Source organism: Mobula birostris, chromosome 13 (assembly GCF_030028105.1).
Source record: "Mobula birostris isolate sMobBir1 chromosome 13, sMobBir1.hap1, whole genome shotgun sequence".
Lineage (NCBI taxonomy): Eukaryota > Metazoa > Chordata > Chondrichthyes > Myliobatiformes > Myliobatidae > Mobula > Mobula birostris.
Genome location: NC_092382.1, coordinates 59,589,590 through 59,661,678, shown reverse-complemented (window position 1 = coordinate 59,661,678; position 72,089 = coordinate 59,589,590). Strand labels below are relative to the sequence as shown.

At 44.5% G+C, this 72,089-nt stretch overlaps 1 protein-coding gene across 2 annotated transcripts; it reads right to left on the bottom strand.

The window, feature by feature from the left end:
- Positions 1-46,200: 46,200 nt before the first annotated feature.
- On the bottom strand, positions 46,201-71,425 carry LOC140206881 (uncharacterized). Of its 2 annotated transcripts, XM_072275151.1 has the most exons (5): positions 71,352-71,425; positions 63,563-63,721; positions 60,169-60,299; positions 57,004-57,454; positions 46,201-48,751 (listed from the first exon to the last, which is right to left on the bottom strand). In XM_072275151.1, exon 5 carries the CDS (start codon positions 48,342-48,344, stop codon positions 47,292-47,294), a length of 1,053 nt encoding a protein of 350 aa, XP_072131252.1. In that variant the 5' UTR covers positions 48,345-48,751; positions 57,004-57,454; positions 60,169-60,299; positions 63,563-63,721; positions 71,352-71,425; the 3' UTR covers positions 46,201-47,291. The 2 variants fall into 2 exon arrangements, with proteins under 2 accessions (XP_072131252.1, XP_072131253.1); XM_072275152.1 differs by lacking the exon at positions 60,169-60,299 and having other exon boundaries at positions 46,201-48,367; positions 57,149-57,266; positions 62,190-63,721.
- Between the last annotated feature and the right edge of the window lie 664 nt (positions 71,426-72,089).

The window sequence follows — 72,089 nt, the reverse complement described above, 5'->3', positions numbered from 1 at the left end:
CTATGGAGAAGAGTAAACTGTGGACATCAGCATCTATGGAGAAGAGTAAACTGTGGACATCAGCATCTATGGAGAAGAGTAAACTGTGGACATCAGCATCTATGGAGAAGAGTAAACTGTGGACATCAGCATCTATGGAGAAGAGTAAACTGTTGGACATCAGCATCTATGGAGAAGAGTAAACTGTGGACATCAGCATCTATGGAGAAGAGTAAACTGTGGACATCAGCATCTATGGAGAAGAGTGAACTGTGGACATCAGCATCTATGGAGAAGAGTAAACTGTGGACATCAGCATCTATGGAGAAGAGTGAACTGTGGACATCAGCATCTATGGAGAAGAGTGAACTGTGGACATCAGCATCTATGGAAAAGAGTGAACTGTGGACATCAGCATCTATGGAGAAGAGTAAACTGTGGACATCAGCATCTATGGAGAAGAGTGAACTGTGGACATCAGCATCTATGGAGAAGAGTGAACTGTGGACATCAGCATCTATGGAGAAGAGTGAACTGTGGACATCAGCATCTATGGAGAAGAGTGAACGGTGGACATCAGCATCTATGGAGAAGAGTAAACTGTGGACATCAGCATCTATGGAGAAGAGTAAACTGTGGACATCAGCATCTATGGAGAAGAGTAAACTGTGGACATCAGCATCTATGGAGAAGAGTGAACTGTGGACATCAGCATCTATGGAGAAGAGTGAACTGTGGACATCAGCATCTATGGAGAAGAGTAAACTGTGGACATCAGCATCTATGGAGAAGAGTGAACTGTGGACATCAGCATCTATGGAGAAGAGTAAACTGTGGACATCAGCATCTATGGAGAAGAGTGAACTGTGGACATCAGCATCTATGGAGAAGAGTAAACTGTGGACATCAGCATCTATGGAGAAGAGTGAACTGTGGACATCAGCATCTATGGAGAAGAGTGAACTGTGGACATCAGCATCTATGGAGAAGAGTGAACTGTGGACATCAGCATCTATGGAGAAGAGTGAACTGTGGACATCAGCATCTATGGAGAAGAGTGAACTGTGGACATCAGCATCTATGGAGAAGAGTAAACTGTGGACATCAGCATCTATGGAGAAGAGTAAACTGTGGACATCAGCATCTATGGAGAAGAGTAAACTGTGGACATCAGCATCTATGGAGAAGAGTAAACTGTGGACATCAGCATCTATGGAGAAGAGTAAACTGTGGACATCAGCATCTATGGAGAAGAGTAAACTGTGGACATCAGCATCTATGGAGAAGAGTAAACTGTGGACATCAGCATCTATGGAGAAGAGTAAACTGTGGACATCAGCATCTATGGAGAAGAGTAAACTGTGGACATCAGCATCTATGGAGAAGAGTAAACTGTGGACATCAGCATCTATGGAGAAGAGTAAACTGTGGACATCAGCATCTATGGAGAAGAGTAAACTGTGGACATCAGCATCTATGGAGAAGAGTAAACTGTGGACATCAGCATCTATGGAGAAGAGTAAACTGTGGACATCAGCATCTATGGAGAAGAGTAAGCTGTGGACATCAGCATCTATGGAGAAGAGTAAACTGTGGACATCAGCATCTATGGAGAAGAGTAAACTGTGGACATCAGCATCTATGGAGAAGAGTAAACTGTGGACATCAGCATCTATGGAGAAGAGTAAACTGTGGACATCAGCATCTATGGAGAAGAGTAAACTGTGGACATCAGCATCTATGGAGAAGAGTAAACTGTGGACATCAGAATCTATGGAGAAGAGTAAACTGTGGACATCAGCATCTATGGAGAAGAGTAAACTGTGGACATCAGCATCTATGGAGAAGAGTAAACTGTGGACATCAGCATCTATGGAGAAGAGTAAACTGTGGACATCAGCATCTATGGAGAAGAGTAAACTGTGGACATCAGCATCTATGGAGAAGAGTAAACTGTGGACATCAGCATCTATGGAGAAGAGTAAACTGTGGACATCAGCATCTATGGAGAAGAGTAAACTGTGGACATCAGCATCTATGGAGAAGAGTAAACTGTGGACATCAGCATCTATGGAGAAGAGTAAACTGTGGACATCAGCATCTATGGAGAAGAGTAAACTGTGGACATCAGCATCTATGGAGAAGAGTAAACTGTGGACATCAGCATCTATGGAGAAGAGTAAACTGTGGACATCAGCATCTATGGAGAAGAGTAAACTGTGGACATCAGCATCTATGGAGAAGAGTAAACTGTGGACATCAGCATCTATGGAGAAGAGTAAACTGTGGACATCAGCATCTATGGAGAAGAGTAAACTGTGGACATCAGCATCTATGGAGAAGAGTAAACTGTGGACATCAGCATCTATGGAGAAGAGTAAACTGTGGACATCAGCATCTATGGAGAAGAGTAAACTGTGGACATCAGCATCTATGGAGAAGAGTGAACTGTGGACATCAGCATCTATGGAGAAGAGTAAACTGTGGACATCAGCATCTATGGAGAAGAGTGAACTGTGGACATCAGCATCTATGGAGAAGAGTAAACTGTGGACATCAGCATCTATGGAGAAGAGTGAACTGTGGACATCAGCATCTATGGAGAAGAGTGAACTGTGGACATCAGCATCTATGGAGAAGAGTGAACTGTGGACATCAGCATCTATGGAGAAGAGTGAACTGTGGACATCAGCATCTATGGAGAAGAGTGAACTGTGGACATCAGCATCTATGGAGAAGAGTAAACTGTGGACATCAGCATCTATGGAGAAGTGTGAACTGTGGACATCAGCATCTATGGAGAAGAGTAAACTGTGGACATCAGCATCTATGGAGAAGAGTGAACTGTGGACATCAGCATCTATGGAGAAGAGTAAACTGTGGACATCAGCATCTATGGAGAAGAGTGAACTGTGGACATCAGCACCTATGGAGAAGAGTAAACTGTGGACATCAGCATCTATGGAGAAGAGTGAACTGTGGACATCAGCATCTATGGAGAAGAGTAAACTGTGGACATCAGCATCTATGGAGAAGAGTAAACTGTGGACATCAGCATCTATGGAGAAGAGTAAACTGTGGACATCAGCATCTATGGAGAAGAGTAAACTGTGGACATCAGCATCTATGGAGAAGAGTGAACTGTGGACATCAGCATCTATGGAGAAGAGTGAACTGTGGACATCAGCATCTATGGAGAAGAGTGAACTGTGGACATCAGCATCTATGGAGAAGAGTAAACTGTGGACATCAGCATCTATGGAGAAGAGTGAACTGTGGACATCAGCATCTATGGAGAAGAGTAAACTGTGGACATCAGCATCTATGGAGAAGAGTGAACTGTGGACATCAGCATCTATGGAGAAGAGTAAACTGTGGACATCAGCATCTATGGAGAAGAGTGAACTGTGGACATCAGCATCTATGGAGAAGAGTAAACTGTGGACATCAGCATCTATGGAGAAGAGTAAACTGTGGACATCAGCATCTATGGAGAAGAGTAAACTGTGGACATCAGCATCTATGGAGAAGAATAAACTGTGGACATCAGCATCTATGGAGAAGAGTAAACTGTGGACATCAGCATCTATGGAGAAGAGTAAACTGTGGACATCAGCATCTATGGAGAAGAGTAAACTGTGGACATCAGCATCTATGGAGAAGAGTAAACTGTGGACATCAGCATCTATGGAGAAGAGTAAACTGTGGACATCAGCATCTATGGAGAAGAGTAAACTGTGGACATCAGCATCTATGGAGAAGAGTAAACTGTGGACATCAGCATCTATGGAGAAGAGTAAACTGTGGACATCAGCATCTATGGAGAAGAGTAAACTGTGGACATCAGCATCTATGGAGAAGAGTAAACTGTGCACATCAGCATCTATGGAGAAGAGTAAACTGTGGACATCAGCATCTATGGAGAAGAGTAAACTGTGGACATCAGCATCTATGGAGAAGAGTAAACTGTGGACATCAGCATCTATGGAGAAGAGTAAACTGTGGACATCAGCATCTATGGAGAAGAGTAAACTGTGGACATCAGCATCTATGGAGAAGAGTAAACTGTGGACATCAGCATCTATGGAGAAGAGTAAACTGTGGACATCAGCATCTATGGAGAAGAGTAAACTGTGGACATCAGCATCTATGGAGAAGAGTGAACTGTGGACATCAGCATCTATGGAGAAGAGTAAACTGTGGACATCAGCATCTATGGAGAAGAGTGAACTGTGGACATCAGCATCTATGGAGAAGAGTAAACTGTGGACATCAGCATCTATGGAGAAGAGTGAACTGTGGACATCAGCATCTATGGAGAAGAGTAAACTGTGGACATCAGCATCTATGGAGAAGAGTGAACTGTGGACATCAGCATCTATGGAGAAGAGTAAACTGTGGACATCAGCATCTATGGAGAAGTGTGAACTGTGGACATCAGCATCTATGGAGAAGAGTAAACTGTGGACATCAGCATCTATGGAGAAGAGTGAACTGTGGACATCAGCATCTATGGAGAAGAGTAAACTGTGGACATCAGCATCTATGGAGAAGAGTAAACTGTGGACATCAGCATCTATGGAGAAGAGTAAACTGTGGACATCAGCATCTATGGAGAAGAGTAAACTGTGGACATCAGCATCTATAGAGAAGAGTAAACTGTGGACATCAGCATCTATGGAGAAGAGTAAACTGTGGACATCAGCATCTATGGAGAAGAGTAAACTGTGGACATCAGCATCTATGGAGAAGAGTGAACTGTGGACATCAGCATCTATGGAGAAGAGTAAACTGTGGACATCAGCATCTATGGAGCAGAGTGAACTGTGGACATCAGCATCTATGGAGAAGAGTAAACTGTGGACATCAGCATCTATGGAGAAGAGTGAACTGTGGACATCAGCATCTATGGAGAAGAGTAAACTGTGGACATCAGCATCTATGGAGAAGAGTGAACTGTGGACATCAGCATCTATGGAGAAGAGTAAACTGTGGACATCAGCATCTATGGAGAAGAGTGAACTGTGGACATCAGCATCTATGGAGAAGAGTAAACTGTGGACATCAGCATCTATGGAGAAGAGTGAACTGTGGACATCAGCATCTATGGAGAAGAGTAAACTGTGGACATCAGCATCTATGGAGAAGAGTAAACTGTGGACATCAGCATCTATGGAGAAGAGTAAACTGTGGACATCAGCATCTATGGAGAAGAGTAAACTGTGGACATCAGCATCTATGGAGAAGAGTAAACTGTGGACATCAGCATCTATGGAGAAGAGTAAACTGTGGACATCAGCATCTATGGAGAAGAGTAAACTGTGGACATCAGCATCTATGGAGAAGAGTAAACTGTGGACATCAGCATCTATGGAGAAGAGTAAACTGTGGACATCAGCATCTATGGAGAAGAGTAAACTGTGGACATCAGCATCTATGGAGAAGAGTAAACTGTGGACATCAGCATCTATGGAGAAGAGTAAACTGTGGACATCAGCATCTATGGAGAAGAGTAAACTGTGGACATCAGCATCTATGGAGAAGAGTAAACTGTGGACATCAGCATCTATGGAGAAGAGTAAACTGTGGACATCAGCATCTATGGAGAAGAGTAAACTGTGGACATCAGCATCTATGGAGAAGAGAAAACTGTGGACATCAGCATCTATGGAGAAGAGTAAACTGTGGACATCAGCATCTATGGAGAAGAGTAAACTGTGGACATCAGCATCTATGGAGAAAAGTAAACTGTGGACATCAGCATCTATGGAGAAGAGTAAACTGTGGACATCAGCATCTATGGAGAAGAGTAAACTGTGGACATCAGCATCTATGGAGAAGAGTAAACTGTGGACATCAGCATCTATGGAGAAGAGTAAACTGTGGACATCAGCATCTATGGAGAAGAGTAAACTGTGGACATCAGCATCTATGGAGAAGAGTAAACTGTGGACATCAGCATCTATGGAGAAGAGTAAACTGTGGACATCAGCATCTATGGAGAAGAGTAAACTGTGGACATCAGCATCTATGGAGAAGAGTAAACTGTGGACATCAGCATCTATGGAGAAGAGTAAACTGTGGACATCAGCATCTATGGAGAAGAGTAAACTGTGGACATCAGCATCTATGGAGAAGAGTAAACTGTGGACATCAGCATCTATGGAGAAGAGTAAACTGTGGACATCAGCATCTATGGAGAAGAGTAAACTGTGGACATCAGCATCTATGGAGAAGAGTAAACTGTGGACATCAGCATCTATGGAGAAGAGTAAACTGTGGACATCAGCATCTATGGAAAAGAGTAAACTGTGGACATCAGCATCTATGGAAAAGAGTAAACTGTGGACATCAGCATCTATGGAAAAGAGTAAACTGTGGACATCAGCATCTATGGAGAAGAGTAAACTGTGGACATCAGCATCTATGGAGAAGAGTAAACTGTGGACATCAGCATCTATGGAGAAGAGTAAACTGTGGACATTTTGGGCAGAATTGGATATTCATTCTTTCTTTTTCTTTTCTCTCTCTCTCTCTCTCTCTCTCTCTCGTCCTGCTGCCTGAGCTGAAGCTTTTCTCCAGCACTTTGTGTAGGATTAGACCACATCAGTTCCCATTTTCTTCACTGTGTCTTTCGTTGTGGGTTCACAGCATCTCCTCTTCCACCCAACCACAGCTCCCACCCCCACAACTCTTTCCCTGAGAGCTAAAATTCTGACACTGAATGTTAGTTCAAACGGGAAAACAAAAGGAAAAACTACAGGTAGAGACAGAAGAGAAAAAAGATCGTGAAGGAAAGGACGGGTAATGATGTGAACAGGAGTGCTTGATAACGACGAAATTATATTCCAAAAACAGACAGTTTTGTCAGAATCGGGAAGAAGGGGTGGCCGGTTAGCCTCAAGATTCAATTTCAGTGTGGCGAGTGTGAGATGCAAAGGGGATTTTTCTGGAATGCTGAGGCCACTGGTGCCGTCGGGATCGGCTGTAAATAGCTGTTTTATAACTGTAAGGCAACACACACACAAAGCTGGAGCAACTCAGCAGATAGGGGGCAACTTTGGAAAAGAGTAAACATTCAACTATTCGGGCCGACCATCGATTTCGTGTGTGTTCTGTATTTCGAGCATCGACCGAGTTTCTCATGCTTTGTTTGTAACTCTGTTCATCGTATTGTTTCCGTTTACTCACAAGTGGGAGTACAGAATAGGGACATGAAAGCAGCTGAATTGTACTACTGCACAGCATTTATTTATATCATTTAATGAGTTTCAAAATCCATTTCAGTGGGTATATCACCGCATTCTTGAGTTCCTCTCGGAATTTGCTCTGAGTCAGGGCGTAAATACACGTGTTGGTGCAGGAACTGAGAATCTGCAGCATTCCCGATGTCTCTTCTACAATGTAAACGGGATTCATGACAGAATAATAAACAAAACTCATTGAAATCCGTTGATAGATATAAAATACCAAACGTGTTCCGCACAACAATATGAAACTACCGGTTATGCTGAAGAGCAAAACGATGGATTTGCGTCGGTTCTCCATCTCCCGGTCCTTGTCATTCTCTCCACTCTTTTGTCCCCGGAGCCTCCTGCGGGCTCGACTGGCCACTAGAATCCGCCTGGCTGTCAGAATATTGAACAACAAAATCAGAAAGAATGGGACACAAGGGGTAAAAATGCGGTGAAGCATCTCAAATACCGCCCAAGAAGAAGAGTATTTGTAGCTCGATGTAAGAACACAATACCAGGGAACACCATCAATTATTACAAGAGGTTCAGAAGTAAAGCCCCAGGGGACATTCTCCAAACAGGCCAGCACACTCACTGTCCCGATAACCACAGCCGCCGTTCTCCCGGTGCAATATTTTGTTTTTAGCTTCTCACAGCAAATAGCCACAAATCGATCGACGGTGAAAGCGACAGTCAGCCAGACGGAGATCGCAGCGCTCGCAAAAATCAACCATCTGGCGAGACTGCACACAGGAGTAATGAACAGGAACGACTGGGGAAAATAAATCCAAGCAGTCCACGTCAGCAGCGGTTGCGAGATAACGACCAGGAGATCGGCCGCTGCCATTCCCACCAGGTAGCGAGTGACACATTTGGAGAGACCGCACTTTCCACGGGAGAGGATCACAATCGCCACCAAGTTCGCTGGAAGAGAGACAGAAAATAGCAAATTGAGAAAAAACTGAGCAGAACCCAATGCAGCAGTTTTCGGGGATCATCTAATATTTGGACTTTAATGCTGCATTTAAGGGTAGAAAGTTGAAGAGAGGTCCAAGAGCTGACTGAGTTTATACATTAAAATAAAGCCAAATGATTTGAATTTGGATTCCTTTCTGATGACCAAAATGTGAAGAGGCAGCGGAAAGATAAAGCGAGGTAACCTCAGAGTCAGTACTGGTTGGAACATTTTCTATCGGCTTCATCCGCGTCTGATATGAATGAAATTAATAAATCTGGACGCTGATGGCGGGATTCTTGCATTTGACAATCATCAACTTCCATGCGACTCCCTGTCAGCAACAGAAGAGCCGAAGGACGAAACAGAAACAGGAAATCCCGGAACCACTCATCCAGGCAAAATAGAATATGTGGGAAAGCAGTTAGCGTGTATTTTGTTTGAACTGTTTACAGAGAGCCCCTATGACACGACTTTCTATTTCTATAGATGCTACTTTGTGCCTCTAGCATTCTCCGTGTTTGTTCCCTATTCCAGCATTTCTCACCTCGCTGATTTTACAACAGAACATTGTCCGAGGCAGCAGTCACAGCGAGGTCTGATACAGCCTCACAGATATACTCGAAGCCTCCGACTGAATCCATCACAGCGAAGCCGGGGAGAGGGATTCAACGTCCAGTAGCAGACTCGGTGACGCAGTGGAATGTCTGTAGAGGGGTCAGATGTGGATATGATAGAATACACTTCACAGTATTGATCAGCAGCGACGTCACTGTGTTGTCCAACAACTGTTTTATTTTCTGTCACACCGCACACATTTACTAAAAATCCTCAAGTTCCATGCTGCAACATGGAACTCATCACATTTCCTAAATCGTTATCACTAATCGATGGTTTGATCATTACACGTGGCTCACACGACCGCTGACAAACCAATGCAGACAAGCAATTGTTATCATCTCCACAGCAGTATAAACACAATATTGGCAAATGCAGTGTAGCTGCTTCGAGACCAAAAGCACAGAGACCCGAGCATTACATCATTGAAACACAAACCGCTGGAAGAAATCCGCCTGCCCCACTGAGGTCCACCGATGATTTCTACAGCGTTTTATTTTTAGATCCAGACATCAGAATCCACAGTGGCTGGTTTCGATTCCATTCCGAGAATGCCGAACACTAGGACTGAACATGTGACCGTGGAAACCAGCGACAGAAACGATCACTACGTTGGCATTTAACTTCAATTCCCACCAACGGCAGCCGATTCTGCGGCTTACCGGGAATTCCAAAGGCTGAAATAAATGGATAGTAAACTTCTCCTATCCGCAAAAGGACTGGATACCCCATTTCAGGAATAATCTGCCAATTGTCTTGCTTCTGAACTCACAGCTCCTTCAGCAACTCTGAGCTAATGCATTCAAACCGGCTCTGATTTATACAAAGGATCAGTCTCCAGAGATACGGTTATGCCGCTGACGAACTGACAACAGTCACTTGAATAAACATGGGAATTGAACACCATTCATTGTCTCTGATGTCAATATTCAGCCGACTGAAGACAAGCACTTCTAAATTCCTAGGCATTACCTCAGCGGTTACTCACCTCGGGAAAGGAAATCTGCGTGACCCACTGAGGTCTATCGATGAATCCTACAGCGGTTTATTTTTAGATCCAGATTTCAGAATCCACAGAGGCTGGTTTCGATTCCATTCCGAGAATGCTGAATACCAGGACTGGACATGTGGCAGTGGAAACAACCCTGCTGACTCTCACAGCTATCTGGACTATTCCTCTTCTCACCCTGTCTCTTCTCGCAATTCCTCCGTCTCCGCCGCATCTCCTCTCAGGATGAGCTTTTTCATTCCAGGACGAAGGAGATGTCCTCCTTTTTTAAAGAAAGAGGGTTCCCTTCCTCCACCATCAACTCTGCTCTCAAACGCATCTCCCCCATTTCACACACATCTGCTCTCACTCCATCTTCCCTCCACCCAAATAGGAATAGGGTTCCCCTGGTCCTTACCTGCCACCCCACCAGCCTCCACGTCCAACATATAATTCTCCGTAACTTCCGCCACCTCCGACGGGATCCCACCACTAAGCACATCTTACTCTCCACCCCACCCCCGCCCCCGCCTCCACTCTCTGCTTTCTGCAGGGATCGCTCCCTACACGACTCCCTTATCCATTCGTCCCCCCACCCCCACCCCGGCCCCCATCCGCCCCCACGATATCCCTCCTGACACTTATCCTTGTAAGCAGAACAAGTGCTATACATGCCCTTACGCTTCCTCCCTCACTACAATTCAGGGCCCCAGACAGTCCTTCCAGGTGAGGTGACACTTCACCTGTGAGTCAGCTCGGGTGATATACTGCGTCCGGTGCTCCCGATGTGGCCTTCTATATGTTGGCGAGACCCGACGCAGACTGGGAGATCGTTTCGCTGAACACCTATGCTCTGTCCGCCAGAGAAAGCAGGAGTTCCCATACTCAGGTTGGAGGAACAACACCTTATATTTCGTCTGGGCAGCCTCCAACCTGATGGCATGAACATTGACTTCTCAAACTTCCGCTAATCCCCTACCTCTCCCTCGTACCCCGTCCGTTATTTATCTATTTATATACACTCATTCTTTTTCTCTCTCTCTCCTTTTTCCCCCTCTGTCCCTCTCACTGTACTTCTTGCCCATCCTCTGGGCTTCCACCTCCCCCATTTCTTTCTCCCTAGGCCTCCTGTCCCATGATCCTCTCATATCCGCTTTGCTAATCACCTGTCCAGCTCTTGGCTCCATCCCTCCCCCTCCTGTCTTCTCCTATCATTTTGGATCTCCCCCTCCCTCCCCCTCCAACTTTCAAATCTCTTACTCACTCTTCCTTCAGTTAGTCCTGACGAAGGATCTCGGTCTGAAACGTCGACTGTACCTCTTCCTAGAGATGCTGCCTGGCCAGCTGCATTCACCAGCAACTTTGATGTGTGTTCTATTGAAAAGAATGTCGGAGTTCTATTGACAAAGACCCGAAGCAGCCACATTTACAGATTTCAATTTTGTCTTCGCTAATTATCCATTTGTAAACAGAGTTCAACGACACGTCCGACTCCCAACTTCTGTCCCTGCGGTTTTGCACGTTCAACATCATCCTGGCCACACACACACACACACACACACACACACACACACGGGATGGCAGTGATCAGATGATCACGATGCTGATGTACAAAACATGAGATAGCCTACAGATGCTGGAAATTCAAGGCAACACACACAAAGTGCTGGCAAAGCTCTGCGGAGAATTTTGACATGTTACTGATGTAATAGGTGTTTAAGAGCATCTCAAACCTGCAAGAGATCAAACGAAAATTACAAAGAAATGCTTCGATCGGCAAAGGAATGCGAAGACCGCTTAAATATTAAAAACAGGACTCTAAATTCTGATTTGATGGAGACGGACGTGAAAGCACAGGGGAACATCTGGAGAAATTTCAGAAGCGCTCGCTCGCTGCTGTCGTTAGGGCGCAGTCGGGAATCTTCCGGAGGGAAGACCTCAAAATCCCCGGCTTTGCCTGCTGTTGGCGACCGAGATTGAGATCGAATCGTTCGTACAGAGATGGCGCTCAGTACTTGGTGTTGGAGAGCTGATTCGGAGGCTCGAAGCTTTCGGATGACTCAGAGACGGATTGTGATCGGGCATGGCAGGGAGAGTTTTTCTTCCTTCTCCCGTCTGCGTGAGATGAGGGACATTTGAGAGACTTTGAACTTTTACTGTGCACATGGGCTTCTTCATCAAGTTACAGTATTGTTGCACTATTGTAACTATATGTTATAATTATGTAGTTTTGTCAGTTTTTTTCAGTCTTGGCTTGTCCTGTGTTTTGTGATATCACACCGGAGGAAATATTGTATCATTTCTTAATGCATGCATTACTAAATGACAGTAGAAGAGGACTGCATGTCTTCATAATCTAATAAATTGGGAGGTGAATTGATGCAGGATAGCTGAACGTGAATGAAAGAAAGACAAGCATCAGATGCAATGTTATATATGTGTGAAAGAGAGAGAGAGAGTCAGACCGACAGATTGACAATGGCACAGGCTGCAACGGCCGCTTCACAGAACCACATGACATTTACCTCTCCCTCACTGACCGAGTTTCTTTCTCGTACCCACTGGAAAAACAAACTGCAATCAACTACCATATTCCCTCCTGTCGAGGCACCAGATCAGCCGCTCCTGTCTGACACACAAGGTATGTTACAGAGCACAGAGACACTGACAGCTCATCAGTTCCACAGTTTCAGACAGCAGAGATATTCAGATTCAGTCCCACACTGAACCCAAGACCCCGACACAGGTCACCAATACAACGGTTACACTGAACCACAGATGGGTAATATTCCCATTGAATTGTGTATCAGTATCTTACAGGTAGAGACACAGACCAAGTCCCCAAATACTCACTGGGGCTGGCAGAGTCAGTGTGGATTCAGGATTGGACAAACAGACGTTTAATTGAGAGCTGATGAATGTGCTATTGGAAGAACCTAAGAAAGGATCGGATAAGCACATGGGGTTCGGGACACTATGCCTGTGTGAGAATTAGTCAGCAGGTGAAGGTCAGATAGAGGAAGTAAATGGAACACGTTCAACATTTAGGTGACTCAGGGTTTGTGGCTGAGACCCCAGCTGTTCATAGTCTACATTGGCGATTTGGATGTGAGGACCAACTTTATTATATCCATGTTGGCTGTTGTACAGAGCTGAAAGGCAAGGTTTGAGAAGGACGCAGCGAGAGTTTGGGGATGCAGACAGAAGTGACGGAGTGAAGATGTGGCAGACAGACAGAATATGGGGGAATGCGAGGCCATTCATTCCCAGAGGAACAAACTAGAAAATCCACATTTACATGGGGACAGAGTGACCGGTTCATAGGGACCCGACAGTCCTTGTCAACAAATCACTAATAGTTAACATTCAGGTATCGCAAATAATTAGGGAGCCAAATGATATTCTGTGCCGTGATACAGGAGGATTGGAGAAGAGGTATAGAGATGTCTGACTGGGAGGGTCCTACAGGGTGTGGTGAGAATGTACGTTGAATATTAGTTCCAGGTTTTGCCGCATTTCCTTGGGAAAGTTACCCCTATTGAAGAGAGGGTGCCGAGACTATTCCTCACGCTGACAGGTCTCGTTCCTGGGAGGACACACTTGCTGCGTGCGGGGAGACTGAGTCTGTATTCTCCGGAATTGTGAGCAGAATTGCTGGCTTATTTCAGATCATTCAGACCAATTGCAGGAGAATGTTTCCCCTGAATGATAATTTTAATACCATGTGTCACAGTCCCAGAATGAAGGAATAGATATTCAGGAAGGAGTGGAAAACAAATGTCCTTAATCAGTGATTCTTTCTCCAGTTAAAACATACAACATTGCAGGAAAGGAGAAGGCTATTTGGTCTGTGATGTTGGGCTGACGTAATTAAGCCTCATTAAACTAATCCCTCTGCCTGAATGCACATTGAATATTATTTCCAGGTCTAGTCACAGTTCCTCACACTGACTTGACTGCTTCAAGAGATAGCAAGCTGTCTGTCTGAGGGGAGAGTGAATGAGCTAGGCCTGTATTTTCTGGAATTTTGAGGAGAATTGATGGATTCTTCCAGATAATTCGGACCGATGGCTGGGAGGACGTTTCCCCTGAATGAGAATTCTATTACCATCGGTCACAGACTCAGAATGAAGGAACTGATATTCACGATGAAGTGGAAAAGACATTTCCCTCATCAGTGATTATTTCTCCAGTTAGACATTGTAGGACAGGAAGAGACAATTCAGTCTGTGATGTTGGGTTGATATGATTAACCGATGATGCCTAATTATACTAATCACCCTGCCTGCGTGTTGTCTATATCCATCCTTTCTCTGTGTGTTTGTTTGTCTATCACAGAATCTGAAACACACCACTGCCTTCACTACCAAGCTAGAAATACATTCCAGAAACCGCAACTCTCGGCTTTGTTTTATATTAAACATTTCTCCGCAGACCTCCTTTGAACATTTTCCTCTCTCACCTTAACTGCGTGTCCTCTGTTATACGGAATTTTGATATTGTGAGAAAGATCACAGTTGCCTACCGCATTTATGACTCTTATAGGCCTCTCTATCTCCCCTTGGTAGCTGCCATTCTGGAAAGAATAACACAAGTTCTTGCAAATCCTCCTTATAGATCTCCTCCCTATAAACCTCTTCTTTCCCCTCTCCAAAGCCTTGGCCTCCTTCTTGTAATGGGGTGACTGCAAACTCCAGATGCAACCTAACCAGAGATTGATAAAGCTGTAACATCACTTCCTTTTATGACAATAATGATCCTCTCAGTTCTCCCCTTGGCTCCCACCACTCCGGAAAGAACAATCCAACTTTGTGCAACTCCACCTTCTAGATCTCCTCCTAAAGGTCCTCATTACAACCTCTCCTATGCCTTTTCCAAATCCTCGGCATTCATCTGATATGGAGCGACCGAAACTAAATGCAATACCCCACATGCAATCTGACCAGAGTTCCATAGAAAACCAGAGTTTTCCGGTCAAGAGGAACCTACGGGTGGGCTGAGTCTGCGATGTCCCGACAAGCAATAGGTGGGAGAACTGCTGGAGGATGCTTGTTCTGCACCCGGACAGATGGATACAGTGATCAGCCGAAGTGAATGGCCACAGCACTTCCTCCCTCGAACACAAGGAGCTGGACTCCCGTCGTGGACTGAGAGGTTCATACACAGAGCCAGACGTAAGATCACCCACCTCCCCACCACAGGCCGTGGAGAAATCTGTGGGACCACATTGCGATTTCCTCCCCCTATCCAGACAGGTAAATGTGGCAGCCCACACCCCTGTAGCCACGTCCACCTTGACCTTGGCGGAAAGCATCCTGATATCATGGCTTGGTACAGCAAAATACTCCTCCTGTGACTGTGAGAAACTGCAGAGGGTTACGACCACATCTCAGCATGTCACGGAAACCAACCTCCCCTCCGTGGACTCTGTCTTCACTTCCCACTGCCTTGTAGAGCAGCCAGTATAATCACTCACCCCAGACATCCTGTCTCCCCTCTAACCGGACAGAAGAGAACAAAGCCTGAAAGCTCACACTGCCAGGCTCACGGACAGTCTGTTATAAGGACAATGATTACGTTTTATAATATTCTTATGCGATAAGAATATCCCTACTATAACTAGATGGACTCGACCTCAATGTACTGGATTAGCATCTTGCACCTTATTGTCCATCTGGCCAGTGATGTAGTGGCATCCGCACTGGACTTCGGGGGAGGAATGATCCTGGATTAGAATCCAACCATCTTCTTCCAAAACAGACACAAATGCTGGAGAAACGCTCTCTCGGTCGACATCTCTCTCATAGGACACGAATATATATATATTTTTTACTTCTTTTATGTCTGTTTTTTTTTATCTTTAATGTGTTTCTGGGACAGGTAAAGGCTGCGATTTACAGCCTGGAGATGGTTTGAGTGATCCAGCGCTTTGCTGGCTCCGAGAAGATTCTGTGACAGGAGCGCACACTCGGACGACCTCGATGAGAAGAAACTTTGAGTCGTGGCGGGAACCGCTGTTCGACTCCGTATTGCCGTTTAACAAGTTGCCGTCCGGTGCGCCACAATATCGTTATTGTTTAACTGCACTGCACTTTATCTCTTTATCTGAGGCAGTTATACTCGATTCTGCGTTCTGTTATTGATTTACCTTGTTCTACCGCAGTGCACAGTGTAGTGTTCTGATTGTTGTGTACGGTATTCAAGACAAGACTGTCACTGTCCCTCGGGACAGGTGTCAACAATAAACCAATCTTGCAAGGTACATCAGGGCGCATTGATCTTCTTGTCTGCCATTGCTGGTTTATTCCAGATTATTTAGAAGCTCGGGATTAATAGACTGTTATCCGCTACCCTCCCAGGTGTTTAAGCACATGTATCCCACTGCCTCACTGCCAGGACTGTGAGTGGTGACAGGAGTGGCTGACGAAACAAAGATCCTTCCTACAACACCTGAGCCTGAACCCCTAAACTTGAACCCCACACGCTTCTTCCTGATGTGCTCCTTCCCTTCTCTAGTCTGCAGGTCACCCTTGGACAACGAGTAGCAGATGCTGAACCTACCCCACCCCCTCCACCATGGGAGCATTCCCCAAAAAAGGGAGACAGCATGGTCTCCATCGTCCATCCATCCTGATTGGTTCATCCTCATTCAATCAGTTTTCTGGTGCCCCACCTTATTTACAATCAAATTCCAGACTTACTACCCCATTAAACATTTAATGACCATGCAGGAAGAGTTCAGCTTGATTTTAGAATAGGTTAAAAGTGAACAAAGGTATGCAAGTCAACAAAATGGTGAAGGCCTGTTTTTATTGACACGCCTGTCATTATTGGTTGGAGAAGGTCAACAGCAGCTCCATGAAACATTCCGGTTTCCACTTGGAATACAGTTATGCAATTCCGATCTTCCTAAGGTGACTTTCAAAATGTACAGGTAAGATTTACCAGGATGTTGCCTGTCCCAAGGTTTATAAACAGAGTTTAGAGTTTCAACAATCATGGGCTTTTATTGGAATGCTCGGGGCTGAGAGGAATCTTGATAGAACTTGATAAAATTATGGAGAAATTATCATGTAGACCGGGGTTGCCAACTTTTTTTTTCTTAACAGCCAAAACCATTAACCAAGGAGTTTGTGATCATGCAGGGGATGGGAGGGAGAGTTCAAGAAGAGTGGGGCAAGTTTTTCTGTCGATTTTCCCCAGTAATCAATATCATCCTGTAACCCAAGACTATCCTACCGATGGACATGGCCACCATATATTATGTTATCTGCAATCTGTTTAGATTGGTTCCCATTGTCATAAAGTTATCTGGAAACATTTGTGCATTATTCTGTGTCTTTACTACATTGACTTTCACAACGTAGATAAATGAGCATAATGTCACACTGAAGTAAAGTGGGAACATATGCCTTGTATCAACAGATGCAGAAACAATTACTGAAACAGATAAGAATGTCATGAATGCATCTGTCCTTGCATTCCATCATTGACAACTTACTGGCCTTTGCAGAATGGAAGCACCTATGTACTTGAACAAAAAATCCTACAAAAAGTAAAGGATACAGCCTAATCAGTCAGCGATAAAGGCCTCCCAGCTATTCTGCACATCTACATGAAGTGCTATGGCAGGAAAGCTGCCGCTGTCAACAGGAACACCTAACATCAAGGACAGGTTCAGAAACAGTTACCACCCTTCAACCATCAGGCTCTTGCACCAAAGGGGATAACTTTACTCAACTTCACCTCGTCCATCAGTGAAATGTTTCCTGAACCAATTGATACATTTTCAAGAGCTCTTCATCTCATGTTTTCAATATTCAGCACGTTTTTATTTATTATGATCATCTCTTCATTTTGTATTTACACAGTTTGTTGTCTTCTGCATTCTGGTGAACACCTTAGTTGGGCGGTCTTTCATTGATTTGGTTATGATTGTTATTCTATTGATATGCAAGAAAGTAAATCTCAGGATTGTTTATGGTAACATATATGTGGTTTAATAATAGAATTTACTTTAAAATTGGAAAAAAATAACTTGTTTATCAAAAAGATGTAGGAAATGTAGAAGAAAGACTGCATGGATAATTATGCATTTTTTACTTAGATTACCCCACTGTCCCAGATTCCCCACCACCATCCCCACCCCATCAATACATTGAATGGAATAATACATGCATGACCATAATCCAGTATCTTCTGTATCAACTCTTTTCCATCTTCCTGCTTTCTCTGTTCCGTTTATCTTCTGCACTTAGACAGGACGTACTTACAGGGTGTCAGCTCTATCAGCATCTCACGTAGCTGTCTGTGGATCAGGGCAATTGATGATGAGAAATGGGTGAAGAAACATGGTTACTTTGCACTCGTAGGCTCATGACCTCCAGCCAGACAGCAGAGAGCTTTCCTCCACTCACCATCATCCACAGAAATCCATCACTTAACACCAAGAGAATCCCCTTCCTTCACACCAAGACCCACATCCCCAAAACACTGCGAGACTTAATTGCTTCCAAATCAGATTATTCATGTTCCTCATTAATCACCAACCAACTTTTCCCTCACCAGAGCAAATCACCTTCCAAAACACTAGAGAACACCCCTCCCTCACGGTTCATGGAAATCTCCCTGTGTGTACACCAGGGGAATCAACTTCCACATCACACCAAGGAATCCTGTTTTCCAAACCTGTGAAGATCCCTCACTCTGCATACAAGACTATCCTTTCCTCTGTAATCAGACACAAATCTTTGTTGGAACAAACCAACTCACACAAATAGTACCTAAAATAATTCACTAAATTAATCACAGTCTGTCAGTGCAGGGATTACACTCGTGTGACGTAATGGCTTGTTCAAAATCTTTATTTTTAAATCTGTTGAAATCTGTCACTTTGGAGTGGCTAAGTGGTACTTCAAATCACAGACTTAATATTTTGTTCATAGAGATCGTCTGTGGTGTCTGGGGTCAAATCACTGGATGGACAAAATGTCTGAAATGTGGGTTAGGTACGGCACTGTGCAGAAAATATTGTACACGGTCATTGCCGTCACTGGAGTTCCTGGTGAGTGAGCAGAGCAAGTCATGTTTGGGGTGTCCGTGTGTTAGATGGAGCAAACCTGTTTATAATAATTTTAAAAACTAGATGTAATTTAACTCCTTCTTACGGAATATGTATTCCAATTTCCCTTGACTCGGGAGAAAACAGATCTCCATCTCAAACCAATTATTCAGAAAAAAAAACAAGGGAGTATTTCCTACTCCCTCAATATAGCAAATTCCATAAACCCCATCCCCAGAAAAAAAAACAAGGGAGCATTTCCTACTCCCTTAATATAGGATATCCCATAAGCCCCTCCAGACAGGTAAATTAATTTTCCTACATCAGACTGCCTTTCTCATTGCAATGTATTCTTGTCTCTCAAATAGAGCCACACTTGTCTTCCCCATACCTTTCTGTTTCCTTTATACTTCCAACAAAGGTTCTTTGAGATGAAGCATTAAGTCTGGTTGTCCTTCCCAGTGCTGCCTGTTCTGAAGGGTGTTTCCAGTTTTTTTTTTTGTGTGCATTCTCACCCATCTTTCTACACCACAGGAAATCCAAAATTCAAAAGAGTTGGATTCCCATCAATAGCCCACCCATAACTGCATATTGCATTTGCAAATCCAGTAGAACTGTAATTTCCTTTACACAAATTGGGAGATAATTGTCCCTCCAAAATTGAAGGAAACACTTCAACTAGTACACAGATAACCTCCTACTCTGCAAATCAGAGGAACCTAATCTGCTCAAAGTGAAGGGAAAACCATGCCATCACAGATACACTAACAGCGGGAAGTGGCCGTTCACCTGCTCCATGTGTGTGAAGAGGCTCATTCAGTTAACCCACCTTGTGATGCTCCGGTGAATTCACAATAAATAGAGGCCACATTTCTGTCCGGAGTGAACAAAGAGTTTTACTCAATCATCCCAGCTGCTGCAACAGCAGCAACTTCACATCAGGGAGGAAGTTCAAATCAGCTCTATGTCAAATGTTTAACCATCACGGTGACTGAAGGCAGCTGCAGGTTCATGAGGAACTGTTACTGTCAGATTCTGCAGTTCTTGCGGCTGCTCATCGCACCCAGGACTGAACCCTGGTCACTGAGCATTGGAGGAGTCCGTTCTGCTGATGTTAGCCTTAAACTAGACTGGTGTTTAATATTCTGGATCTGTGAAAGATAAAACAGTTCTATATTCACTCCCGTGTCTCAGGTACTTGCTGTCTCTACCACATTCACAATGTACACTAGAGAGGCCACTCGGCCCATCTGGTCCCTGCCAATGTTTCATGTTCCATATCAGTATATCAATATCTATCCCTGTCATTCCCCTCTCACTCTCCCTGTGATGACAGTTTACAACTAGTCACCACCCCGTGGGATAGGAAATTTCCCTTGAATATTATGGAATCATGGAAATTTACAGCACATTACAGACCCTTTGGGTCCGTTATTCCGACCATGTAACTTACTCTAGAAACAGCGAGAATTACCCTATCGCATAGGCCTCTATTTTCCTAATCTCCATGTACCTATCTAAGAGTCTCTTAAAAGACCCTGTTGTATCCACCTCGACCACCGTTGCTGGCAGTGCATTCCACACACACTACTCTTTGTTTAAAAAACTTAGCTCTGACATCTCATCTGTACCTACTTCCAAGCAGCTTAAAACCATGTCCCTCGTGTTAGTCATTTCAGCCCTGGGACAAGCCTCTGGCTATCTACCCGACCAATGCTTCTCATCATCTTATACACCTGCATGAATTTCCTGCATGATTTTCTCCAGACTGAATAAGACAATGAGCTCACTGTGGTTTTGCCGTTCCCCAGGGCTCTGGACTAAGGTGGTTAAACTCCTTCTTTCCTGCTCTTTTTAACTTTTTGGGCCGTTTTCACTAATTTCAAACGACTGTGCCATCGACAGCTGGGTTGTTGCAATGCACTGCTGAAGTCTGACAGCAGACTAGAGAGTGAATCTTCGATGGACCAGAGTCAGACCCCAAGGGTTGCCAGCCTGAGTCAGGGGTTTGGGGTTCCAGAAAGAGATGGGACCGAGAGTTTACAAGGAGGGGGGAGAAGAGGAATCAGATCAGCTGGATGTGGCTACAAATGAAAGATCAAAAACATTTGGAAGCTGGTTGATCAAAAAAAAAGTGGTTAATTTCTGCAAAATACTGGTGGAAATCAACAGATCAGGCAGTCAATGTGGAGAGGAACAAATAAGCAACGGTTAGGCCGAACCCCTTCAGCATGCATTGGCTGTGTACACCTCTGCTTAGTTGCTGCCTGAACTGCAGAGTTCCTCCAGCATTTTGTGTGAATGTGTCCACATCTCCTGTAACAGCAGAATCTCTTGTGTTTTATATCTGCAGTTGTAAGAACGTTCTACTTTGGCATTAAACATGCGGAACGTTTGCTGATGTTAAGTGTAATGTTTTATGGGAGCTGCATTCTGTGTTAAACGAGCTGCTGAGTTTTCTACACACAAAAACTGAAGTATGTACTTGAACCGTTGCTTGCAGAAACTTTCAATGGCACTGTGATAAGCTTGAACACTGAGGCGTAACACTTTTCGGGGTCGCTGAAGCACCGATCAAATGCGCAGGCGTCAGGGTTGCGGATGTCCCGAATATCACGCATGCGCAGTACACAAAAGGCCTCGGATATCGCTGCCGGTGAGTGTTTCTCCGTGAGACCGTTTTCACTACCGACTGAGGGGCAATTGCTGTGACTCCCGGAAACTGTGCCCCGCGATCCCGGGACAGTCCTGTTCTCTTCTCTCTCTCTCATCCCCACGATCCCTGCACGGACCCCGGGGAGCTTAGGCTGATGAGGGAATGGGAACCGATGGATCTCTCAGACAGAGCTGAGCTCCAGCTATCAAAGGGTTAGGAACTCGGAGAAAGGGAACAAAACCTTTTACATCGCCAGTTCTGATAATCACCTTTATTTTACCTCCAATCACAAACAAGAGACATTCTGCAGATGCTGGAAACCCAAGCAACACACACAAAATGCCGGAATTCTGCATTAGTACACTTTTCCACAGATGCTGCCTGGCCTGCTGAGTTCCTCCAGCATTTTGTGTGTGTTGCTTGTTCTACCTCCTCTTGTTCCGGACCTTTCTACCCGTGAGGACATGTTTTGACCCATTCACTCTGTGAAGATAATGATATCAAACACCTTTGCCCTGGGCAACAAATAGCTTTCACATCACAAATGTGACTACTGCGCTTCCCTTTATATTCACTGGCATTACTGCACCATCAATGAGTTCACCACAGTCAGTCATTTGGCGGAGGCTTCAGGGGAAATATTTATGTACAATACAGAAACTGTGCGTATTGCGGTGATGCAAAAGCTTCTGTATACTTCCAACAAATCCTCAAAGCAATGTATAACTTCCTTGTTTATGCTTAGAGCCTTTTTCAGGTGTATAAGATGATGAGGGGCATTGATCGTGTGGATAGCCAGAGGCTTTTTCCAGGGCTGAAATGGCTCACATGAGGGACATAGTTTTGAGCTGCTTGGAAATAGATACCGAAGGGATGGCAGGGGTAAGTTTTTTACACAGAGAGTGATGGGTGTGTGGAATGCACTGCCAGCAGTGGTGGTCGAGGCAGATACAATAGGGTCGTTTAACAGCCTGTTAGATAGGTACATGGAGCTTAGAAAAATAGAGGTCTGTGTGCTAGGGAAATTCTAGGCAGTTTCTAGGTAAGTTTCATGGTTGGCAAAACATTGGGCTGAATGGCCTGGAATATGCTGTAGATTTCTATGTTCTATGTTGAACAGTGAAATAACTGGCTATCCTACAATCCTCTGATAACTCTCCCGGCACAAAGGATGATTTAATTATCTCTGCAAGGGCCCTGACGATTTCTGCACTTGCTTCCTGTAGGGTCCGAGGGAGCACCTTGTCATGCCCTGGAGATTTATCCACCCTAATCTGCCTCAGGATAGCAAACATCTCCTCTTCATTAATCTGTACAGGGTCCATGATTTTAATGCCGCTTTTCCACACCCTCACTGACACTGTGTCCATCTCCTGAGTAAATAAGATGAAAAAAATATTTAAGATCTCCCCCATCTGCTTTGGTTCCACACGTGGATTGCCATTCCAGTCTTCCAGAGGACCAACTTTGTGCCTTGCAATCCTTTTGCTCTCAATCTATCTCTAGAATCCGTGAGGCTTATCCTTCGTCTTTTCTGTGAGGGCAATCTCATGCTTTCTTTTAGCCATCCTGATTTATTTCCTCCTTGTTCTCTTGCATTTCTTATACTCCATAAGAATCTACCTGCCTATCCCTGTTATGCAACTCCATTTTGTGCTTCACCAGGTTCTCAATATCTCTTGAAAACCAAGAGATACAGTTTCCAACTTTACCTTTTATTCTGACAAGCACATACCCGCCTTGTACTCTCAAAATTTTGCTTTGAAGGCCTCCCATTTACCAAGCACACCTTTGCCATAAAGCAGCCTGTCACAATCCACAGTTGCCAGATCCTAGTGTCATAATTCCAGTGTTGTTCCATGCCGTGAACACATCTGCCTTTCCTACGCTGCTCCCTGTATTGAAATATACAGGGCTCAGCATATTCACTGCGCCATGCTCAACGTTTTTCATTCCTGACTTTGTCTGAGGACTGAACAACATCTGTCTCCACAACCCCTCTACTATCTGTTCTGTTATTCAGGCTCCCATTCCCCCTGCAACTTTAATTTAAATAACCCCTTCCCCCAGCTCCCACCATGCAACTCCATCACCCCTTTGTGCTTCTTCTCCCAGGTCAATAAAAAGGAGGTGCATACCAGGTACAGGCAGATAGGAACAAATGGGGTACTTATGAAATACAGGAAATTCAAGTTAAAATAAAAGAAGGCATGAGGTTGCCCCAGCAGACAAGATTTAGGAGACTCCTCAGGGATTCTGCAGACATGTTAAGAGCAAAAAGATTGCAAGGGGAAAGTTAATCCGCTGGAAGATCAGAATGATAATCCATATGAGGAGACCAAGTAGATGGGGGAGATAGTTTTTTTGCATCCGTATTTGCACAGGAGTTGGACACAGTCTACAGAAGTGAGGCAAAGCAGCATCAACTTCATGGACCCTGTACAGATTACAGAGGTGGAGGTGTTTGCTGTCTTAAGGCACATTACCGTGGATAAATCACCAGGGCCTGACAGGTTGTTCCCTAGGACTCTGCGGAAGACAAGTGCAGAAATTGTCGGGGCCCAAGCACAGATATATAAATCAACCTTAGTGACAGGTGAGGTACTGGAGGATTGGAGGACAGCCAATGTTGTTCTGCTGTCCAAGAAAGGCTCTAAAAATAAACCAAGAAATTGTACTTTGGTGAGCTTGACATCAGTAGGGGAAGGTTATTGAAATGTATGTGCAGGAACCAGATATATAAGTATTTGGAGAGATGTGGACTGATTAAGGATAGACAGCATGGCGTTGTGCATGGTAGGTCATGTCTAACCAATCTTATAGAGTCTCTCGAGGAAGTTATCTGGAAAGTGGACGAAGGCAAGGCAGTGGATGTTGTCTACATGGACTTTAGCAAGGCACTTGACAGAGTCTCATATGGGAGGTTGGTCAAGAAGGTTCAGTCACTCAGCATTCAAGATGAGATAGTAAATTGAATGAGACACTGTCTTTGGGAGAAGCCAGACTGTGGTAGCAGATGGTTGCCTCTCTGACCGGAGGCCTGTGACTAGTGGTGTGCCTCAGGGATCAGTGCTGGATCTGTTGTTTGTCATCTATATCAGTAATCTGGATGATAACATGGTTAGCTGGATCAGCAACGTTGTGGCTGACACCGAGATTGGTGGTGCAGTGGACAGTGAGGAAGACTATCATGGCTTGCAGTGCGATCTGGACCAGCAGTGGACAGTGAAGAAGACTATCATGGCTTGCAGTGCGATCTGGACCAGCTGGGAAAATGGTTTGAGAAATGGAAAATGGAATTGAATGGAGACAAGTGTGAGGTGTTGCACTTTGGTAGGACCTACCAAGGGAGGACTTTCACAGTGACTGTTCAGGCATGGAGGAGTGTTGTAGAAGAAAGGGATCTGGGAATACACGTCCTTAATTCACTGAAAGTGGTGTCACAGTTAGATACGGACAGAAAGAAAGATTTCAGCCCATTGGCCTTCATGAACCAAAGTAGTGACAATGATAGATCTTTATACTTTATACTTTATCCTTCATTGTTGCCAAACAATTGGAACTAGAACGTACAATCATCACAGCGATATTTGATTCTGCGCTTCACACTCCCTGGATTACACATATTAAATATTAAAAATAGTTAAAATTAGTAAATATTAAAAATTTAAATTATAAATCATAAATAGAAAATAGAAAAATGGGAAGTAAGGTAGTACAAAAAAAACGAGAGACAGGTCCGGATATTTGGAGGGTACGGCCCAGATTCGGGTCAGGATCCGTTCAGCAGTCGTATCACAGTTGGAAAAGAGCTGTTCCCAAATCTGGCCTTACGAGTCTTCAAGCTCCTGAACCTTCTCCCGGAGGGAAGAGGGACGAAAAGTGTGTTGGCTGGGTGGGTCGTGTCCTTGATTATCCTGGCAGCACTGCTCCGACAGTGTGTGGTGTAAAGTGAGTCCAAGGACGGAAGATTGGTTTGTGTGATGCGCTGCGCTGTGTTCACGATCTTCTGCAGCTTCTTTCAGTCTTATGGATGTTGACTTGTAGAAGATATTGGTGAGGCCTAATGTGGAGTCTTGTTTGCACTTGAGGTCACCTACCTACAGGAAAGATGTAAAAGAGGTTGAAAGAGTTCTGAGAAAATTCACAAGGATGCTGCCAGGTCTGGAGGACTTGGGTTATTGGGAAGGATTGAACAGATCAGGACTTTATTGCTTGGAATGTGGAAGATTGAGGGGAGATTTGATTGTGACAGAGGTGCACAGATAGGGTAAATGCAAGCTGGCTTTCTCCACTGGGATTGGGTGGGCTACAACCAGAAGCCATGGGTCAAGTGTGAAAGTTGAGATGGTAAGGGGAACATGAGGGGAAACTTCTTCACACAGACCGTCATCCAGGTGTGGAATGAGCAGCCAGCACACCTGGTGCCTGCAAGCTCAAGTTGAACATTTCAGAGGTTTGTACAGGTACCTGGATGGTAGGGGTATGGCAGTAGAAAGTTTAAGTAGCTCGGCACCAACCAGATGGGCCAAAGGGCCTGTTTCTGTATTGTATTATTCTATGACTGTGACAAGAACCTGAAATAATACAAAAACTCACTTTAAGTCCTTTTACCAGCTGTGCGGACCAACCATTCATCTCAGCAGGAATTGTTTATATGGTGTTAAAACTGTGGCACTTTAAGTTAGTAATACATGAAAGAAAATTCCAGCTGCGGGTTAACAAAGGCTATTCGTGTGAGAGTGTTTCGGTTACTGTGGGGCCAGGCACCCATGTAGCTCAGTGGGAACAGGGAATAATACCAATGGAGAGAGTCAAACTGAGCCAGGTCACAGATTGGGGAGGGTAGAAACATAGAAAAAAAACTACCCCATAACACGGGCTCCCTGGCCCACAAAGCTGTGCCGAATATGGCCATACCTGAGAAATTACCTCTAATTTTCTGAGCTCCATATACCTGTGCAGGGGTCTCTTAAAAGGCCCTATTGTATCCACCTCTGCCACCGTTGCCGGCAGCCCATTCCACACACTCAGCACTCTCTGCGTAAAAAAACATACCCCTCACATCTCCTCTGAACCCATTCTCATAGAGACAGAAAGAACATCAGAGAATTTGATGATCATTCCAGATACCAGCACTGTGCCCAGTTAGAAGATGATTTCTCTCTCCAACTTGGGTTGAACCTCACTGTAACAGTGTGATGTCAGATCACACCTTGACAACCCAAGTGATCTCATCTGAACTGTTGTCCTACACCCACTGATAGATTTTGTAAATCTTTTTACAGGTTAAAAGTGACAAGGAATTTGTCTATGGGAATCTCGAACATAACACGCCTGATTTGCTGTCTTGGTCCAGATATTTAACAAGTGGAGCAAGGGATTCACTCAATCATCCTTCCTGCTCAGACTGTGGGGAGGGATTCACTCGATCATCTGACCGACTGGCACGCCCGTCATTTCACAGGGGGGAACCCGTTCATCTGCTCAGACAGTGGGAATGGATTCAGTTGGTCATTTCAACTGAAGGTACATCAGCAAGTTCACACTGGGACAAGGACATTCACCTGTTCTGTGTGTGAGAAGGGATTCAGTCGGTCTTCCCACCTGTGGACACACCAGTCAGTTCATACTGGGCAGAGGCTGGTCATCTGCTGAATTTGTGGGGAAAGATTCACTCGGTCATCTGACCTAATGGCTCACCAGCGAGTTCACACAGGAGAGCAGCTGTTCACCTGCTCAGACTGTGGGAAGGGATTCACTCGGTCATCCGCCCTACTGAGACACCAGTCAGTTCACACCGGGGAGCGGCCATTCACCTGCTCAGACTGTGGGAAGGGATTCACTCGGTCATCCACCCTACTGAGACACCAGTCAGTTCACACCGGGGAGCGGCCATTCACCTGCTCAGACTGTGGGAAGGGATTCACTTGCTCATCTAAACTGAAGGTACATCAGAGAGTTCACACTGGAGAGAGGCCATTCACCTGCTCAGACTGTGGGAAGGGATTCAGTTTGTCATCTCAACTGAAGATACATCAGCGATTTCACACTGGGGAGCGACCGTTCACCTGCTCGGACTGTGGGAAGGGATTCACTTCGTCATCTGAACTGAAGGGACATCAGCGATTTCACACCGGTGAGAAGCCGTTCACCTGCTCAGACTGTGGGAAGGGATTCACTCGATCATCTGACCTACTGGTACACACGTCAGTTCATACTGGGGAGAGGCCGTTCAAATGCTCAGACTGTGGGAAGGGATTCACTCAGTCATCTAAACTGAAGGTACATCAGAGAGTTCACACTGGGGAGAGGCCATTCACCTGCTCAGTGTGTGGGAAGGGATTTGCTCGGTCATGTCAACTGAAGGCACATCAGAGAGTTCACACCGGGGAGTGGCCGTTCACCTGCTCAGACTGTGGGAAGGGATTCACTTACTCATCTCATCTGAAGGAACATCAGCGAGTTCACACTGGGGAGAGGCCGTTCACCTGCTCATACTGTGGGAAGGGATTCAGTCGGTCATCCCACCTACTTGTACACAAGTCAGTTCACACTGGGGAGAGGCCGTTCACCTGCTCAGTGTGTGGGAAGGGATTCACTCAGTCATCTCAACTGAAGGGACACCAGTCAGTTCACACTGGGGAGAGGCCGTTTACCTGCTCAGACTGTGGGAAAGGATTCACTCGGTCATTCCACCTACTGAGACACCAGCGACTTCACACTGGGGAGAGGCTGTTCACCTGCTCAGACTTTGGGAAGAGATTCTCTCAGCCAAATCAACCAAATGTGCATGACTGCGTTCACACTGGGGAGAGGCCGTTCCCCTGCTGTGAATGTGGGAAAGGATTCACTCAGTCATCTAACTTTATGTAACTCTCCCTTCAGCTAGCAGCTTAATATAGGGGGTGATAGCCCCCCAGCCCAGCCAAACTTAAGAAATCTCGTTTGGGTGGATGCTGCGTGATGTCTCCTCTGTTACAAATTGGTACCATGAAATAACAAATGGTAAACAATATCTGATTAAATGATTGAACTTTATAATTCTTACTTTGACTGAGGCTGAGGAACTGGTGTAGGGGACAGGGTTTCAGATTTCAGGATCATTGGGATCTCTTCTGGGGCAGGTGGGACCTGTACAAGAGAGACGGGTTACACCTGAACTACAAGGGGACTGGTATCCTTGCGGGGAGGTTTGTTCGTGCTATTGGGGAGGGTTTAAACTAGGTTTGCAGGGGGATGGGAACCAGAGTGCCAGAGCAGATAGTGGAGCGGGGGTGAAAATAAATGATGTTAAAAGCTCATGCAAAGCCACAATTAGAATGGTTGTGAATGGTGGAAACAATCTCCTGAGGTGTGTCTATTTCAATGCAAGGAGTATTGTGTGGAAGGCAGACGAGCTGAGGGCATGGATTGACACATGGAATGACGACATTATAGCCATTAGTGAAACTTGGCTGCAGGAGGGATAGGACTGGCAGCTTAATGTTCCAGGGTTCTGATGTTTCAGACGTGATAGAGGCAGAGGAATGAAAGGTGGTGGGAGGTGCAGGTGGTAGCATTGCTAGTCAGGAAAATGTTACAGCAGTGCTCAGGCAGGACAGATTAGAGGGCTTGTCTATTGAGGCCATATGGGTGGAGCTGGGAAACAAGAAAGGTATGGCCACATAAATGGGGTTGTATTATAGACCACCCAGTAGTCAACGAGAATTGGAGGAGCATATCTGCAGAGAGATAGACAACTGCAGGAAGCAAAAATTAGTGATAGTAGGGGATTTTAATTTTCCACATACTGATTGGGTCTCCCATACTGTTAAAGGTCTAGACAGGTTAGAGCTTGTAATATGTTTTCTGGAAAGTTTTCTAAATCAATATATGGAGGTACCAACTAGAGAGGATGCAATATTAGATCTCCCATTCGGAAATGAGTTAGGACTGGCGACGGAAGTGTGTAGGGGAGCACTTTGGTTCCAGTGATCATAACACCATTAGTTTCAACTTGATCATGGATAACGATAGATCTGGTACTCGGTTTGAGGTTCTAAACTGGAAAAAGGCGAAATTTGAAGAAATGAGAAAGGATCCAAAAAGCATGGATTGGGACAGTTTGTTCTCTGGCAAGGATGTGATTGGTAAGTGGGAAGCCTTCAAAGGAGAAATTTTTGAGAGTGCAGAGTTTATATGTTCCTGTCAGGATTAAAGGCAAAGTGAATAGGAATAAGGAACCTTGGTTCTCAAGGGATATTGGAGCTCTGATAAAGAAGAAGAGAGAGTTGTATGACACGTATAGGAAACAGGGAGCAAATAAGGTGCTAGAGGAGTATAAAAAGTGCAAAACAAAACTAAGAAAGAAATCAGGAGGGCTAAAAGAAGACATGAGGTTGCCTTGGCAGTCAAGCTGAAGGATAATCCAAAGAGCTTTTACAGGTATATTAAGAGTGAAAGGATTGTAAGGGATAAAATTGGTCCTCTTGAAGATCAGAGTAGTCGGCTATGTGTGAAGCCAAAAGAAATGGGGGAGATCTTAAATGGGTTTTTTGCGTCTGTATTTACTAAGAAAACTGGCATGAAGTCTATCGAATTAAGGGAAACAAGTAGTGAGATCATGGAAACTGTACAGATTGAAAAGGAGGAGGTGCTTGCTATCTTGAGGCAAATTAGAGTGGATAAATCCCCAGAACCTGACAGGGTGTTCCCTCTGATCTTGAAGGAGACTAGTGTTGAAATTGCAGGGGCCCTGGCAGATATATTTAAAATGTCGGTATCTACGGGTGAGGTGCCGGAGGATTGGAGAGTGGCTCATGTTGTTCCGTTGTTTAAAAAAGGATCTAAAAGTAATCTGGAAAATTATAGGCCGGTAAGTTTGACGACAGTAGTAGGTAAGTTATTGGAAGGAGTACTAAAAGATAGGATCTACAAGTATTTGGATAGACAGGGACTTATTAGGGAGAGTCAACATGACTTTGTGCGTGGTAGGTCATGTTTAACCAATCTGTTAGAGTTTTTCGAGGAGGTTACCAGGAAAGTGGATGAAGGGAAGGCAGTGGGTATTGTGTACATGGACTCCAGTAAGGCCTTTGACAAGATCCCACATGGGAGGTTAGTTAGGAAAATTCAGTCGCTAGGTATACATGGAGAGGTGGTAAATTGGATTAGACATTAGCTCAATGGAAGAAGCCAGAGAGTGGTAGGAGAGGATTGCTTCTCTGAGTGGAGGCCTGTGACTTGTGGTGTGCCACAGGGATCAGTGCTGGGTCCATTGTTATTTCTCATCTATATCAATGATCTGGATGATAATGTGCTAAATTGGTCCAGGTGCAGGTCAGTAGGACTAGGCAGAAAAATGGTTCGGCAGAGCCAAGAAGGGCCAAAAGGCCTGATTCTGTGTGGTAGTGTTCTATGGTTCTATATGGTTAGTGAAGTAAACAAAAAAAAAGGGCCCACTCTCTCCATTCGCATCTTCTCATCTCTCCACAACAAAAGACCACGAAAATCCCTCTTCCAGACTCACAAGAAAGAACATTTCTCTCATTGGATGACCCCGCACTCCAAGACCCTGTTATCTCCAGTCATAACCTAAACATTGCTGCTACAGAGAAACCATTACCTCAGCAGTGAAACACTGCACAGAGGCCGTTACATTAGCAGTGGAACCTTACAGTATGTTACACTTGTGACACACTGCCGGGTTCACACTGGGGAGAAAGTTTCAATAAGCTGCATGCTGGATATTTGTCCATCACAGTTGCTGAATGCAATTTCGAGAGTGACTGTTGGTGCTGAACTCTGCAATTATTGCTCATGCTCACCACATCCAGTTCTGCACCCTGGTCACTGGGCATGGGAGGAGTTTCTTCTGCTGCATATTCACCTTTAGTGGAACTGGAGTTTAATATTCTGGATCTGAGACAAATAAATCAGTTTATTTTAAACTCTGTCTCTGGTACTTGGTGAATTTATAACACACCTAGTGTACAGTAGAGAATCAACTCAGGCCAGCTGGACCCTGCCAGTGATTCAGTTCCATGACGGTCAATTTAAATCCTGCCCTGTTGTTCATCTCTCGCTCTCCCTGTGCTTATGGGTTCCGAACAGTCACCACTCTGTGGGTGAAGAGGTTTCCCTTGAATTTTCTGCAGACTGAAGAAGCCGAGCTGACTGCAGTTCTGTCTGAGATGTTCTTCGCCCTGAAATCTCTGGGCTGAGGAAGAATGACATTGGTCGTTAACCTCCGTAATGACGACTCATTTCCACATTGTGGGTCATTTTTCCTGCTTCTACAGGGTTGTTAGAAAACACCACTGTCCTCTAAAGACTGAAAGCAGAATGGGAAACCATCCGTTGGATGTTCAATGAAACAGGGTCAGAAACCAGAGGCAGGTCTGCACAGGGCAGAGTTTGGGGATCTTGACGACGGTCGGGGTAAGAACGTGTGATGAGGAGAAGGGAATCAGCAGTGGGGCGTGGCAACGCATGACAGAGTAACAACATTTGGAAGCTGACTGAGAGAGAAAATCTTTCAGTTGTCTGACTGATCACACAAACAATGCCTGTGGTGAGGTGCTCCACTGGTTGAGGAACGTGTGCGTGGAGAATGGTTTTATCTGTTGAGGGAGTTGTTCCTGCTTGTTTATCCTGTAATATTATATCCGGATGGTTATTATGGATTGTCCTATCTGAAATAATGTATTGATTATCATATAATTTGTAATATTTTGACTCTGAACTGGATCAGGCTTGAAATGTGATGCCTTTATGAAGCGATGGAGGGCCTTCATGAGTTTGTATTTTAAAGCAAGATTTTTGTGAATATTATTTGCCATTTGATTGTACCTTTGCAAGTAATCAGATTGAGTTAAACTGCTGCAGGTTCCTGGAATGTGTTGGATTGTGTCTGGTTTCTCTTGGCATTTTCTGCACTTACTGCCTTGTTATTATATGATTATGAAGACACGTAGTCCTCTTTTATTGTCATTTAGTAATGCATGCATTAAGAAATGATACATTATTTCCTCCGGTGTGATATCACAAAACACAGGACAAACCAAGACTGAAAAAACTGACAAAACCACATAATTATAACATATAGTTACAAAGAGTGTAACAATACCATAACTTGATGAAGAAATCAGTGAGCACAGTGAAGTTCAAAGTTTCTCAAATGTCCCACATCTCACACAGACGGGAGAAGGAAGAAAAACTCTCCCTGCCATGCCGACCACAATCTGACTCTGAGTCATCCGAAAACTTCAAGCTGTGATCAGCTCTCTGACACCGAGTACTGAGCGCCATCTCTGTCTGAACGATTCGACCTCCTCTCGGTCACCAAAAGCAGGCAAGGCCGGGGATTTTGAGGCCTACCCTCCGAAAGTTTCACGACCACACGGTAATGACAGCAGCGAATGGGCATTTCATAAATTTCTCCAGATGTTCCTCTGTGCTTTCACGTTCATTCTCCATCAAATCAGAGTTGTCCACGGCCCCTATTTAACAGATACAACATCATTTTTCACCGGAGGGCTGTGCACACGCTGGCGCGCCGCCATTTTCTTCTCCCGCCGTGTTCGTGCGTATTTCATGTATTCACATTTTTTTTTCCTTTTGTTAACCAGCTTGTCCTATATTTCTGCAAAGACCCCCTCTGTTTCTGGGAAGAGGTCTCCAACTCTCAGTCAGGTGCTCGATGATTCCTAGTCACCATCTGGTCTGCTCAGATCATTGGGATGTCTCCCATGGAGGGTCATACTCATTCCACTGGTTAATGTTTTCTTCCATAGTGATGATTCATTTTTCTGAGTTGTCCTCTCATTGAAGTTTTCTGGTCTGTATTTCTTATCATGATGGCATATACACACACATGGAGTTCTGAATCCTGTTCATTTTTGATGAAAATATATACTTAGAAATTGTATCTGACCTTTGTGTGATATTTTTTTCATGTGTGTTACTTCTCTAGCTCCTGTCCAAGTTAGTGTTAATCTAAGTGGGCTTGAGCGTAAATATCGTTTCAGTTCTTATTTATCTTTAAATTTTACTGATTGAAATGGGACCAAGATATTTTTATTAAAAAAAGTCAGTGTCGGTATTGATGGAAGTGTTTATTGTCTTTGTTGTATTTGTTAACTATTGAGCTGTTTGGCAGGTTTTTTTAAGCCTTCAGCTAAATTTTGTCAAAGGTTTTCCCTATTTCGCACTACTTTCTATTTTCTTTGCTTGTTGATATTCCAGATACATGGATATCAAGAGTCCCGATGAAGGGTCTTGGCCTGAAATGTTGATTCCCATCCATAGATGCTGCCTGACATGCTGAACTCCTCCGGCAGTTTGTGTGTAGTTCTCTAGATTTCTAACATCTGCAGGTCCTCTTGTTTCCCAGATACTTATATGCTTCTTGAAAGAACAAGCTGGTAGTGGGGTTGTGTGGATCTATTAGTAAAATATTAAATAAAATCATTATAAAGAAGTGGCGTAGGGTTGGAAGGTGTAGAATCTGTGGGTAGAATTAAGGAACAGCAAATGTCAAAAAAAAAATCCCTGATGGGATTTCTATAGAGACCCCCAAACAGTAGTGAGTATGTGGTCCACAAATTACAATGGGGGATAGAAAGTGCGTGACAAAAGGGCAATGTTTCAATAGTCATGGGGGATTGTCATGCAGGTGATTAGGAAAATTAGGATGGTGTTGGTCTCAAGAGGAGGAATTCCTAGAATGCCTACAAGATGGTTTTTTAGAGCAGCTCGTGGTTGAGACCACTAAATAATTAAATGTCAATAAATAACGAGAGCAATGGTTGTAACCCTAGGGACTTTAATTTTGAAAGGGTACGTTGGTTCAGGGGATATTTGCAGGATGATTTGAGTGCTTACAAAGAACTGTATGATCTAAAAAGGTGCGAGGCTCAGCAGCCAAGCAAGCCTTCCACATCAGCCACAGCAGACGACAAACCTTGACCTTCGACATCGAGGCGGGCAGACATAGGAGAAGATGAGCTGCCTGCCTGATGGAAACAGACGACACCCCAATGTCCCATCACCCCAACCCCCAGACCGCGTATAGATAGTGATTCGCGGAGAATGCAGCGGTAGCCGGGAGGCACACAACACACCTTTAAGAAAAAAGCCAAAATAAACATGCTAATTAATTATGTGTCGGGCGGCACCTAATTAATTTGCATGTTTATTTCGGCTTTTTTTCTTAAAGATGTGCTAGATGCCTCCCGGCTACTGCTGCATTCTTCGCGGCAATATATCGGTCGGCGGCCCAGAGTGTGGGGGCCACTGCACCATCCCAACCTGCGACGACTCAGCCTAACACAACACCATCAGTGTGCTCGGCGCTGTCCCGATTCTGGTAAGTGATACCAAACTGTACAGACATTATTTCTACTTTATATGGGCTGTGTATTTTTACGTGTTATTTGGTATGATTTGGCAGCTTCGTAGCTTACAGGTTACCAGAGAGAGTGTTCTTGCCAACAGCGCTTGCATGAGATTTTCTGCCGAGAGCGCTTGTGTGAGATTTTCGCTACGGAGAACAGTGCCGGCAATGATAGTGGAAAAGTATTTCTACTTTATATAGGCTGTGTATTTATCATATCATTCCTGCTTTTAATATATGTTACTGTTATTTTAGGTTTTATGTGTTATTTGGCATGATTTGGTAGGTTGTTTTTGGGTCTGCAAACGCTCACAAAATTTTCCCATATAAATAAATGGTAATGGCTTCTTCGCTTTACGACTTTCGGCTTACGAACCATTTCATAGGAACGCTGTACCTTCGGATGGCGGGGGAAACCTATATTTCTGCTAGGAAACCCTCTGTTTCTGGGAAGAGGTCTCCAACACTCAGTCAGGTGCTCGATGCTTCCTTGTCACCATCTCATCTGCTCAGATCATTGGGATGTCTCCCATGGAGGGTCGTACTCATTCCACTGGTTAATGTTTTCTTCCATAGTGAAGATTCATTTTTCTGAGTTGGCCTCTCATTTAAGTTTTCTGGCCTAACTTTCTTATCACGACTGCTTATCAGATACTTTCATGCTTCTTGAAAGAACAAGCTGGTAGTGGGGTTGCGTGGATCTGTTGGTAAAATATTAAATAAAATCATTAGAAAGAGGTGGCATAGGGTTGGAAACTGTAGAATCTGTGGGTAGAATTAAGGAATGGCAAATGTAAAAAAAAATCCTTGATGGGAATTGTATAGAGACCTCCAAACAGTAGTGAGTATGTGATCCACAAATTACAATGGGAGATAGAAAGTGCGTGCCGAAAGGGCAATGTTACAATAGTCATGGGGGATTGTCATGCAGGTGATTAGGAAAATTAGGATGGTGTTGGTCTCAAGAGGAGGAATTCCTAGAATGCCTACAAGATGCTTTTTTAGAGCAGTTCAGGGTTGAGACCACTTGGGGATCAGTTATTCCGGATTGGGTGTTGTAATGAACCAGAATTATTTGGGTCTTGTAATGAATCAGAATTAATTGTGTCACTTAAATTCAAAGAACCCTTAGAGGCAAGTGATATTAATATGATCAAATTCACCCTGACATTGCAGAAGGAGAAACTAAAGTCAGATGTGGAATAAAGAGAATTAGAGCGGTATGAGAGAAAAATTGGTCAAAATTGATTTGAAAAGAACACTGGCAGGGATGAAAACAGAGCAGCAATGGCAGGAATTTCTGGAAGCAATTTAGAAGGCACAGGATATATACAGTGGCATGCAAATGTGTGGGCACCCCTGGTTAAATTTCTGTTACTGTGAATAGCTAAGTGAGTAAAAGATGACCTGATTTCCAAAAGGCATAAAGTTAAACATGGCACATTTCTTTAATATTTTAAGCAAGGTTACATTTTTATTTCCATCTTTTACAGTTTCAAAATAATGAAAAAGGAAAAAGGCCCCCTGCATGGTCAGTACTTAGTAACACCCCCTTTGGCAAGTATCACAGCTTGTAAATGCTGTTTGTAGTCAGCTAAGAGTCTTTCAATTCTTGCTTGGGTAAATTTCTGGGTTCAGTCATTAGCAGCAAAGCACTGACTGTGGAAATTACAAATCAGAATATTATTAGAGTCACAGAGCCCAGCAGCACTGAAACAGGCCCTTCAGCCCTTCTAGTCAATGCTGACCTTTTGTTTTTACTGCCTAGTTCCAACTACCTGCACCATAGCCTCCATACACCTCCCATCCATGTCATCACTCAAATTTCTCTTTAGTGTCTCAATTGGACCCACATCCACCTCTTCCACTGGCAGCTCATTCCACACTCCCACCAACCTCTGAGTGAAGAATTCCCCTTCAGACTCCGCTAAAAGTATTCACTTTCACCCTGAACTTATGTCCAATATGGAGGTGAGAGGGAGGACAGTAAGGGGAGGGGTGGTCAAGTGTGGAGAGGGAAACAGAGCGGAGAGTTTATACTTAATATCTTTCAGAAAAAGTACTTGTTTAAACTTACTTGCTGCAAACCTACTATCCATACCCTGTACATTCTCAACCAAATTATTGATCGAGATGACAAGTAGCAATGTTCAAAGCTCAAAGTAAATTTTATTATCAGAGTACATATGTCACCACATACAACCCTGAGATACTTTTTCCTACAGGAACACTTAGCAAATCTATAGAATAGAAACAGGATCAATGAAAGATCAAGTAGAGCAGAGAATTCATCAAACTGTGTAAATGCAAATATAATTACATATCAATGAATAATGATAGCAATGGGGTGTAACGCTGGGGAACCCACCTAGGCCGGGCCTTGAGTCCAATAAACGGTCTCCCACCATTACTCTCTGCTTCCTACCATCAAGACAACTGCATCCAGTTAGCCAGCTCTCCCTGGATCCCATGTGATCTAACTTTCCACAGCAACTTACCATGCTGAACCTTCTCAAAGGCCTCACTGTAGTCCATATCGCACACAATCCTGGGACAGAGGTGTCACTGATCAGAGGGCACAGATTTAAACAGAGGATGAAGAGGTTTAGAGGGATCTGAGGAAGAGATTTTTCACTCAGAGGGTAGCTGAAATCTGGAACACGCTGCCCAAGGTGGTGGTGGAGACAGGTCCCTTCACAACATTTACGAAGTGGGTGAGCATTGAAACTGTCAAGATATTTGAAATGTTAGAATCAGGGGAGATGTGACCACATGTGTGGAGGGCAGGGGTTGTGTCTCCATCAGCTATGAACCGAGTGCTGATAAATGGGACCAGTGTAGACAGTGAGTGGATGGTCAGAACAGGTATGGCCAGCCAAAGACCTGTTTCCGTGCTGTGTAATCCACCACTCCGGACATGACAAATTAATGATGGTGGCACCACAAGGCATTGATTTCAAAACTCCACACCCCTCTCCAACTTGAAATAAACGAGACTGAACCCCTTTGTCACCACTGGGAAAATCTGTTTCTGTCGAGGTAACATACAAATTGGTCACTTCTGCCAAACAACTGGCAATTGATGAAGTTCCTGTGTCGTCTTCCATTAATGTTGCTTCCTTACAGCAAAACTAACCCTCTCACTGTCAGAATCAGTGATTAAATCCAGCCCCAAACATTCTGCTTTCATCCCTGCACATTGTAACTTGAACCATCTCACTGAGGGTCTGATGGAGACACAACCCCTGCCCTCTACACATGTGGTCACATCTCCCCTGATTCTAACATTTCAAATACCCTCAGAATGGTTTTCTGATTCAGTCTGAAGGTTATGGTACATTCAGCTCATCGTCAGACCTGACAAACCATGTCTTCCCACAGCTGGTTCCACCTGTTGGTGTGTCCTCTTTCCTCCACCTCCAGGGAAGCTGCATCTCCACACAAACTCCTCACTTGAGACGACTGTCTGTACCCGTGACACAGGAAATCACATCACTGTCACTCTCCTGATACCATCCGGGAAGCGGTACCGCAACATAAAAGCCAGGACCAACAGGCTCCGGGACAGCTTCTTCCACCAGGCCATCAGACTGATGAACTCACACTGATTTGAGTGTACTCTATATTACATTGTCTTTTTTATTTATTATAAACTATTATAAATTACTATGATTGCACATTGCACATTTAGATGGAGACGTAACGTAAAGATTTTTACTCCTCATGGATGTAAGAAATAAAGTCAATTCAATTCAATTCCTGATTCTGTGTCTGAGCTGCTTGCCTCCGGGTATCCTCCCTCAACAAGCTTCTTCCTCAGTCACCATCTGTCAGATTATAAAAAAAACAATTAAAACAATCTATCAGACAGCTCCTGTACCCCTCCACCCCTGAACAGGTTCCCCTGTTAAAACTCTCTGCTCAGCCCCTTCCCTATTCCCTTTCCCTTTCAGACTCCCGATGTACCAGCAGATCCGAATTCACCGTGTGGACATTTCTACCCCACAGGAGGCTGTACAAACTCGTGTCCTTCTCTGATGCACAGCTCAGTGACCCCAATCCCTGTCTGCACTGGCAGCCCATGACGGTGACAGCTGTCCTAGACTCTGTAACTCACAATCTTGTAACACATAATCTTGTTCACAGCAAGTTTAGACAGTCATTAATATGAAGAGAGAATTGTTGTTTCCTGAAAGGACAGGCGAGCGAAGCTGTCTGATCCAATTCACCAGATGGTCCCGTGTTTACAAGTTAATTTGTCCCGGGACCCACACCCACACCCACTCATAACCCCAAAGTAAATGTCCGCTTTCTGATTTATTTCCATTTCCCTCCGAGGGAAGTTGGGGCATTTGTGAAGTGTCTCCTGCGGCCGGAGTCTGATGTATTGCTGAGAGGTAGGAGGAGACCACTCCTCCCGTCGGTTTGATGCCAGTTCCCCAGGGAGGGAGAGGGGGATTTTATTGAAAGGATGAAGATGGTGAGAGAGGGGGCAGACAGGATGTTTGTCCCAGTGGGGACAGGGGAGGCTCATCTGTGGAAATGTCTGAGCCCACGGTGGTGGCGAGCAGAGGGATTCACCACATTGGGGGGCAAACACCGGCAGACTGTTGTCCTGCAAGCGGGACCAATGGTCCGGGCAAAGTGACAATTATTTGTGTTTTGTTGAGATTGTACCTGGAATATGGTGTAAAATCCCGCTCCCCACACTAACATGGGTTATACAGACCAAAGAACAAACTGCCGGAGGAACTCAGTGGGTCGGGCAGCATCTGTGGAGGGAAATGGACCGTCAACATTTCGGGCCGAGACCCTCCCTCTGGACTGAGAGTGGACGGGAAATAGTCAGAGAAAAGAGGTGAGGGGTGGGGATGGGGCAAGAGCTGGGGAGTGAGAGGTGGATCCAGGTGAGGAGGAGGTTGGAAGGTGGAAATAGTGACAGGGGTGGGAGGTGAGTGGTTGGGGCAACACGGGGCTGCAGAAGATGGAAATTAATTCCATAGAGGATTAACAAAGAGGTTAGAGAGTATTTGTTATAGAGAGTGCAATGAAGATTCGCCAGACTGATCCCTGGGGTGTTGGAATCATCATATGAAGAAAGATCAAATGTGATAACCCTTTCATTTCGAGAATCGAGGACCGAGGGGTGAACACATTGAAATGCACAACATCATTACCAGTTGAACCAGGGATCCCAGTCTCTGAAAAAGGGGGTGGACTGTCCGGGACTGAGATGAGGGGAAGTGTCTCCACTCCGAGGGTGGTGAATGTCTGTAAATCCCCACCACAGAGGGCGGTGAAGACTCAGTGATCGTCCTCACATAAAACAGAGGCCGGCAGGTGAGTGGAGACCGAAGGGATCGAGGAAATGAGGATCAGACAGAAACATGTGGCTGAGATGGGAGAGCAGCCGCCATCTTGTTGATGGTTCGAGGGACTGAATGGCCACCTCCTGCTGTTTCTCAGTGTTGCTGTCCAGTGAGGCCAGAGGAATGTGAATAGAAATGAGTGTTTTTAAACACAGACTGATTTAAATGAAACCTGCACATTTCCTGTTTAGGTCTGAATTGTGTGTTGGATTGGGATGGGAATCGAGCCCGTGACTCTGTGACCTGGAAGGAAAGGGACAGAGAAGATATGGAGAGAAAAGGTAACTATGTATTTGTTGTAAATATGAAATAATGTGGGAAATGCAGCGGACGGGTCGGGCAGCGTGTGAGGGGTGAGGAGCAGAGTCACCGGTTCAGGTGGGAGACCATCCACCCGTCACCTGATCCCGTTTCCTGTTCACGTTTTCCCGCAGATCTGCAGCATCTTCCGGTCACTGCTCTACGTGTCCGTGTAGCTTCAGCTTTCGCCCGTTCAGACAAGGCAGTGAGATCCGGATCTGTCACGTCCTTTCGTTGTGGGTGGACAATATGTTTTTATCTGCAATATTTTCAGCATGTTTCATTCCACTGTTTATACCTGCTGAAGTGCAGCCAATGTTTCTGGGTGTATGATCAATTTATGTGAGAATTTAGCCTTTTCTTTTTATCTGAGCTTCTCATAAATGTGTACAGTTTAGTTAAGCTTCACTCCAGAATTTCCAATGCAACAACCCAGTCAGTCAAATAGTTCCACACAATTAAAATAGTTTATTTTTATGTTGTACTACTTACATAATTTAAATATTTAATATATATATATATATTCTTATTTTAAATCACAATTGTTAAAATCTATTGCTATAAATTCGGTTCTATTACTGCCACAGAGACAACAAATTTCATGACATATGCCGGTGCTATTAAACCTGATTCTGATATTGATATGGGAGACCCCCCACCGGTCACCTGATCCCAGTTACCGCAGACCGTAATGCGAGATTGAAGCCTTTTCCATTTGTTTGCATTCTTCAGAAATGACAACAATTAAATTTCCTTCTGTGGTTCCAAAGCAGCTCAGTCTGTCTAATATTTCCACACAATTAAAATGGGGAATTTGTTTGTTATCATCACGTACTGAGCTGCAGTGTAAATCTTGCCTGACATACCATCCACGCAGATCGATACATTACGACAGTACATTGAGCTGATATACGACAAAACAATAACTGTAACCAAGTATTATGGCTGCAGAGAAAGTGCAGTGCAGATAGAGATATGGTGCAGGGTCACGTCCAGTTACATTGTGAGGTCGAGTCCATTTTATCGGACTGGAGACCACTCATTTGGCTTATAACCGCAGTCAGGAAGCCGTCCTTGAGCCTGGTGGTTCGCGCTTTAAGGCTTTTGTATCTCTTCCCCGATGGGGGAGCGGGTTTGCAGCAAGAATGTCCGGGTTGTGAGGATCTTTGAGTACATGGTCTGCTTTTCCAAGGCAGGGGAAGTGTAGGAAGAGTCCATGGAGGGGAGGCTTGTTTCTCTGATGTTCTCTGCTCTCCAAAGTTCTCTGCAGTTCCTTGCAGTCATGGGCAGAGCAGTAGCCATACAAAGGCGTGAAGTATCGACAAGAAGCTCAGAGACCTCGGCCTTCACCCTGCCTTGTGTAGCTGGATCCTGGACTTCCTGTCAGATCGCCGGCAGGTGGTAAGAGTGGGCTCCCTCACCTCTGTCTCTCTGACCCTCAGTACACATACCCCACAGGGTTGTCTCCTTGGCCCCCTCCTTTTCTCTCTTTATAACCATGACTTGTGTCGCCACCCACAGCTCCAATCTGCTAATTAAATTTGCTGACAACTCTACATTGATTGGCCTAATGTCAAATAATAACTTTCAATTGATCAAATGCCTCCTGACAGGGCTCGGTCCAGACAAACTTTTCACCCTTCTTCAGGAGATTAGTCAGAGGAAGAGCGATATCTGCAAAGTTCTTACAGAACTTATGATAATATCCAACCATTCCTAGAAACCTTCTAAGAGGCTTCTTACCAGTTGGAATAGGAACTTCAGAAATTGCCTGAACAGGTGACAACTTGCCTCGACCTACTACATAGCCAAGATAGGTCACAGTGGCATGGCCAAATTCACTCTCAGCTAAGTTAACTGTAAGGTTGGCCTGGGAAAGCCTGTCAAACAGCTTTTCTACTGCAGAGATATGCTCTTCCCAAGTGTCACTCCCTGTGACTAAGTCATCAATATAGGCAACTGCGTGTTCTAACCCTCAAATTACAGAATCAATCATTCTCTGGAATGTTCCTGGAGCATTTTTCATTCCAAATGGCAAAACATTGTATTCATACCACCCAGAAGGTGTCACAAACGCAGAAATTTCTCTACCTCTGTCCATCAATGGAACACACCAATACCCTTTCAACAGATCAATCTTTGTAAGAAATTTACCTCTTCCAACCTTATCCATGCAATCATCCACCCTAGAGATAGAATAGGCATCTGTTTATGTTACTGCATTTACCTTCCTATAATCAGTGGAAAATCTAACACTACCATCAGGTTTGGGCACAATAACGCAGGGTGAGCTCCAATCTGATGTTGAAGGCCTAATAATACCATTTTCAGCATATATTCAATTTCTTGCTCAGCCAATTTATGCTTTTCTACGTTCATGCAATACGGCTGTTGCTTAATTGGTTTGGCTTGACCAATATCTACGTCATGTACTGTGAACGTGGTTTGCTTGTCAAAATAAGGCTTTATCATATTTATGTGTACCACCTGTGTTAGTTTACGTCAGTCAGGTGTTTTAATAACATAATTCACATCATTACTTGGAGAGACTATTTCATAGGGTCCATTGAATTTCGCCTGAAGTGGATTCGTCAACATTGGAAATAAGGCAAGCACGTTATCCCCCACCTGACATTTTCTTTTGCAAGCCCACTCATCAAATTAACACTTCATTTTGTTTTGAGAAATCTTTAAGTTTTGTCTCGCTGGACTACAGGCTTGGTGTAGTTTATTTTTGAACTTCAAAACATAGTCTAACAGGTTAACATGTACATCCCCATCAGTCCATTGTTCCTTTAACAAGGTCAAAGTTCCCCTCACTCTATGACCAAATATAAGTTCAAATGGACTAAAGCCCAGTTTTTCCTGTACCGAGACACTTACTGCGAACAAAAGCAAAAAAGACAGTTTGCCTTCATCCAAGTCTTTTCCATTTTCTACACAGTATGTCTTAATCTTTGTTTTGAGGGTAGAATGAAATCTTTCTAAAGCCCTTTGTAATTCTGGATGGTATGCAGACGATGTAATTTTTTTAGTTCCCAGTTCATAAACTACCTGCTGGAACAATCCAGATGTAAAATTACTTCATTGATCAGACTGGATTTCTCTAGGCAAACCAAATAAAGTAAAAAAAACTGATAAGAGCCCTCCCCACAGTTTTAGCTTTAATATTTCTGAGAGGTATTGCTTCTGGGAATCTGGATGCAGTGCACATAATAGATAGCAAATACTGATGGCCAGCTTTAGTCTTTGGCAATGGGTCAACACAATCTACTACAGCTTTGGAAAAGGGTTCACTGAAAGCAGGTATAGGCCGGAGTGGGGCCACTGGGGTGAACTGATTGGGTTTACCCACAGCTTGACAAGTGCGACAGGTTCTGCAATAGGTCACAACATCTTTCCTCAAATTAGGCCAGTAAAATTCTTTCATAATCCTGCTTACAGTTTTATTCACTCCAAAATATACAAGATATTAAGAGGAGTAGATAGAGTGGATAGCCAGCGCCTCTTCCGCAGGGCACCACTGCTCAATACAAGAGGACATGGCTTTAAGGTAAGGGGTGGGAAGTTCAAGGGGGATATTAGAGGAAGGTTTTTTACTCAGAGAGTGGTTGGTGTGTGGAATGCTCTGCCTGAGTCAGTGGTGGAGGCAGATACACTAGTGATGTTTAAGGGACTACTAGACAGGTACATGGAGGAATTTAAGGTGGGGGGTTATATGGGAGGCAGGGTTTAAGGGTCGGCACAACATTGTGGGCCATAGGGCCTGAACTGTTCTAGGTTCTCAATGGCCACCTAAGGGCATACTGTGGGGGAAAGTTAAAATTTCAGTCCTATAAACTTTAGGGACTACAACTTGGTGAACAACTGCCCATTCCTCACTCGCAGGTATAGCAAGTGGCCTCCACTTCCTCATTAACACTCCATCCTTGAGATAATACCCTACTGGCACTTTCTTATTCGCATCATCTGAGACAGCTGTTTTTTTTTAAAGGTTCAGTCTCAGGGTCTCAATTCTGTTCTGCTATAAACTCCTTCCTAGACACGGATAAATCTTTCTCATCAGACTTAGTACCTGAATCCTGTTGAAACAATGAAGGCAGAAAAGACCCTTACAAGTCATCATAACCTGATCCCGATTTTGGCTGTCATAGGTACCAGAATCATGCTGCACAGAACCGTCTCCATTGGCAGACTTTTTAGCCATACTTTGAGTTACTGCGCAGGAAGGATAAATATTAAAATCCATCTGTGGGTCGTCAGTGGTTGGCTTAGTTGTCAACTACACTGCAGGAACAACTTTACCATCTGCCAGGTCATTCCCTCACAGCAAAGTAACATCTTCCACCGGTAAACTGGAGCATAATCTGATTTTAACAGGTCCAAAAACCAACCCTGACTATAAAGTTACCCTGTGCAATGGCACAGAAACCATGCCACCCCCAATGCCTTTAATAAGATTTACCTCACCAATGTTAGTCTCATCACCAAACTTTAGAACACTGTCTAACGTAACTGACTGAGAAGCCCAGTATCTCGAAGAATTTTCATTGGTATCGGGGTTGACCCTTCCTTTACTAATACAAACCCATCTGACATAAAATGATCGAATCCCTTCTTAACTCAGTCAGACCTCTCAGTCCTTAACTAAGCCTCAACAGAATGTTCAGAACCCTGTGGGTTTATAGGTGCTTCAACATACAGATCACAGGCATTTCGGACGGCCTCCTTTTCCTTTTTCTTCTTCGGGATAGAATAATTAGCTATCATATGACCAGCTTTCTTACAATAGTAACAAGAAAGATCAGAATATTTCTCCTTCAACTGCTTCCCTTCATCCTTACTCTTGTTACTAATCCCAGCTTTAACTTCTGGTTTACCCTGGTTATTCCTGCTACTCTTTTGGAAGCTCTTATTCCGGGTAAACTGAACCTTATGAGTTAAAGCAAACTCATCTGCTAATCTAGCAGACTATTGCAAAGTGGCAGCATCCTTTTCATCTAAGCATGTCTTTATGTCATCAGGGATGCACCTTTTGAATTCTTCAATTAAAACCAACTCTTTCAAGCTGTTAAAATCATCATTTACATTTTCATATGTGCGCCGGCATTCAAAACACATAAACTTCTCATAAGCAAATTTCATACAACAATTTTCTTAAATTTCTAAACCTTTGCCTGTATGCTTCTGGGACCAACTTGTAAGCTTTCAGCACAGCCTGTTTCACAATGTCATAATCAGCTGCTTCATCAACTGTCAAGGCAGAATAGGCTCGCTGAACCTTCCCCTTAATTACACTTTGTCAGAGAATTGGCCAACCCGCTTTCGGTCACTTTAAACTCTGAGCAAACTTCTCAAAATGCTGGAAGTATTTATCAACCTCTGCCTCATCAAATGGAGGTACTAATTTAACTTCCTGACTGGACTCAAACTTATCACCAGAGTGTAACATTAGACCCCTTTGCAGCAATCTATCTTTTCCAGCTCATACAGCCTCTGTCGTTTTGCTTCCTCCCTCTGTTTTTCTGCCTCTCTAGCCTCAAGCTGCCTCTGCCATTCTGCAGCCTCCATCTTTAATTTTTCTAACTTGTACAGGAGCGCAAACTCAGTGGGTTTACTTTCAGGAAACACCTCCAACTCCTCCACTTTAAACACACCCTTGGATAAACAATGCTCAGTTATTATCCTCTGCATCTGTGACCTCATTGTCAATTTCACCTTTCCAAGTTTTAACTTTTTAGCAAGACTCAACAACTCAATCCTTCTGGCATCCTCTAATGCTTCAGAGGTTGGCGCTTGCAGAAATCTATCAACATCCATTGCTGCTGATTTTTCACACACAAATAAATCAAAAGGGATTTCCCCAATGAAACTGATAATCAATATGCCCCCAAATTTGTTCATATCCCGGACGCAGGCCCCAATTTTGTTACAAACCGTAATGCTTTAGAAACAAACCAGTAGCAATAGACTACACCTGGAGTCTGGTTTTGATGTTAAAATCACTATCTTTATTAGTATCTACTTATAAGATAGTAACTAAAACAAGATAAACAAAATTGAACAGTGTTACGTGTGTGTGTGTGTGTGTGTGTGTGTGTATATATATATATATATATATATATATATTTAAATATAACTCCCAAACTATTGAGATAGGGTCTTGAGATGGTAAAGTATGAAAGTTCAGTTCATCCATGGAATAGTTGATGAGAGAGAGATATTTGTCATCCAGGGTAAATGTCGAGACAAGGCAATTATGTCAAATTCCATAGGTTCCACGGTGGTAAAACAAGAGAACAGTCGCTGTAGATTTTATCCTTGTCGTTCTAAATCCACGTACGAATTATCACCGAAAGGGACTTGTCACAAGGGGTATCATCTTCAAGTGAATTACCAGACCATACCCAGGCACATAAGACATAAGTGGTCTTCACAAATCCGATCCACTCCAATGGATCAAATGAGGTGATAACCAGACATTCGATGTTCACTGAATCAATAATTAACCCACCCTTGTGGGCATAGGAAAGTTCTAAACAGTGACCCTTGGCCACTAGTTCCCTTCTTTCGATCCTTCCATTTTTTCTCCTTTGTCTCTGTCTGACTCTGAGTGTCTGTGTCCTCGGTTAAAACTAAACAAGCTGCGAGTGATGTAAACAAGCTACAAGTCAGACTGATTCACCTTCTCAATCTCTCTCTCTCTCTCTCTCCCCTAAAATGACAGTCCACAGGAAATGAAACCTCGAGATTCATATCAACGCCCGCTCCCCAATGTGAACTGACTGGTGTGCCAGTAGTTGGGATGACTGAGTGAATCCTTTCCCACAGTCTGAGCAGGTGAACGGCCCCTCCCCAGTGTGAACTCGCTGATGACTCTGTAGGGTGGATGATCGAGTGAATCTCTTCCCACAGACTGAGCAGATGAACGGCTTCTCCCCAGTGTGAACTCGCAGGTGACGCTGTAGGGTGGATGATCGAGTGAATCTCTTCCCACATTCTGAGCAGGTAAACGGCTTCTCTCCAGTGTGAACTCGCTGATGACTCTGTAAGTCAGATGATCGACTGAATCTCTTTGCACATTCTGAACAGGTGAAAGGCTTCTCTCCAGTGTGAACTCGTTGGTGACTCAGTAGGTCGGATGATCGAGTGAATCTCTTCCCACATTCTGAGCAGGTGAACGGCCTCTCCCCAGTGTGAAGTCGCTGGTGACTCAGTAGGGTGGATGACTGATTGAATCCCTTCCCACATTCTGAGCAGGTGAACGGCTTCTCCCCAGTGTGAACTCGCTGGTGGGTCAGTACGTGAAATGAATGAGAGAATCTCTTCCCACAGTCTGAGCAGGTAAAGGGCTTCTCCCCAGTGTGAACTCGCTTATGACTCTGTAGGTTGGATGACTGAGTGAATCCCTTTCCACATTCTGAGCAGGTGAACGGCTTCTCCCCAGTGTGAACTCGCTGATGACTCTGTAGGTCGGATGACCGAGTGAATCTCTTCCCACAGACTGAACAGGTAAACGGCCTCTCTCCGGTGTGAACTCGCTGGTGCACCGGTAGGTCGGGTGACCAAGTGAAACCCTTCCCACAGTCTGAACAGTTGAATGGCCACTCCCCGGTGTGAACTGACTGGTGGCTCAGTAGCTGAGATGACAAAGTGAATCCCTTCCCACAGTCTGAGCAGGTGAATGGCCTGTCCCCTGTGTGAACTCGCTGGTGACTCTGTAGGGTGGATGAACGAGTGAATCCCTTCCCACATTCTGAGCAGGTGAATGGCTTCTCCCCAGTGTGGACTCGCTGGTGAGCCATGAGGTCAGATGACCAAGTGAATCCTTCCCACAAATTCACCAGATGACTAGCCTCTGCCCAGTGTGAACTGTCTGGTGTGTCCACAGGTGGGAAGACCGACTGAATCCCTTCTCACCCACAGAACAGGTGAATGGCCTTGACCAGTGTGAACTTACTGATGTACCTTCAGCTGAGATGACTGAGGGAATCCATTCCAACAGTCTGAGCAAGTGAATGGCCTCTCCCCATGTGTAAAATGATGGGCGTGCCAGTCAGTCAGATGATCGAGTAAATCCCTCCCCACAGTCTGAGGAGGAAGGATGATCGAGTGGTTCTCTTGCTCCACTTCTTAAATATCTGGACAGAGACAGCAAAACTGGTGTGTTGTGTTCAAGATTCCCATAGAAAAAATCCTTGTAGTTTTTAACCTGTAAAAAGATTTACAAAATCCATCAATGGGTGAAGGACAACATTTCAGATGAGATTACTTTAGTCACCAAGGTGTGATCTGACATCACACTGTTACAGTGACAGTCAACCCAAGTTGGAAGGAGAAATCATCTTCTAACTGTGCAGAGTGCTGGTATATGGAATTAAATGGTATCTGGTATCTGGAATTAAACTCTCTGTTGCTCTTCCTGTCTCTATACGAATGGGGCATTTCTGCCATCTCAAATATGTGACTTGGATCAGTTTGACTCTCTCCACTGGTATTATTCCCTGTTCCCACTGAGCTACATAGGTCTCTGGCTCCACAGTAACTGAAACACTCTCACACAAATAGCCTTTGTTGACCTGCAGCTGGGATTTTCTTTTATGTACTGTTAATTTAAAGTGCCACAGTTTAAACACCGTATAAAAATTTGCTGCTGAGATGAATGGTTGGTCTGTTAAAAGGAATTAAAGTGAATATTAGTATTATTTAAGGTTCTTGTCACAGTCATAGAAAAGTACAACACAGAAAGAGACTCTTCAGCCTATCTAGTTTGTGCTGAACTAAACTTTCTACTCCCATATCTCTACCATCCAGGTACCTACTCATACCTCTTAAGTGTCGAGATTGAGCTCACATTCACCATTTGTGCTAACTGCTCATTCCACACCCGAATGACCAACTGTGTGAAGAAGTTTCCCCTCATTTTCCCCTTAACGTTTCACCTTTCACTCTTAACCCATGGCCTCTGGTTGTGGTCCCACCCAATCTCAGTGGTAAAAGCCAGCTTGCATTGACCCTATCTATACCCCTCATAATTTTGGTACTCCTCCATCAAATCTCCCCTCAATCTTCTACGTTCCAACAAATAAAGGCCTGATCTGTTCAATCTTTCCTTATAATCAAATTCTCCAGACGTGGCAACATCCTTGCAAATTTTCTCTGAACTCTTTCAACCTCTAACATCTTTCCTGTAGGTAGGTGACCAAAACTGCACACAACAGTGCAAATTAGGCCTCACCAATTTCTTATACAACGTCAACATAACATCCATCTCCTGTACTCAGTACTTTGGTTTATGAAGGCCAATGTGCCACAATCTTTCTTTCCGTCCCTATCTAACTGGGGCACCACCTTTAGTGAACTATGGACCTGCGTTCCCAGATCCCTTCCTTCTACATCACTCCTCAGAGCCCGACCAGTCACTGTGTAAGACCTTGTTCCTACTAACGTGCAACACTTCACACCTGTCTGCATTAAATTCCATTTTCTGTTTCTCAACGCATTTTTTCCAGTGTGTCCAGATTGCTCTGCAAGCCATGATAGTCTTCCTCACTGTCCACTACACCCCCAGCCTTGGTGTCAGCCACAAATTTGCTGATACAGCTAACCATGTTATCATCCAGATATCTGACATAGATGACAAACAGCAACAGATCCAGCACTGATCCCTGTGGCACACCACTAGTCACAGGTCTCCAGTCAGAGAGGCAACCATCTGCTACCACAGTCTGGCTTCTCCCAAAGACAGTGTCTCATCCAATTTACTATCTCATCTTGAATGCTGAGTGACTGAACCTTCTTGACCAACCCCCCATATGAGACTCTGTCAAGTGCCCTGCTAAAATCCATGTAGACAACATCCACTGCCTTGCCTTCATCCACTTTCCTGATAACTTCCTCGAGAGTCTCTATAAGATTGGTTAGACATGACCTACCATGCACAAAGCAATGCTGTCTATCCTTAATCAGTCCACATCTATCCAAATAATTATATATCCAGTTCCTGCACATACGTTCCAATAACTTTTCCACTACTGATGTCAAGCTCACCAACGTATAATTTCCTAGTTTATATTTGGAGCCTTTCTTGAACAGCGGAATAACATTGGCTCCAAACCTCCAGTACCTCACCTGTCACTGTGAATGATTTAAATACCTGTGCTTGGGCCCCACCAATTTCTGCACTTGTCTTCCACAGGGTCATAGGGAACAACTTGTCAGGCCCTGGTGATTTTTCCATGGTAATCTGCCTTTAGACAGCAAACACCTCCACCTCTGTAATCTGTACAGGGTCCATGAAGTTGATGCTGCTTTGCCTCACTTCTATAGACCCTGTGACCATCTCCTGAGTAAATACAGATGGCAAAAAAATCTCCCCCATCTATTTTGTCTCCTCATATGGATTACCATTCTGATCTTTCAGAGGATTAATTTTCTCCCTTGCAATCTTTTCACTCTGAACATATCTGCAGAATCCCTGAAGATTCTCCTTCACCTTGTCTGCTGGGCAACCTCATGCCTTCTTTTATTTCTTTCGTAAGTGTTCACTTGAATATCCTGTACTTCATAAGTACCCCATTTGTTCCTATTTACCTGTACCTGGTATGCACCTCCTTTTTATTGATCTGGGAGATGAAAGCCAAAGGGGTGATAGAGCTGCATGGTGGAAGGTGGGTTTGTGTTTGTGTGTGGGGGATTAAACTAAAGTTGCTGAAACTTTTCATTCCTGACTTTATCTGAAGCCTGAACAACATCTGTCTCCACAACTCTGCACTATATGTTCTGTTATTCAGGCTCCTCATGTTAGCCATTTCAGCCCTGGGAAAAGCCTCTGACTATCCACATGATCAATGCCCCTCATCATCTTAGACCCCTAAAAAAGGCTTTAAACATAAACAAGGAAATTATACATGATTTGAGGATTTGTTAGAAGTATACAAAATTATGAGGGTATGGATAGGGTTAATGCAATCAGGCTTTTACCACTGAGTTTGGGTGGAACGACAACCAGAGGTCATGGGTAAGTGGGGAAGGTGAAAATTTAAGGGGAATATGTGGAAAACCTCTCAGTGAAATGGTTGAGAGTGTGGAATGAGATGCCAGCACAAGTGATGCATGTGAGCTCGATTCCACCATTGATGAGAAGTTTGAATGGGTATCTGTGTCCTGAGTAAATACAGCTGCAAGAATGCTATGTAAAATCTACCCTATCTATTTTGCCTCCTCGTATATTCATAGTCATGCTTTATTGATCCTGGGGGAAATTGTTTTTTGTTACAGTTGCACCATAAATAATTACTAGTAATAGAACTATAAATAGTTAAATAGTAATATGTAAATTATGCCAGTAAATTATGAAATAAGTCCAGGACCAGCCTATTGGCTCAGGGTGTCTGACCCTCCAAGGGAGGAGTTGTAAAGTTTGATGGCCACAGGCAGGAATGACTTCCTATGATGCTCTGTGCTGCATCTCGGTGGAATGAGTCTCTGGCTGAATCTACTCCTGTGCCCACCCAGTACATTATGTAGTGGATGGGAGACATTGACCAAGATGGCATGCAACTTAGGCAGCATCCTGTTTTCAGACACCACCGTGAGAGAGTCCAGTTCCATCCCCACAACATCACTGGCCTTATGAATGAGTTGTTGATTCTGTTGGTGTCTGCTACCCTCAGCCTGCTGCCCCAGCACACAACAGCAAACATGATAGCACTGGCCACCACATGTCCACACTGACCCCCTGGATGGACACAGGGGTCACCAGTACCTTAGCTCTCCTCAGGTCTACCACCAGCTCCTTAGTCTTTTTCACATTATAGATACCATTCACAGTATAGATTACCATTCACTGATCGTCCAGAGTGGGCACGTTTCTGCACTGACCTTCTCCATGTTTCTATGACAGAGAAGCTGGCCAAACTTGATTGGAAGGGGAAACTGGTAGAAACTGACAACAGAGCAGCAATGGCTGGAGTTTCTGGGAGCAATTTGGGAGGTGAGTGATAGATACATCCCAAAGAACTGGAAGCATTGTAAAGTCTGGAGGGCAGAACCATGGCTGAAATGAGAAGCCAAAGCCAATGTAAAAACCAAAGAGAGGGCAAACAAAAGAGCAAAAACTATTGGGAAGCTTTTAGAAACCAACAGAAGATGACTTCAAAAAAAGTCAGCTGAGCTCAGGGCGTGGAATTATAATATTGTAGTCACTAATGAGTCTTGGTAGCACCCAACAGCCTGAGGCATTTAGAGAAACAAAATATCCGGGGCCTCAATATCTCTGGAAAACCAAGGTTCCCTGCACCAGTTACCAAACTTTTATTTTGACAGGCACATACAACCCTCGAAACTTCACTTCTGAAGAACTCCCACTTACCAAGTGCTCCTTTGCCAGAAACATCCTGTCCCAATTCACACTTGTCAGATCCTTTCTGATACCACCAAAATTGACCTTTCCCAAGTTAGAATCTCAACCTGTGGTCGAGACCTCTCTCTTTCCATATTTACTTGGAATCTCATGGTATTATGATCACTAGGTACAAAGTCTTCCCATACACTAATTTCTGTCACTAGCACTGGATCATTTCCTAATAGCTTATTGCACACTTCTACTTTGAGAATTCTACTGGTTGAGAGCACATTTGACAAACTCTGCCCCATCTAGTCCTTTTACAGTATGGGACGCCCAGTCAATATATGGAAAGTTAAAATCACTTACTGTATCAGTCTTTGTTTCTGGCATAGTCTGTGATCTCTCTGTAAATTTGTTCCTCTCAATCCCTCAGACTTTTGGTTTCAACCAAGTCCCAGTAATGGTAACAATATCAGAATTCAATGCACTGAGCTCATCTGGTTTTCCCATGATGTTTCTTGCATTTGATTTACACAGCTCAGTACATTCGAAGCACCATGCTCAACCTTTTGATTGCTGACTTTGTCTGAAGTTTGAACAACATCTGACTGGTGTCAAGAAAACAACCACTTCCTCGATGTCACAGAAACAAAGGCGCTGGTTGTGGATTACAGAAGGAATGGAGACAGGCTAACCCCTATTGACATCAATGGATCTGGAGTTGAGAGGGTAAACAGATTTAAGTTCCTCGGCACAAACATCGTCGAGGATCTCACGTGGTCTGTACATCCCGGCTGTGTGGTGAAAAAGGCACAAGCATGCCAGTTTCACCTCAGAAGGCTGAAGAAGTTTGGAATGTGCCCCCAAATGTAAAGAACTTTCTACAGGGGCAGAATAGAGAGCATCCTGGCTGGCTGCATTACTGCCTGGTATGGGATCTGTACCTCCCTCAATCGCTGGACTCTGCAGAGAGTGGTGCGGACAGCCCAGTGCATTTGTAGATGTGAACTTTCCACTATTCATGACACTTACACTGACAGATGTGTAAAAAAGGGCCTGATGGATCACTGGAGACCTGATTCACCCCCAACTACAAACTATTCCAGCTGCTACCATCCGGGAAATGGTACCACAGCATGAAAGCCAGAACCAACAGGCTCTGGGACAGCTCCTTCCACCAGGTCATCAGACTCATATATTTATGCTGATACAATTGTATTTCTATATTATATTGACCATTCTGATGTACATACTGTTTATTACAAATTACTACAAATTGCACATTTAGATGGAGACGGAACATAAAGATTTCTACTCCACATGTATATGAAGGATGTAAGTAATAAAGTCAATTCACTTCAATGACTCCACTATCTGTTCTGGTATTCAGGCTCCCATCCACCCTGCAACTTCAGTTTAACATCCACTAGCACTAGCAAGCATGACCACTAGGATATTAGTCCCCTTCTAGTTCTGTTCCCCTAACTAACAAATCCCCTTTGACTTTCCTGTGCTAGCTAATTCCCTGCCAACAGTTCCTAACGTGGTCTACCTGTTGTCCTGGGGGATGGCCACAAGAGTACTCTGTGATGGCTATTTAACCTCATTCTCCTTCCTGACTCGCATCCAGTTTCCTGTGTCCTGCACCTTGGGTGTAACTCACCTCTCTTCGTGTCATCCCCTCTGATTTCTGAATGATCCGGAATTCATCCATTTCCAGCTCCAACTCCCTAACGTGCAGGGTTACAGGGAGTCAGGTATGTGAGGGTATCAGGGACACTGGAGGTCTCCCCACCTTCCCACTAATGTCCCCTCTAATTTGTAATGACCAGTGTCTGCAAAAATCTTGTGCTGTACAATTCTTGCCCAGTGACAACATGTGAAAACTGAACTTTATATACAGAGGTATTCATTTCAACAGCAACCAAATCACTGGCGATAAGAACTTTGATCTCATCTGGGTTTGATCGAGTTCATCTGCACTCTCACACAACCTATGTAGCAGGCCTGTAGCGGGTAATGAAGGATTTTCTCACCAGAGGAGGTAGAACAAGGAGCACACAAAAAATGCTGGAGGAAATCAGCAGGCCAGGCAGCATCTATGGAAAAGAGTACTAATGTTGAATTCCTCCAGCGTTTTGTGTCTGTTGCATGGATTTCCAACATCTACAATTTTTCTCTGGTTTGTGATTGGAGGTAGAACAAAGGTGATTTTCTCAACCGGTGATGTAAAAGATTTTGTTCCGTTTCTCCGAGTTCCTAATCCTTGCATTTAGATAGCTGGAGCTCAGCTCTGTCTGAGAGATCCATCGGTTCCCATTCCCTCATCAGCCGGAAGCTCCCCGGGACCCGTGTACGGATCGTGGGGCAGAGAGAGAGGGACGAGAGAGCTGGACTGTCCCGGGATTGCGGGTCACAGCGACTGTCCCTCCCGCAATCCCGCTCTAACCTTCACCGAATAATCAGAGGCCTTTTGTATACTTTGCGCAAGCGTGATATTCGCTAACAGCAACAACCCTGACGCCTGCGCATTTGATCGGTGCTTCGGCGACGGCGACATTTTTATCGCAAGGATTTATGCGTAATCACGATGCCATTAAAAGTTTCTGCAAGCGCTAGTTCGATATCCACAGCTCAGTTTTTTTTTGTGTTGGCGGCTCCCACAAACAATATACATAGAAACATACATAGAAAATAGGTGCAGGAGTAGGCCGTTCGGCCCTTCGAGCCTGCACCACCATTTATTATGATCATGGCTGATCATCCAACTCAGAACCCCGCCCCAGCCTTCCCTCCATACCCCCTGACCCCCATAGCCACAAGGGCCATATCTAACTCCCTCTTAAATATAGTCAATGAACTGGCCTCAACTGTTTCCTGTGGCAGAGAATTCCACAGATTCACCACTCTCTGTGTGAAGAAGTTTTTCCTAATCTCGGTCCTAAAAGGCTTCCCCTCTATCCTCAAACTGTGGCCCCTTGTTCTGGACTCAATATCAACAGGTATTCCATCTATTTAATGCCAAGGTATAATCCTCTTACAAATGCAGATATGAAATACAAAAGTTGCTGGAAATACAGAGACGCCCACACACAAAATGCTGGCAGCAACTAAGCAGAGGAGTACACAGTCTAGGCATGCTGAAGGGACTCGGCCTAAACGTTCTCCATTTATTCCTCTCCACATTTGCTGCCTGATATGTTGATTTCCTCCAGTAATTTGCAGAAATTAACCACCTTTTTTTTCAATCAAACATTTTCAAAATGTTTCTGATCTTTCACTTGTAGCCACATCCTGCTGGTCTAATTTCTCTTTCTCCTCCTCCTTGTAATCTCTATGGGCCATCTCTTCTCGGAGCCCAAAAGCCCTGACTCAGGCTGGTAATTATTTGGTTTCTGACTCTGTTCCATCGAACATTCACTCGCTGGTCTGCTGTCAGACTTTAGAGGTGCATTGCAACAACCCAGCTGTCAGAGGCACAGTCCTTTGAAATGAGTGAGAGTGACACAAAATGTTGAAAAGATCAGGGAAGAAGGAGCTTAAACACCTTAGACCAGAGCCCTGAAGAACATTAAAACCACAGAGTGCTCATCGTCTTATTCAGTCTGGAGAGAAGCATGCAGGAGATTCATGCAGGTGTGTAGGATGATGAGAGGCATTGGTCGTGTGGATAGCCAGAGGCTTTTTCCCAGGGCTGAAACGGCTAACACGAGGGGGCATAGGTTTAAGCTGCTTGGTAGTCGGTACAGAGGAGACGTCAGAGCTAAGTTTTTTGAACAAAGTGTGGTGTGTGTGTGGAATGCACTGCCAGCAACGGTGGTAGAAGCGGATACAATAGGGTCTTTTAAGAGACTCTTAGATAGGTACACGGAGATTAGGAAAATAGAGGCCTATGCGGTAGTGTAATTCTAGGCAGTTTCTAGAGTAAGTTACATGGTCGTCATAACATTGTGGGCCAAAGGGTCTGTAATGTGCTGTAGATTTCTATGATTCTCTGAAATTCAAGGGAAATCTCCTATCCCACGGAGTAGTAACTAGTTGCAACCTGTCATCACAGGGAGAGTGAGAGGGGAATGGCAGGGATAGATTTTCATATAATAATATGGAACAGAAACCTGTTGAATGGTCGCTCCCTGGTGTGAACTCGCTGGTGAGCCATTAGGTCAGATGACTGAGTGAATTCTTCCCCAAAAATTCAGCAAATGACCAGCCACTGCCCAGTGTGAACTGACTGGTGTGTCCACAGGCGAGAAGACCGACTGAATCCGTTCTCACACACAGAAGAGGTGAATGGCCTTGTCCCAGTGTGAACTTGTTGATGTACCTTCAGTTGAAATGACCGACTGAATCCATTCCCACTGTCTGAGCAGATGAACGGGTTCCCCCCAACGTAAAATGACAGGCATGTCAGTCGGTCAGATGATCGAGTGAATCCCTCCCCACATCTGAGCAGGAAGGATGATCAAGTGAATCCCTTGCTCCACTTCTTAAATATCTGGACAGAGACAGAAAAACTGATGTGTTGTGTTCGAGATTCCCATAGACAAATTCCTTGTCATTCTTAACCTGTGAAAAGATTTACAAAATCCATCAATGGGTGAAGGAAAACATTTCAGATGAGATCACTTGAGTTGTCAAGGTGTGATCTGGCATCACACTGTTACAGTGAAGTTCAACTCAAGTTGGAGAGAGAAACCATCTTCTAACTGGGCACAGTGCTGGTATCTGGAATGACCATCAAACTTTCTGATGCTCTTTCTGTCTCAATAAGAATGGGCCATTTCTGTCATCTCCAATCTGTGACCTGGCTCAGTTTGACTCTGTCCATTGGTATTATTCCCTGTTCCCACTGAGCTGCATGGGTTCCCGGCCCCACAGTAACTGAAACATTCTCACGCAAATAGCCGGCAGTGCATCCCACGCACCCACCACTCTCTGTGTAAAAAAACGTACCCCTGACATCCACTCGGTATCTATTTCCAAGCAGCTTACAACTATGCCCCCTCGTGTTAGCCATCTCCGCCCTGGGAAAAAACCTCTGGCTAGCCACACGATCAATGCCCCTCATCATCTTATACACCTGAAAAAGGCTCTAAACATAAACAAGGAAATTATACACTGCTTTGAGGATTTGTTAGAAGTATACAAAATTATGAGAATATAGATAAGGTAAATGCAAGCAGGCTTTTTCCATTGAGGTTGGGTGGGATGCCAATCAGAGGTCATGGGTAAATGGGAAAGGTGAAAATTTAATGGGAACATGTGGAAAAGCTCTTTATTGAAATGGTTGTGAGAGTGTGGAATGAGATGCCAGCACAAGTGGTCAATATGAGCTCAGTTTCACCATTTCGAAGAAGTTTGATAGGTACCTGGATGGTAGGGGTATGGAGGGCGATGGTCCCAGTGGATTAGACAGCTTAAATGTTTTTTCAGCATTGACTAGATGGGCCAAATGGCCTGTTTCCATACTGAAATTCTCCATGTTTCTATGACAGAGAAGCTGGCCAAACTTGTTTGGAAGGGAAAAGGGCCCATGTGTGACGTCAGGCTATTCCCATTGGTGCGAACCGATGTCAATCATTGGTTACACCCAGTCGCGAAGGCGGACCGGCCGAGAGGGCGTTACCCCCGCTGACCCCGTGTCCGATCTCTCCGTCAAAGCGGGATAAACCTGAAAGTAAATGTCCGCTTTCTGATTTATTTCCATTTCCCTCCGAGGGAAGTTGGGGCGTTTGTGAAGCGTCTCCTGCGGCCGGAGTCTGATGTATCGCTGAGAGGTAGGAGGAGACCGCTCGGCCCGTCGGTTTGATGCCGGTTCCCCGGGGAGGGAGAGGATGAAGACGGTGAGAGAGGGGGCGGACAGGATGTTTGTCCCGGTGGGGACAGGAGGGGCTCATCTGTGGAAATGTCTGAGCCCACGGTGGTGGCGATTCACCACATTGGGGGGCAAACACCGGCAGACTGTTGCCCTGCAAGCGGGGACAGGACTGGAGTTGGGAGGGTGGGTGAGGAGAGGACATTTCGGGTAGTGGGGGTAAGATCTCGAAAGATCATTGCTAATGCCTCCACATCCCTTCAGCCACCTCTTTCAGATCTCTGGGGTGTTCACCATCTGGTCCAGGTGATCTATTTACCTTCAGACCATCTCTGTTTCCCAAGAAACTTCTCCCGAGTAACGTAACTTTACACATTCTGACCACTGACATCTGGGACTTTCATATTCCTGCCAGTGTCTTCGACAGATAAGAGTGATGTACAATACTTATTCAGTTCATCTGCCATCACCTTGCACCCCCACCCCATTAATACCTCTCCAGCATCATTTCCCAGTGGTTTGAAATCCACTTCCACCTCTCTTTTACACTGTATGTACCTGAAGAAAAATTTAGTATCCTCTTTAATATTACTGCCTAGCTCACCTATGTATTCCATCTTTTCCCTTATTTATTTTAGTTGCATTCTGTTGGTTTTTAAAAGCTTCCCAATCCTCTAACTTCCTGGTAATTTTTGCTCCATGCTCTCTCTTTGGTTTATATGTTGTCTTTGGTTTCTCTGATCAGCCACGGTTTTGTCACCTCACCTTTAGAATACTGCTTCCTCTTTGTGATTTGTATATCCTGTGCCTTCCGAATTGCTTCCAGAAATTGCAGCTATCTCTGCTCTGTTTTCATCCCTGCCCATGTTCTTTTCAAATCAATTTTGACCAATTCTGCTCTCATGCCTCTGTAATTCTCTTTATTCCACATCGGACTTTAGCTTCTTCCTTCTCTAATGTCAGGGTGAATTTGATCATATTAAGATCACTGCCCCTAAGGGTTCTTTGAACTTAAGTGACCGAATCAATTCCGCTTCATTACAACACACAATCCAGAATAGCTGATCCCCAAGTGGGCTCAACCACCAGCTGCTCTAAAAAAGCATCTTGTAGACATTCTAGGAATTCCTCCTCTTGAGACCAACACCGTCCTAATTTTCCTAATCACCTGCATGACAATCCCCCATGACTATTGTAACGTTGCCCTTTTGTCACGCACTTTCTATCTCCCATTGTAATTTGTGGACCACATACTCACTACTGTTTGGGGGTCTCTATACAATTCCCATCAGGGATTTTTTTTGTACATTTGCTATTCCTTAATTCTACCCACAGATTCTGCACCTTCCAACTTTATGCCACCTCTTTCTAATGATCTTGTTTAATATTTTAGTAAAAAAGCCACACAACCCCAGTACCAGCTTGTTCTTTCAAGAAATGTATAAGTATCTGGAAACAAGAGGACCTGCAGATGCGAGAAATCTAGAGAACTACACACAAATTGCTGGACGAGCTCAGCATGTCAGGCAGCATCTATGGATGGGAATCACCATTTCAGGCCAAGACCCTTCATCGGGACTCTTGACACCCACGTATCTGGAATATCAACAAGCAAAGAAAATAGAAAGTAGTGTGAAATTGTGAAAACCTTTGACAAAATTTAGTTCAAGGCTTAAAAAAACCTGCCAAACAGAGCTCAGTTGTTAACAAATACAACAAAGGCAATAAACACTTCCATCAAAACCGACATTGACTTTTTTTAATAAAAATATCTTGCTGCCACTTCAATCAGTAAAATTTACAAAGATAAGTAAGAACTTTAGAAAAGGCTATTTACGCTCAAACCCACTTAGATTAACACTACCTTGGACGGGAGCTAGAGGAGTAACACACATGAAAAAGAAATCACACAACAGTATAAAATTTCTAAGTATATATTTTCATCAGAAATGAACAGGATTCAGCACTCCAGGTGTGTCTATGCCATCGTGATAAGAAATACAGACCAGAAAACTTCAATGAGAGGACAACTCAGAAAAATGAATCATCACTATGGAAGAAAACATTAACCAGTGGAACGAGTATGACCCTCCTTGGGAGACATCCCAATGATCTGAGCAGACCAGATGGTGACAAGGAAGCATCGAGCACCTGACTGAGAGTTGGAGACCTCTTCCCAGAAACAGAGGGGTTCCTTGCAGAAATACAGGATAAGGTGGTTAACAAAAGGGAAAAAAAATCAAAAGTACATGAAATACAAACAAACAAGGCAGTAAATGCAGAAAATGCCAAGACAAACCAGACACAATCCAACACGTCTCAGGATCCTGCAGCAGTTTAACTCAATCTGATTAATTACAAAAGTACAATCAAGTGGCAAATATCATTCACCAAAATCTTGCTTTAAAATACAAACTCATCAATGCCCTCCATCACTTCATTAAGGCACCATAAATTCAAGCCAGATCCAGTTTTAGAGTCAAATCTTACAAATTATATGATAATCAATACATTATTTCAGATAGGACAATCCATAATAACCATTCAAATATAATATTACAGGATAAACAAGCAGGAATGGCTCCCACACTAGATATAACCATTCTCAACACATGTTTTCCTCGACCAGTGGAGCACCTCACCACAGATATTGTTTGTGTCATCAGTCAGAAAACAGAAAAATTTTCTCTGTCAATCAGCTTCCAAATGTTGCTACTCTTGACATTTGTTGCCACGTCCTGCTGCTGATTCCCTTCTCCTCATCATACGTTCTTACCCCGACTATCGTCCACAGACCCAAACTCTGCCCTGTGCAGACCTGCCTCTGGTTCCTGACCCTGCTCCCTTGAACATCCAACTGATGGTTTCCCATTCTGCTTTCAGTCTTTAGAGGCCAGGGGTGTTTCCTAACAACCCTTTAGAAGCAGAGAAAATGACCCGTAATGTGGAAGTGAGTCATGATTAAGGAGGTTAACTACCAATGTCATTCTTCCTCAGTCCAGAGATTAGAGGGGCGAAGAACATCTCAGACAGAACTGCAGTCAGCTCGACTTCTTCAGTCTGCAGAGAATTCAAGAGAAACCTCTTCACCCACAGAGTGGTGACTGATTGGAACCCATCAGCACAGGGAGAGCGAGAGGGGAACAACAGGGGAGGATTGAAAAGGACTGTCGTGGAACAGAATCACTGGTCAGGTCGAGCCAGCCTGAGTCGACTCTCTACTGTACACTAGGTGTGTCATAAATTCACCGGAGACAGAGTTTAAAATAGAACTGATTTATATGTCACAAATCCAGAATATTAAACTCCAGTCCCATTAAAGGTGAATATGCAGCAGAAGAAACTCCTCCCATGCCCAGTGACCAGGGTGCAGAACTGGGTGTGGTGAGCAGCAGCAATAATTGCAGAGTTCAGCACTGACAGTCACTCTCAAAATTGCATTCAGCAACGTTGATGGACAAATATCCAGCATGAAGCTTATTGAAATTTTCTCCCAGTGTGAACCCGGTAGTGTGTCACAAGGTTAGATGACTGAGTGAATCCCTTCCCACACTGAGAGCAGGTGAACGGCTTCTCCCCAGTGTGAACTCTCTGGTGACTCTGTAGGTGGGTTGACTGCGTGAATCCCTTCCCACATTCTGAGCAGGTGAACGGCCTCTCCCCAGTGTGAACTCGCTGGTGTCTCTGTAGGGTGGATGACTGAGTGAATCCTTTCCTACAGACTGAGCAGGTGAACGGCTTCTCCCCAGTGTGAACTCTCTGGTGACTCTGTAGGTCGGATGACTGGGCGAATGTCTTCCCACAGACTGAGCAGGTGAACGGCCTCTCCCCGGTGTGAACCGACTGGTGTCTCCATAGATCAGGTAATAAAGTGAATCCTTTCCCACAGTCTGGGCAGGTGATTGGCTTCTCCCCAGTGTGAAATCGCTGGTGCCTAAGAGCATCACATGATCGACTGAATCCCTTCCCACAGTCTGAGCAGGTGAACGGTCTCTCCCCTGTGTGAACTCGCTGGTGTGCCAGCAGATCAGATGAACGAGTGAATCCCTTCCCACAGTCTGAGCAGGTGAACGGCTTCTCCCCAGTGTGAACTCGCTGGTGTGCCAGCAGTCCCGATGACTGAGTGAATCCCTTCCCACAGTCTGAGCAGGTGAACGGCCTCTTTCCAGTATGAACTCGCTGGTGACTCTGTAGGTGATGTAATAAAGTGAATCCCTTCCCACAGTCTGAGCAGGTGAACAGCTTCTCCCCAGTGTGAAATCGCTGGTGTCTATGAAGGTCGGATGATCCATGGAATCCCTTCCCACAGTCCGAGCAGGTGAACGGTCTCTCACCAGTGTGTACTCGCTGGTGTACCAATAGTCCGGATGACTGAGTGAATCCCTTCCCACAGTCCGAGCAGGTGAACGGTCTCTCCCCAGTGTGAACTCGCTGGTGTGCCAATAGTCCGGATGACTGAATGAATCCCTTTCCACAGTCCGAGCAGGTGAACGGTCTCTCCCCAGTGTGAACACGCTGGTGTACCAATAGTCCGGATGACTGAGTGAATCCCTTTCCACAGTCTGAGCAGGTAAACGGCCTCTCTCCAGTGTGAACTCGCTGATGACTCTGTAGGGTGGATGACTTAGTGAATCCCTTTCCACAGTCTGAGCAGGTGAACGGCCGCTCCCCGGTGTGAACTCGCTCGTGTGCCATTTGGTCAGATGACCGAGTGAATCCTTCCCCACAAATTCAGCAGATGACCTGCCTTTGCCCAGTTAGAACTGACTGGTATGTCCACAGGTTGGAAGACCGACTGAATCCCTTCTCACGCACATAACAGGCAAATGGCCTTGCCCAGTGTGAACTTACTGATGTACCTTCAGTTGAGATGAACGAGTGAATCCATTCCCACAGTCTGAGCAGGTAGGATGACTGAGTGAATCCCTTGCTCCACTTCTTAAATATCTGGCCAAAGACAGCAAAACTGGCGTGCTGTGTTCGAGATTCCCAGAGACAAATTTCTTGTCATTTTTAACCTGTAAAAAGATTTACAAAATCCATCAATGGCTGAAGGACAACATTTCAGATGAGATCACTTCAGTCGCTAAGACGTGAACTGACATCACATTGTTACAGTGAGGTTCAACCAAAGTTGGAGAGAGAAATCTTCTTCTAACTGGGCACAGTGCTGGTATCTGAAATGACCATCAAACTCTCTGATGTTCTTCCTGTCTCGATAGGAATGGGGCATTTCTGCCATCTCCAATCTGTCACCTGTTTCAGCTTGACTCTCTCCCTTGGTATTATTCCCTGTTCACACTGAGCTGCATGGGTTCCTGGCCCCACAGTAACTGAAACACTCTCACACAAATAGCCTTTGTTGACGTGCAGCTGGGATTTTCTTGTATGTACTGTTAATTTAAAGTGCCACAGTTTTAGCAAATATTTTAGTAAATATCTCCTACTCAGATGTATGGTTAGTCTGCACAGCTGTTAAAAGGAATTATAGAGTGAATGTTAGTATTATTTAAGGTTCTTGTCAGAGTCATAGAAAAGTACAACACAGAAGCAGACCCTTTGGCCCATCTAGTTGCTGTCGAGCTATTTAAACTTTCTACTCCCATACCCCTACCATCCAGGTACCTATACAAACCCCTAACATGTTGCAATCGAACTCGCATACACCATTTGTGCTGGCTGCTCACTCCACACCCAGATGACCGTCTGTGTTAAGAAGTTTCCCCTCATTTTCCCCTTAGCATTTCACCTTTCATCCTTAACCCATGGCCTCTGGTTATAGTCCCACCCAATCTCAGTGGTAAAATCCAGCTTGCATTTACCCTATCTATACCCCTCTTAATTGTGGTATACCTCCATCAAATCGCTCCTCAATCTTCTATGTTCCAAGGAATAAAGTCCTGACCTGTTCACTCTTTCCTTATAACCCAAGTCCTTCAGATGTGGCAACATCCTTCTGAATTTTCTCTGAACTCTTTCAACCTCTTTTACATCTTCCCTGTAGGTTGGTGACCAAAACTGCACACAATACTCCAAATTAGGCTGCAACATTGTCTTGTACAATGTCAACATAACATCCATCTCCTGTTCTCAGTACTTTGGTTTATGAAGGCCAATGTGTCAAAATCTTTCTTTCCATCCCTATTCAACTCTGACACCACTTTCAGTGAATTATAGACCTGTATTCCCAGATCCGTTGCTTCTACAGCACTCCTCACTGCCCGACCACTCACTGTGTAATTCTAGGTCCTACCAAAGTGCAACACCTCGCACTTGTCTCATTAAATTCCATTTCCCATTTCTCAAACCATTTTCCCAGCTGGTCCAGATCCCACTGCAAGCCACGATAGTCTTCCTTGCTGTCCACTACACCACCAATCTTGGTGTCAGCCACAAATTTGCTGATCCAGTTAACCACACTATCATCCAGATTACTGATATAAATGACAAACAACAACAGATCCAGCACTGATCCCTGAGGCACACCACTAGTCACAGGCCTCCGGTCAGAGAGGCAACCATCTGCTACCACAGTCTGGCTTCTCCCAAAGACAGTGTCTCATCCAATTTACTATCTGATCTTGAATGCTGAGTGACTGAACCTTCTTGACCAAACGCCCATATGAGACTTTGTCAAGTGCTTTGAGTTCATCCACTTTCCTGATAACTTCCTCGTGAGACTCGATAAGATTGGCTAGACATGACCAACCATGCACAGAGCCATGCTGTCTATCCTTAATCAGTCCACATCCATCCAAATACTTATATATCTGGTTCCTGCACATACGTTCCAATAACTTTCCCACTGCAGGTGTTAAGCTCACCAACGTACAATTTCTGAGTTTATTTTTAGAGCCTTTTTTGAACAGGGGAATAACATTGACTGTCCTCCAATCCTCCAGTCCCTCACCTGTCACTGAGGATGATTTAAGTATCTGTGCTTGGGCCCTGACAATTTCTGCACCTGTCTTCCACAGGGTCCCAGGGCCTTGTCAGGCCCTGGGGATTTATCCACGGTAATTTGCCTTAAGACAGCAAACACCTCCACCTCTGTAATCTGTACAGGGTCCATGAAGTTGCTGCTGCTTTGCCTCACTTCTGTAGACTCTGTGTCCATCTCCTGTGTAAGTATGGATGCAAAAAAATATCTCCCCCATCTATTTTGTCTCCTCATATGGATTATCATTCTGATCTTCCAGAGGATTAATATTTTCCCTGCAACCTTTTTGCTCTTAACATGTCTGCAGAATCCCTGAGGAGTCTCCTAAACCTTGTCTGCTGGGGCAACCATGCCTTCTTTTATTTCTTTCATAAGTGTTCACTTGAATTTCCTGTACTTCATAGGAAGGAAGGAAGGAACATCGACTCAGGCCATGAGAGGCCCGCGTCGGGCATTTTCATGCCTTACAAGGTGCAGGTTGGAAGTCTGTGTGGGGTGCCACTCCTCGCACAGACACTAGAGCAATGTGTGGCTAAGTGCCTTGCTCAAAGACACAAACACGCTGCCACAGCTGAGGCTCAAACTTCATAAGTACCCCATTTGTTCCTATTTTCCTGTACCTGGTATGCACCTCCTTTTTATTGATCTGGGAGATGAAAGCCAAAGGGGTGATAGAGCTGCATGTCGAGAGGTGGGGGTAGTGGGGGGGGACATTTAAACTAAAGTTGTAGGGTGAATGGGAGCCTGAATAACAGAACAGATAGTAGAGAGGTTGTGGAGACAGATGTTGTTCTGTCCTCAAACAAAGTCAGGAATGAAAACGTTGAGCATGGTGCAGTGAATATGCTGAGCCCTGTATATTTCAATACAAGCAGCAGCGTAGGAAAGGCGGATGTGTTCAGGGCATGGATCAACACCTGGAATTATGACACTAGGACCTGGCAACTGTGGACTGGGACAGGCTGCTTTGTGGCAAAGGTGTGCTTGGTAAATGGGAGGCCTTCAAAGTGAAGTTTTGGAAGTACAAAGCAGGTATGTGCTTGTCAGAATAAAAGGTAAAGATAGAAACTGTATTTCAAGAGATATTGAGACCCTGGTGGAGCACAAAACGGAGTTGCATAACAGGGATAGGCAGGCAGGTTCTCCTGGAGTATAAGAAATGCAAGAGAACAAATAAGAAATAAATCAGAATGGCTAAAAGAAGGCATGAGATTGCCCTCACAGAAAAAATGAAGGATAATCCTAAGGGATTCTGGAGATACATTAAGATCAAAAGTATTGCAAGGGACAAAGTTGGTTCTCTGAAAGACCAGAATGGTAATCCATGTTTGGAACCAAAGCAGATGGGGAAGATCATCTCTATTTACTCAGGAGATGGGCACAGAGTCTATGGAAGTGTGGGAAAGTGGCATTAACATCGTGGACCCTGTACAGATTAAAGAAGAGAGGATGTTCGCTATCCTGAGGCAGATTAGGGTGGATAAATCTCCAGGGCATGACAAGGTGCTCCCTCGGACTCTACGGGAGGTAAGTGCAGAAATTGTCGGGGCCCCTAGCAGAGATAATTAAATCATCCTTGGTGACAGGGGGAGGAACCAGAGGATTGGAGAACAGCCAATGTTGTTTCGCTGTTTGACATAGAACATAGAAATCTACAACATATTACAGAGCCTTCAGGCCACAAAGTTGTGCCGACCATGTAACCTACTCTAGAAACTGCCTAGAATTTCCATAACGCATAGCCCTCTGTTTTCCAAAGCTCCATGTACCTATCGAAGAGTCTCTTAAAAGACCCTATTGTATCCGTCTCTACCACCATTGCTGGCAGTGCATTCCACTTACCCACCACTCTCTGTGAGAAAAACTTACCTCTGACATCCCCTTGATACACATTTTCAAGCACCTTAAAACTGCCCCCTCGTGTTAGCCATTTCAGCCCTGGGAACAAGTCTCTGGCTATCCACACGATCAATGCTCCTCATCATCTTATACACGTAAAAAAGGCTCTGAACATAAACAAGGAAATTATACATTGCTTTGAGGATTTGTTCAAAGTATACACTATTATGAGGGTAAGTGCAAGCAGGCTTTTTCCACTGAGGTTGGGTGGGACTATAACCAGAGGTCATCGGTAAGTGGTGAAGGTGAAAATTTAAGGGGAAGATGTGGGAAAACTCTTCACTGAAATGGTTGTGACAGTGTGGAATGAGATGCCAGCACAAGTGGTTCATGCCAGCTGAATTTCACCATTTAAGTGAAGCTGGGATAGGTACCTTGATGGTAGGGGTATGGAGGGCGATGGTCCTGGTGCAGGTGGTTGCATTAGACATCTTAAATGTTATCATCATTGTCTAGAGGGGACAAATGGCCTGTTTCTGCACAGAATTTCTCCATGTTTCTTTGACAGAGAAGCTGGCCAAACTTGACTGGAAGGGGAAACTGGTAGGAATAACGATGGAGCAGCAATGGCTGGAGTTTCTGGGAGCAATTCGGGAGGCGCATGGTAGATACATCCCAAAGAAGTGGAAGCATTGGAAAGGCAGGAGGACACAACCGTGGCTGAAATGAGAAGACAAAGCCAACGCCAATATAAAAGCCAAAGAGAGGGCAAATAATACAACAAAAGCTATTGGAAAGTTTTTAAAACCAACAGAAGACAACTAAAAAGAAAATCAGATATGCTCAGGACATTGATTTATGATTTGCAGTCATTAATGAGTCTTGGTAGCACCCAACAGTCCGAGGCATTTAGAGGAACAAGATCTCCGGGTCCTTAATATCTCTTGAACACCAAGGATCCCTGCACCAGTTACCTTTCAACTTTCAATTTTGCATGCTCATATAAACTCTACACATTCAATATTCCACTTCTGAAGGCCTCCCACTTACCAAGTACACCTTTGATAGAAAACAGCCTTTCCCAAAACACACTTGTCAGATCCTTTCTGATGCCATCAAAATTGACCTTTCCCCAATTTAGAATCTCAACCTGTGGTTCAGACCTCTCTTTTTCCATATTTACTTGGAATCTCATGGTATTATGATCACCGGATACAAAGTGTTCCCATACACTAATTTCTGTCACTAGCCCTGGATCATTTCCAAATAGCTTTTTGCACAGTTCTACATTGGGAATTCTACGTATTGATGAAGGACACATTTGACAAACTCTACCTCAGCTAGTCCTTTTTCAGTATGGGAGGCCCAGTCAATATTTGGAAAGTTAAAAATCACTTACGATATCAACATATGTTTCTTGGCATAGTCTGCAATCTCTCTACAAATTTGTTCCTCTAAATCCCTCAGACTGTTGGATGCAACCAAGTCCCAGTAATGGCTACAATATCATGATTCCATGACCTGTACTCATCTGACTTTCCTACGATGCTTCTTGCATTGTGAAAAACACAGCTCTGCACATTCATCATACCATGCTCAACCTTTTGATTGCTGACTTTGTCTGAACAACATCTGTCTGGGTGTCAAGAAAGCAACCTCTCCCTCAATGTCACAAAAACAAAGGAACTGGTTGTGGACTACAGAAGGAATGGAGACATCAATGGATCTGGAGTTGAGAGAGGAAGCAGCTTTAAGTTCCTCGGCATGAACATCACCGAGGATCTCATCTGGTCTGTGCACACCGGCTGTGTGGTATGTGGCTGTCTACCTCTTCCACATCAGAAGCTTGAAGAAGTTTGGGATGGGGTCCCAAATCCTAAGAACTTTCTACAGGGACACAATTGAGAGCATCCTGACTGGCTGCATCACTGCCTGGTATGGGAACTGTACTTCCCTCAATCGCAGGACTCTGCAGAGAGTGGTGCAGACAGCCCAGAGCATCTGTAGATGCGAACTTTCCACTATTTAGGACATTTACAAAGACAGGTGCGTATAAAGGCCCGAAGGATCATTGGGGATCCGATTTACCCAACCACAAACTGTTCCAGCTGCTACCCTCCAGGAAATGGTACTGCAGCATAAAAGCCAGGCCCAACAGGCTCCTGGACAGCTACTTCCACCAGGCCATCAGACTGATTAATTCATACTGATGAAATTGTATTACTATGTTATAATGACTGTACTATTTATTATAGATTACTAGAAATTACACATTGCACATTTAGATGGAGAATTAATGTAAATATTTCTACTCTTCATGTATATTAAGGATATAAGTCATTTCAATTCACCCTTTCCACCCATCTGTTCTGCCATTCTGGCTCCAATCCCGCCTGCAACTTTAATTTAACCACCAACCCCTGCCACACACTAGCACTAGCTAGCAAGCCTCACCACTAGGATATTAGACCTCTGCTAGTTTTAATTCCCTAACTAACAAAGCCCCTATCAGCCCTTTGAAATTCCTCTGCTAGGTAATCCCCCCTAACAGTTCCGAAAGTGGTCCACCTGTTGTTGTGCGGGATAGCAACAAGAGTACTCTGCGATGGCTATTTAACCTCATTCCCCTTCCTGACTCTCACCCAGTTTCCTGTGTCTTGCACCTTGGGTGTAACTCACCTCTCCTCATGTCATATCCATCACGGCCTCCAACTCCCAAATGATCTGGAATTCATCCATTTCCAGCTCAAACTCCCTAACGTGCAGGGTTACAAGCTGCAGCTGGACGCACACCTAGCAGGTGAGCGTGTCAAGGACACTTGAAGTCTCCCCACCTTCCCACCAATGTCCCATCTAATTTGTAATGAGCGGTGTGCCAAAAAATCTTGTGCTGTGCAATTTTTACCCAGTGACAACAATATGTGCACACTGAACTTTAAATAGAGGTACTCATTTTAACAGCTAGTAAATCACTGTCAATAAGAACTTTGTTATCCTCTGGGTTTGATCAAGTTCATCTGCACTCTCACACAACCTACATAGCAGGCCTGTACAGGGTGAGGAAGAATTTTCTCACTCCAGCTTTTGCACACCATCCATATCTGATTTGCTTGCTAAATGACACTTTTAAAAGTCAGATTTCCAAATATCACTCCACTTCCTCCCACTTGCAAATTCTCCAGCAACTTTTGCATCACCACAATACACACAGTTTCTGTATTGTACATAAATATTTCCCCTGAACCCTCCTCCCAGGTGACTGTCGGTGCTGAGCTTATTGATGGCAATGCCAATGAATATGAAGGGAAAGGCAGTAGTCTGTCCGGCACATTTGTGATGTGAAAGCTACTTGTTGCCCAGGACAAAAGTGTTTGATATAATTATGTACCCAGAGAGAGTGGGTCAAACCGTGTTCTCACGAGTAGAAAAGTCCAGAACAAGAGCAGGTAGAAGAAGCAACGCACACAAAATGCTGGAGGAACTCAGCAGGCCAGGCAGCATCTAAGGAAGAGTACTAATGCTGAATTCCTCCAGCAATTCGTGTGTGTTGCTTGGATTTCCAGCATCTGCAGATTTTCTCTCGTTTGTGATAGGAGGTAGAACAAAGGTGATTTAAGAGATCTGTTCCCTTTCCCCGAGTTCCCAATCTTTGCATTTAGATCGCTGGAGCCCAGCTCTGTCTGGGAGATCCATCGGTTCCCATTCCCTCACCAGCCGGAAGCTCCCCGGGGCCCGTGTACGGGTCGTGGGGCTGAGAGAGAGAGGGAAGAGAACAGGACTGTCCCGGGATTGCGGGTCACGGTATCCGGAACTCACAGTAATTATCCCGAATTCGGTGTTGAAAACCCCACCAGCAAACTGTCTCTTACCTGGAGCCGATTTTCCGAGGCCTTTACTGCACTGCGCGCATGCGCGATATTCGGGAACAAACATCAACCCTGACGCCTGCGCATTTGATCGGTGCTTCCGCGACGGCGAAAATTGTTATGCCGAGCTTTCTAGGTAATCACGGTGCCATTAAATGTTCCGGCAAGCTTCGGTTCCATGTCCAGACCTCAGTTTTTTTTTTGTGTGTAGAGTACTCAGTAGCTGTTTTAACACAGAAAGCGGATCCCATAAACGATTTGCTCAATATCAACAGGTATTCCGTGTATCTAATGCCAAAGTACAATCCTCTTACAAATGTAACAGATTCTGCAGTTGCTGGAAATACAAAGACCCACACACACACAATGCTGGAGGAACTCTGCAGTTCAGGCAGCAAATAAGCAGAAGAGTTCACAGGCTAAGCATATTGAAGGGAGCTCGGCCTAAACGTTGTGTATTTATTCCTCTCCACATTTGCTGTTGATTTTCACCAGTAATTTGCAGAAATTAACCATCTTTTTTTTTCATTCAACCAATTTCCAGATGTTTCTGATCTTTAATTTGTAGCCATATCCTGCTGGTCTGATTTCTCCTCCTCCTCGTAAACTCTAGACCCCATCATTCTCTGGAGCCCCAAAGCACTGAATCATACTGCCAACTCTTTCTGACTCCGCTCTATCGAAAATTCATTCGCTAGTCTGCTGTCAGGCTTGAGAGGCGCATTGCAACAATCCAGCTGC

Excerpts from the sequence above, each read along its gene's own strand:
- LOC140206881 (XM_072275152.1), bottom strand. The coding sequence starts at position 63,398 with ATGGCACACGAGCGAGTTCACACCGGGGAGCGGCCGTTCACCTGCTCA. Across the intron at positions 57,267-62,189 it reads GGGTTCACACTGGGAGAAAA|CCGTTCATCTGCTCAGACAG; the intron begins TTTCAATAAGCT and ends GTTGGGGGGAAC. Across the intron at positions 48,368-57,148 it reads TGTGTGTGAGAACGGATTCA|GATTCACTTGGTCATCTGAC; the intron begins GTCGGTCTTCTC and ends ATTTGTGGGAAG.